The sequence below is a fragment of the Wolffia australiana genome, chromosome 7 (genome assembly GCF_029677425.1).
Source record: "Wolffia australiana isolate 7733 chromosome 7, ASM2967742v1".
NCBI lineage: Eukaryota > Viridiplantae > Streptophyta > Magnoliopsida > Alismatales > Araceae > Wolffia > Wolffia australiana.
The window spans coordinates 3,507,689-3,579,777 of record NC_135841.1 but is presented as its reverse complement, the minus strand read 5'-3'; the positions used below and the strand labels follow the sequence as shown (position 1 = coordinate 3,579,777).

Sequence of the window (72,089 nt, the reverse complement as noted above, 5' to 3'; positions counted from 1 at the left end):
GAGATAGAGATAGAGATAGAGAGAGATAGAGATATGGATAGAGATAAAGATAGAGTTAGTGATAGACATTGATATGTCTCTAATCACACCACCAAAACTACATTTTATAAAGGATTATAAAGTCATTTTAAATGAAATAAGCATGCTTCTTAGGTTAAAATCCCACTTTTATGCAAAGATCAACTCATTCTGTAACAATTCACATTTTATGCTTTTTGCATTTATAAACATATTAAGATGTGATTTTTAAGGAAAAGAATAAAATTATTGAAGAAAAAGGGTTAGCAACATAAAAAGGGGGCCGACGACCTTAGCTAAGCCAGGATGCAGCCATGGCCATGATAACGCACATGCTACCCGCAGCCGCAGCAAAGGCCACAGCCGTAGGCGACGCGTGCGGTGCAGGCCAAGTTAACGGTCACGCATCAAAGCCAAAAACGAGTTACCAGCGCCCAAAGGTAAGATTGGAGTTATATTCAATATAAATGAATTGCAAATATTTATATACCAATTGGGATTTTAAAAACTGTCGATATGGGATTGTGAAATCCCATGTCTCATATGCAATCGGGCCAAAGCCCGAATCGAAACGGGCTTTACTTAATGCTGTGTTTTAATCTTGACCGTCGATCTTCCTTTGGAAGATCAAATGGTCAAGCTCTTATTTTAAAGTTTTTTCTCTTCTCTTTTATTTTCAGTTTGACAGCTAAGCGCAGAGTGCCATCCTGGATGAACCGAAGACGGACATATGGATGCCGAGGCTGAGGTGGCGCTGCTGACGAATCAGGGCCCATCGGATCTTAAGAGGGTCCACGGCTACGATTTAATCGTAGCCGTTGAACCCTCCAACAGATGATCCAATGGTTGTGGATCACCGAAGACCTGTTGGCCCCCCTTGGTCGAGCTTTTCGTCGCCGGCGACCGAATTCCGGCGACGAAGAGGCAAATCACCGCCGTCTCGCCACCGAAAAATGAAGAGGAAAGATCCCATATCGCTGGAGGGAATTTTTAGAAAAATACATACCTATAAAATCTCATTGTATGGTCCTGAACGCAGATCTTTTCGCCGTCGAACTGAACTGAACGTTTGAAATAACATCGCGGAGGAAGATCCTCCTTCTTTTCCATTTCTTCTGATTCTCTCGGTCGAGGGCAGTGACAGTGCTGCGACCTGAAGGGAGAACACGATGATAGTGAGAGAAGAAGAGAGAATTGAGAAAAAGCTTACCTGAAGGACGACGCGGCCAGGGAGGATCAGGAGCCGCCGACGATCCTGAATTGGCGCAGAAATCCGGTAAGTTCTCTGATCTGGATTTCTTTCCATTTATAATTCATATATCTTCAAGAAGTAACAAACGATCTAATCAAGCTTTTTTTTTTCCTCGAAATCGAATGAAATCGATTTCGAGTAAAAACATAAAAAATATCTTCTGAAAACTCTTTCCGACATTTCATCAAAAACGTAAGTTCCAGTATTTGCCCTTGCATTTTCTCTTATAATTCGACCTCTAAAAATTCTAGAAAAATTTCCTAAAATCACTAATCTTCTTCCTATTCCTATCTTTAAAGTCTGAGGTCGAAAGAAAATCCGTAAAGACATTTCCCTTTATAAACATCCTTAGCAAACTTCTCTCTATCCTTTCTTCACCAGTCTACTCATTAGTCAAAGTCTAACTCTAAGAACCCAATCCCTGTGGAGACGACCTTACTCACCTCTATACATATCTGAGTAAGTTTACTATTACTAATTTTTATTTCATTGAAGCGAAAATAACAACGACGATTTACACCCCATTTCCGCCTTCATCAAATTGGCGCCGTTGCCGGGGATTGGCAAATCTCCTTGAATGAATTGACTTTAGACTAATAGTGATTTCTATCAAATTGTATTTCTCTATTCTTATCTTAGAATTGCAATCGCTTGACATCATTTTAACATAATATTGAAAACACGAGTCGAATACCATTGCCCGTGGATGTGAGAAGCTTGAGTTAGGTTTTTCTAACTTGTTGATGCGAAGGAGATCTAACCCAAGTAAGTGAACTTTATCTTCTCATATTTTAAATTGTCTCACTTTCACTTTGCACTACTAACTCGTATTGCAGAAGAAAACATCCCCGGTACGCTATCAATATATGTATGCAATTTGAGTTACGATCAGATTAGAAAGATAAGGAGTTAAAATCCCCTTATCAAATCCTTAGCAAAAGCTTAGGTGTGTTGATTGTGGTGGTCAGGTTGCATTTCCATTGGGGTGATAGAGATAGAGACAGGAATAGATATAGAGATAGAGATAGAGATAGAGATAGAGATAGAGGTAGAGATAGAGATAGAGATAGAGGCAGACATTGAATTAAAGATAGAGATAGAGATAGAAATAGTGATACATATAGAGGTAGAGATAAAGATAGAAATAGAGAAAGAATTAGAGATAATGCAAGAGATAGATAAAAAGATAGAGGGGGAGATAGAGATAGAGATAGAGAGAGAGAGATACAGATACAGATAGAGATAGAGATAGTAATAGAGATAGAGATAGAGATAGACAGAGAGAGAGAGATAAAGATAGAGACAGAGATAGAGATAGAGATAAAAATACAGATAGCGATAGAAATAGGGATAGATATAAAGGTAGAGACAGAAATAGAGATAGAGATAGAGAAAAAGATAAAGATAGAGACAGAGATATAGATAGAGATAGAGAAAAAGATAAAGATAGAGACAGAGATATAGATAGAGATAGAGATAGAGATAGAGATAGGGATAGAGATAGAGATAGAGATAGAGATAGAGGTCGAGATAGAGATACAGAACTACTTACATATATAGAAAAAGATAGAGAAACAAATAGACATACAAATAGAGATAAAGATAGAGATGGAGATAGAGATAGATACGGAGATAGAGATAGTAAATAAAGATAGAGATAGAGATCCAGATAAAGATAAATATAGAGATAGAAATAGAAATAGGGATAGAGACAGAGATAGATATAGAGATAGAGATAGGTATAGAGATATAGATAGAGATAGAGATAGAGATAGAAATAGAGATAGAGATCGAGACAGAGATATAGATAGAAAAAGTGTTAGATACAAAGATAGAGATAAAGAAAGAAAAATCCATATAGATAGAGATAAAGATAGAGATAGAGATACGGAAAGAGATGGAGATAAAGATAAAGATAGAGATCAAGAAAGAGATGGAGATCGAGATAGAGATAGAGATAAAGATAGAGATAGAGATAGAGATAGAGATAGGAATAGAGATAGAGATAGAGATAGAGATAGAGATAGAGATAGAGATAGAGATAGAGATAGAGATAGAGATAGAGATAGAGATAGAGATAGAGATAGAGATAGAAATTTAGATAGAGATCGAGATAGAGATCGAGATAGAGATATAGATAGAGATATAGATAGAGATATAGATAAAGATAGAGATAGAGTTAGAGATAGACATAGTGATAGAAATATAGATAAAGATAAAGATAGAGATATTGAGCGAGATAGAGATAGTGATACAGATAGCGATGCAAATAGAGATTGATCTAGAGATAGAAATATAAATAGAGATAGAGTTTGAGATAGAGATATAGATATAGATAGAGATAGAGATAGAAGTAAAGATAGGGATAGAAATAGAGATAGAGAGAGATCTAGTGATAGAGATAGATCTAGAGATAGAGATACAGATAGAGATATAGATAGAGACAAAGATAGATATAGAGATAGAGATAGATATAGAGATAGAGGTAGAGATAGAGATACAGATAGGCATAGTGATAGAGATAGAAGTAGGGATAGAGATAGAGATAGAGATAGAGATAGAGATAGAGATAGAGATAGAGATAGAGATAGAGATAGAGATAGAGATAGAGATAGAGATAGAGATAGAGATAGAGATAGAGATGCAGATAGAGATAAAGATAAAGATGGAGAAAGAAATAAAGATAGAGATAGGGATAGAGATAGAGATAGAGATAGAGATAGAGATAGAGATAGAGATATAGAAAGAGATAGAGATTCAGATAGACATAGAGATAGAGATAGAAATATAGAGAGACATAGAGAGAGAGATCAAGATAGAGATCCGTATAGAAATAGAGATAGAGGTCGAGATAGAGATAGAGATAAAGAGAGAGATAGAGACAGAGAAAGAAATTGACATACAAATAGAGAAAAAGATCGAGATGGATATAGAGGTACAGATAGAGATAAAGATAGAGGTAGAGATAGAGGTAGAGATAGTAAATAAAGATAAAAATAGAGATAGACATCGAGATAGAAATACAGATAGAGATATCGATATAGATAGTGATAGAGATAGAGATAGATATAGAGATAAAGATAGAGATAGCGATAGAGATAGAGATAGAGATAGAGACATAGATAGAGATACAGATAGATATAGAGATAGATATAGAGATAGAGAGAAATAGAGATATGGATAAAGATAGAGATATAGTTAGAGATACACATAGTGATAGAAATATAGGTAAAGATAAAGATATAGATATTGATCGAGATAGAGATTAATATAGAAACAGAGATATATAGGAATATAGATAGAGATAGAGTTTGAGATAGAGATAGAGATATAGATACAGATAGAGTTAGAAATAAAGATAGCTAGAGAACTAGAGATAGAGAGATATATAGTGATAGAGATAGAGCTATAGAGAGAGGTACAGATAGAGATAGAGACAGAGACAGGGATAGATATAGATATTGAGATAGAGATAGAGATACAGATAGAGAAAGAGGTAGAGATAGAGATAGAGGAAGGCACAGAGATAGAGATAGAGATAGGGATAGAGATAGAGATAGAGATAGAGATAGAGATAGAGATAGAGAGTGAGATAGAGATAGAGATAGAGATATAGAAAGAGATAGAGATAGAGAAAGAGATAGAGATAGACATAGAAATATAGAGAGGGATAGAGATAGAGATCGAGATAGAGCTAGAGATACTGATAGGGATAGAGAGGGAGATAGATATAGAGATAGAAATAGTGATAGAGATGGAGATAAAGGTAGCGATAGAGATACAGATAGAAATAAAAATAGAGGTAGAGATAGAGATAGAGATAGAGATAGAGATAGAGAAAGAGTTACCTATAGAGATAGTTATAGAGAAAGAAATAGACATACAAAAAAAGTTAAAGATTGAGATGGAGATAGACATAGTGATAGAGATAGAGATGGAGATAGAGATAGTAAATAAAGATAGAGATAGAGATAGAGATAGAGATAGATATAGAAATAGGAATAGAGATACAGATGGATGTCGAGATAGAGATACATATAGAGATATAGATAGAGATAGAGATAGAGATAGAGATAGAGATAGAGATAGAGATAGAGATAGAAATATAGATAGAGATAGAGAGATAGATAGAAAAAGAGTTCCATATAGAGATAGAGATAAAAAAGAAAAAGGCATATAGATAGAGATAAAGATAGATATAGAGATAAACAAAGAGATGGAGATAGAGATAAAGATAGAGTTCAAGAAAGAGATGGAGATAGAGATAGACATATAGATAAAGATAGTGATAGAGATAGAGATAGAGATAGCTAGAGTGATAGAGATAGAGATAGAGATAGAGATAGAGATAGAGATAGAGATAGAGATAGAGATAGAGATAGAGAGAGAGATAGAGATAGAGGTAAAGGTAGAGAAAAAGTTAAAGATGAGATAGAGATAGAAATGAGATAGAGATAGAGATAGTGAAAGAAATAGTAATAGAGATAGAGATAGAGATAGAAATAGAGATAGAGAAAACGATAGAGAGATAGATAAAGATAGAGAACGAGATAGAGATAGAAATAGAGATAGATATACAGATAGAGATAAAGATAGAGATAAATATAAAGACCGAGATAGAGATGGAGATAGAGATAGAGATAGATATAGAGACAGAGATACAGATAGAGATTGAGATTGAGATAGAGATAGAGATAGAGATATATAGATATAGTTAGATATAGAGATAGAGATTGAGATTGGGGCAGCGATAGAGATAGAAATATGCATAGAGATTGATAAAGATATAAAGATAGAGATAGAGGCACAGATACAGATAGAGATATAGATACAGATAGAGATATAGATAGAGATAGAGATAGAGATAGAGACAGAGATAGAAATAGAGATAGAGATAGAGAAAAAGACAGAGATAGAGAAAGAGTCAAATATAGAGAGAGAGGTAGAGAGGAAATAGACATAGAGATAGAGATAAAGATAGAAATAGAAACAGAGATAGAGATAAAGATAAATATACATGTAACGATAGAGATAAAGATAGAGATCAAGAGATAGATAAAGATAAAGGTAGAGATAGAGATAGAAATAAAGATAGAGATAGACATAAAGAAAAAGATACAAATAGGGATAGACATATAGATAAAGATTGGCCTAGAGATAGAGATAGAGATCTAGTTTTAAATAAACCTAGAGATAGTGATAGAGATAGAGATATTGAATAGTGATAGAGGTACAGATATAGGTTGAGATAAAGATAGAGAAAGAGATAGAGATAGAAATAGAGATAGCGAGAGAGATAGTGATATAGGGGATAGAGATAGAGATGTATGTAAAGTTAGGGAAAGAGATAGACGTGGAGATAGAGATATAGATAGAGATCCAGATAGGGATAGAGATATAGATATAGGTACCAATACGAATGCAGATATAGATGGTGATACAGTTCGAGATAGATATAAAGTTAGAGATAGAGATAGAGATATAAATAAAGACAGAGATACAGATAGAGGTAGAGATAGAGATCGAGATATGGGTAGAGATAGAGATAGAGATAAAGATAGAGAAAGAGATAGAGATAGGGCTAGAGATAGAGAAAGAGATAGAGATAGCAATAGAGATATAGAGTGAGAGATAGAGATAAAGATAGATATAGATGTAAATATAGAGATAGAGATAGCGATACTGATAGACATAGAGATAGAGATAAAGATAGCGATAGAGATAGAGAGAAAGATTGAGATAGAGATAGAGATAAAGATAGAGTAAGAGTTAGAGATAGGGCAATAGATAGAGAAAGAGATAGAGATATGTTTATAGTCGTAGATAGAGGTAGAGATAGCAATAGAGATAGAGAGTGAGAGATAGAGATAAAGATAGAGATATATGTAAATATAGAGATAGAGATAGAGATAGAGATACTGATAGACATAGAGATAGAGATAAAGATAGCCATAAAGATAGAGAGTAAGATTGAGATAGAGATAATGATAGAGATCGAGAAGGAAATACAGATAGAAAGAGAGATAGATATCAAGGGATAGATAGAGATAGAGATAGAAATAGAGATAGATATAGAGACAGGGAAAGCGTAAGATATAAAGATAAAGATAGGTAACTAAATAGACGTAGAGATAGAGATAGAGATATTGATTGAGATAAAGATAGAGAAATAAATAAAGATAAAGATAGAAATAGAGATAGAGATAGAGATAGAAATAGTGATAGCGATAGCGATAGAGATTGACATAAAGATAAAGACAAAGATAGACATAGACCTATAGATAAAGATCAACCTAGAGATAGACAGTCAAATACATATATTGCTCGAGATACATATAAAGATCAGGATTTAAATAATACTAAAGATAGTTATCGAGATAACGGTATTATAGTGATACAGATAGATATATAGATAGAGATAGAGATAAGGATGGAGATAGAGATAGAGGTACAGATACTGATAGAGATATATCAAAAGATAAAGATATAGATAGAGATAGAGATAGGGATTGAGATAGAGGTAGAGATAGACATAGCGATAGCGATCGAGATAGAGATATAAAAAAAGATTGAGATATAGATAGAGATAGAGATCGAGATAGAGATGGAGATGGAGATAGAGATAGAGATACAAATACGGATACAGATATAGATGGTGATAGAGATAGAGATACACATAGAGTTAATGATGGAGAAGAGATATAAATAAAGAAAGAGATAGATAGAGATAGAGATCAAGATAGAGATAGAGATGGAGATGGAGATCATGATAGGGATAGAGATAGAGATAGACATAGAGCAAGAGATAGAGATACATTTATAGACGGAGATAGCGATAGAGATAGCGATAGAGATAGAGAGAGATAGAGATAAAGATAGAGAAAGATGTAAATATAGAGATAGAGATAGAGATAGAGATAGAGATAGAGATAGAGATAGAGATAGAGATAGAGATAGAGATAGAGATAGAGATAGAGATAGAGATGGAGATAGAGATAGAGATAGAGATAGAGATAGAGATAGAGATAGAGTTAGAAATGGAGATAGAGAGTGAGATAGAGATAGAGATCAAGATAAAGATAAAGATAGACATGGAGATACAAATACGGAAACAGAAATAGAAGATGATAGAGCTTGAGATAGTGATAGAGATAGAGTTAGAAATAGAGATAGAAAGAGCAATAGAGATAGAGATAAAGATAAAGATAGAAATAGACATGGAGATATAAATACGGAAACATAAAAAGAAGATGATAGAGCTAGAGATAGACATAGTGTTATAGATAGAGATAGATACATATATAGATAGAGATAGAGATAGACATACAGATAGAGATAGAGAAAGAGATGTAGATAGAGACAGAGAGAGAGATAGAAATCGAGATAGAGATAGAGAAAATATAGAGAAAGAGATAGAGATATATTTATAGATGGACATAGAGATAGAAATAGCAATAGAGATAGATAGAGAGATCGAGATAAAGATAGGGATATATGTAAACAGAGAGATAGAGATACAGACAGAGATAGATATAAAGTTAGAGATAGAGATAATGATGGAGGACCATCTCGAGGACTACGCCATGATGACGAAGAACCATCTCGAGGATGACGCGATGGGACGTCATCAGCCACGCCGAGCAGCTCGCGTCGATGCTCGCCACCCGGGGTTTAAGTACCCCGCGTAATAACTTTTATCTTTTTACTTATGCTCAGTTTCATGTGTGTTTGTATTTTCGGATTCGTGGACTGGGCCAATGTTGTTGGGCCCCATCCTCGTCGTTTTTACTTTTTATGTTTGTATTTTGAATTTTTAAGGAGAGGCGGAACCACGTCTCGCGACGGTTCGTCCTCTCCCACGTTCACTTGGCACCCATCCTCACTATATAAGGGGATGGCATGCCCAAGGAACACCTTGGAGTCATTGTTGAAAAGTTTATTCACAATTCGTCTCCCCCCTATCGTAGAGAGTAGTGTAGGGGGTTTGGCTAGCCCCACCCCACGTTGAGATCACTCCGTGGGTAGAGCCCACGTCTCTCCCGTCGAGATCACTCCGAGGGAGACGTGTTAAAGCGCATCGTCGAGATCACTCCGTTGCGAGGAAAGAGTTTCAAGAAGCCGCTGCCATCAAGAATCGAAAGAGGCCTTCGTCGAGATTACTCCGGGGGTCTTGGGAGATTCAAGAAGTGTCGCCGACACGTCATCAATCGGGGAAATCCGCTCCGCCGAGGGAGCACACCCCAGATCCATCAAGAACTCCTCTTTCTTGGAGGGTTCTTGGTTGTTACAGTTCAAGAAAGCCATTTCTTGGTACCTTTTTCCACCCTTCCACCATTCCTGATCCATACCCCCCCCTTCTCTTCGTTCTTGATCCACCCCACCACCGTTCTTGAACATCCTCCCACATTTCTTGAATTTCCCCTCTTTCCCCTCCCCCACGTTTTCTTGATTCCTTCCCTCGCCCCGTTTCTTGATTCTACCACGCCCCACCCATTTTCTTGAACTTCACGTTTTCTGGACGTTGAACTTCACGTTTTCTGGACGTTGAACACTCCAGGGCCATCATACGCCCCTCACCGCTTAAGCATCTACTTGATTTCGCGGGTCATTGGGAGTATGATCTTAGGATCCTTCTTCTCTAGTTGATCGGCACGGCCGACGCCGTTATCCGTCGATTCCCTAACTGCTCATTCACCGTTTTCTCATTACTTGAATTACATCTCACATCATTCGCATCATAATTCCTGTGACGTAATACGAGCCGATCAATACCGCCCGACATCGTTTTACATCAGATAAATATTCAGGTAGAGATATAGATAGAGATAGAGATAGAAATAGAGATAGAGAGAGAGATAGACATAGAGATATACATAGAGATAGAGATAGAGATATAGATAAAGATAGAGATACAGATACAGATAGAGATAGAGATAGCGATAGAAATCGAATTAGATATAGAGATAGAGATACATATTGAGATAGAGATAGCGATAGAAATAGAATTAGATATAGAGATAGAGATAGAGATTGAGATAGAGATAGAGATAGAGATAGAGATAGAGATAGAGATTGAGATTCAGATTGAGATAGAGATAGAGATAGAGATAGAGATAGAGATAGAGATAGAGATAGTGAGAGAGATGGAGATAGAAATAAAGATACAGATAGAGACAGAGAAAGAGATAGAGATAGCGATAGGGTTAGAGATAGAGATAGAGATAGAGATATAGATATCGAAAGGGATAGACATAGAGCTAGAGATAGAATTTGAGATAGAGATAGAGATAGAGATAGAGATACAGAGGGAGAAAGAGATAGAGATACAGATACAGATAGAGATACAGATAGACATAGAGATAGAGATAACGATATAAAGAGATAGTTATATAGATAGAGATAGAGATAGAGATGGAGATAGAGATAGAGATAGAGATGGAGATAGAGATAGAGATAGAGATAGAGATAGAGATAGAGATAGAGATAGAGATAGAGATAGAGATGGAGATAGAGATAGAGATAATGATATACAGAGATAGTGGTACAGATAGAGATAGAGATAGAGATGGAGATAGAGATGGAGATAGAGAGAGAGATAGAGGTAGAGATAGCGATAGAGATAGAGATAGAGATAGAGATAGAGATAGCGATAGAGATGGAGATAGAGATAGAGATAGAGATAGAGATAGAGATAGAGATAGAGATAAAGATAGAGATAGAGATAGAGATAGAGATAGAGATGGTGATAGAGATAGAGATAGAGATAGAGATAGAGATAGAGATAGAGATAGAGATAGAGATAGAGATAGAGATAGAGATGGAGATAGAGATAGAGATAGAGATAGAGATAGAGAGAGATAGACATAGAGATAGAGATAGAGATAGAGATAGCGATAGTGATAGACATGAAGATAAAGATGGAGATAAAGATAGACATATAGGTAAAAATAGGCCTAGAAATAGAGAGTCAACTACAGATATAGCTAGAGATATAGGTAAAGATCAAGATTTAAATAAACCTAGAGATAGTGATCTAGGTAGAGATATTGATAGTAATAGAGATATATATATAGATAGAGATAGAGGTAGAGCTACAGATGGCGATAGCAATAGAGATAGATATACCGATACAAATACGGACACAGATATAGGTGGTGATAGAGATAGAGATAGACATAAAGTTAGAGATAGACATAGAGATATAAATAAAGATAAAGATACCTATATAGATAAAGATGGAGATGGAGATCAAGATAGAGACAGGATAGGGATAGACATAGAGATAGAGAAAAATATAGAGCAAGAGATAGAGAAACATTTATAGATGGAGAGAGAGATAGAGATAGAGAGATAGATAGAGATAAAGGTAGAGAAAAATGTAAATATAGAGATAGAGTTAGAGGTAGAGATAGAGTAGGAGATAGAGATAAAGATAGGGATAGAGATAGTGAGAGAGATAGAGTTAAAATAGACATAGAAAGATAAATAGAGATAGAGATATAGATAGTGATAGAGATAGAGATGGAAATACAAATACGGTAGACATATAGAAGGTGATAGAGATAGAGATAGACAAAAAGTTGTAGATAGAGATAGAGATATAAATTAAGATAGAAATAGGCATAGAGATAAGGATAGACATAGAGATAAAGATAGAGACAGAGATAGAAATAGAGATAGAGAGAGAGAGAGATAGAGATAGGGATAGAGATGCTGATAGAGAAAGAGATAGAGATACATTTATAGATGGAGATAGGCTTATCGATAGAAATAGAGATCGACAAAGAGATAGAGATAAAGATAGAGATAGATGTAAATATAGAGATAGACATAGAGATAGAGATAGAGATAGAGATATAGATAGAGATAGAGATACAGATACAGATAGAGATATGGATATCGATACAGATAGAGACAGAAATAGAGATATACATAGAGAAAGACATAGAGATATAGATAGAGATAGAGAGAGCGATAGAGATATAGATACAGATAGAGATAGCGGTTGACATAGAGATAGAGATAGAGATAGATAAAGAGATAGAGATAGAGATACAGATAGAGATAGAGATAGAGATAGAGATAGAGATAGAGATAGAGATAGAGATAGAGATAGAGATAGAGATAGAGATAGAGATAGAGATAGAGATAGAGATAGAGATAGAGATAGAGATAGAGATAGAGATAGAGATAGAGATAGAGATAGAGATAGAGATAGAGATAGAGATAGAGATAGAGATAGAGATAGAGATACAGATACAGATACAGATAGAGATAGCCATAGACATAGAGATAGAGATAGAGATAGAGATAGAGATAGAGATAGAGTTAGAGATAGAGATAGAGATTGAGATTGATGCAGCAATAGAGATAGAGATATACATAGAGATTGATAATGAAATAGAGATAGAGATAGAGATACATTTACAGATAGAGATATAGCTGCAGATAGAGATATAGATAGAGATAGAGATAGAGATAGAGATAGGGATAGCAATAGAGATAGAGATAGAGACAGACACAGAGATAAAGAAAGTGTTAGATATAGAGAGACAGGTAGAGAAAGAAATAGACATAGAGATAAAGATAAAGATAGAAATAGAGACAGAGATAGAGATAAAGATAAATATACATGTAACGATAGAGATAAAGATAGAGATAGAGATAGAAATATAGATAGATATAAGATAGAGATAGAGATAAAGAAAAAGATACAGATAGGGATAGACATATAGATAAAGATAGATATATAGATAGAGATGGAGATGGAGATCAAGATAGAGACAGGATAGAGATGGAGATAGATAAAAAGATAGAGCAAGAGATAGGGATACATTTATAGAGGGAGAGAGAGATAGAGATAGCCATAGAGATAGAGAGATAGATAGAGATAAAGGTAGAGAAAGATGTAAATATAGAGATAAAGATAGAGAAAGAGATAGAGATAGAGAAAGAGATAGAAATAGAGATAGAGATAGGCATAACGATAGGGATAGAGATAGTGATAGAGATAGAGTTAAAATAGACATAGAAAGAGAGATACAGATAGAGATATAGATTGTGAGAGAGATAGAGATGGAAATACAAATATGGTAGAGATATAAAAGGTGATAGACATAGAGATAGACATAAAGTTATAGATAGAGATAGAGATATAAATTAAGATAGAGATAGACATAGAGATAAGGATAAAGATAGAGATAAAGATAGAGACAGAGATAGAGATAGAGAGAGATAGAGATAGAGATAGAGATGCTGATAGAGAAAGATATAGAGATACATTTATAGGTGGAGAAAGACTTATCGATAGAAATAGAGATCGACAGAGAGATAGAGATAAAGATAGAGACAGAGATAGAGATAGAGAGAGATAGAGATAGAGATAGAGCTAGAGATGCTGATAGAGAAAGAGATATAGATACATTTATAGGTGGAGATAGACTTATCGATAGAAATAGAGATCGACAGAGAGATAGAGATAAAGATAGAGATAGATGTAAATATAGAGATAGAGATAAAGATAGAGATAGAGATATCGGTACAGATAGACATGGAAATAGAGATATAGAGAGAGAAAGACATATTGATATAGATAGAGATAGAGATAGCGATAGAGATATAAATATAGATAGAGATAGCGATAGACATAGAGATAGAGATAGAGATAGAGATAGAGATAGAGATAGAGATAGAGATACAGATAGATATAGAGATAGAGATAGAGATAGAGATAGATAAATATGAAGATAGAGATAAAGATAGAGATAGAGATAAAGATAGAGATAGAGATATCGATACAGATAGAGATAGAAATAGAGATATAGAGTGAGAAAGACATTGAGATATAGATAGAGATAGAGATAGCGATAGAGATATAGATACAGATACAGATAGCGATTGACATAGAGATAGAGATAGAGGTTGAAAGTGATAGAGATAGAGATAGAGATAGAGATAGAGATAGAGATAGAGATAGAGATAGAGATAGAGATAGAGATAGAGATAGAGATAGAGATAGAGATAGAGATAGAGATAGAGATAGAGATAGAGATAGAGATAGAGATAGAGATAGAGATAGAGATAGAGATAGAGATAGAGATAGAGATAGAGATAGAGATAGAGATAGAGATAGAGATAGAGATAGAGATAGAGATAGAGATAGAGATAGAGATAGAGATAGAGATAGAGATAGAGATAGAGATAGAGATAGAGATAGAGATAGAGATAGAGATAGAGATAGAGATAGAGATAGAGATAGAGATAGAGATAGAGATAGAGATAGAGATAGAGATAAAGATAGAGATAGAGATAGATATATAGATAGAGTTAGAGATAGAGATAGAGATTGAGATTGATGCAGCAATAGAGATAGAGATATACATAGAGATTGATAAAGAAATAGAGATAGAGATAGAGATACAGATACAGATAGAGATATATATGCAGATAGAGATATAGATAGAGATAGAGATAGCAATAGAGATAGAGATAGAGACAGACACAGAGATAAAGAAAGTATTAGATATAGAGAGAGAGGTAGAGAAACAAATAGACATATACATGTACATGTAAGGATAAAGATAAAGATAGAAATAGAAACAGAGATAGAGATAAAGATAAATATACATGTAAAGATAGAGATAAAGATACAGATTGAGAGATAGAAAAAGATAAAGGTAAAGATAGAGATAGTGATAAAGATAGAAATAGCGATAGAGATAAACATAGAGATAGACATAAAGAAAAAGATAGAGATAGGGATAGACATATAGTTAAAGATAGGCCTATAGATAAAGCATCAAATACAGATAGAGATAAAGATCAAGATTGAAATAATACTAGAGATAGTGATAGAGATAGAGATATTTATAGTAATAGACATAGAGATATATAGAGAGATAAAGATATAGATAGAGATAGAGACAGAGATAGAGTTACAGATAGAGATAGAGAGACTAATAGAGGTAGAGATATAGGTAGAGAGAGATAGAGATATGTGTAAAGATAAAGATAGAGATAGAGATAGAGATCGAGATCGCGATAGAGATAGAGATAGATAGACACATACAAATACAGATATAGATGGTGATAGAGATAGAGATAGACATAGAGTTAGAGATAGAGATAGATATATAAATAATGATAAAGATAGAGAGAGAGATCGAGATAGAGATAAAGATAGAGATAGAGATAAAGATAGTGTAAGAGATAGAGATAGAGATAAAGATAAAGATAGAGCTACAGATAGAGAAAGCGATGGAGAAAAAGATAAAGATACGTTTATAGCTGTAGATAGAGATAGAGATAGCAATAGAGAGAGAGAGGGAGAGATAGAGATAAAGATATAGATAGATGTAAATATTGAGATAAAGATAGAGATAGAGATAAAGATAGAGATAGAGATAGAGATAGAGATAGAGATAGAGATAGAGATGGAGATAGAGATAGAGATAGAGATAAACATAGAAATAGAGATAGGGACCAAGATTTAGATAGAGATAGAGATAGAGAAGTAAATAGAGATAGATATCGAGATATAGATAGAGATAGAGATAGAGATAGAGATAGAGATGGAAGAACATATAGATATAGAGACAAGGAAAGCGTTAGGTATAAAGATAGAGAAAGATAAAGGAATAGACATGGAGATAGAGATATAGATATAGATACAGATAAAAACGGAGATAGAGATAGAGACAGAAATAGTGATAGAGATAGAGATGGAGATAGAGATAGAGATATCGATAGAGATTGAGATAGAGATAAACAAAGCGAAAGATGTGAATATAGAGATAGAGCTAGAGACAGATATAGACATAGAGATAGAGATAGAGATAACGATAGAGATAGAGATAGAGATAGAGATAGAGATAGGAATAGAAATAGAGATAGGGATAAAGATAAAGATATAGATAGACATAGAAATAAAGATATAGATAGACATAGAGATAGAGGTAAAGATAAAGATAGAGATACAGATAAATATAAATGTAAAGATAAAGATAGAAAGGGAGATCAAGAGATACATAAAAATAAAGGTAGAGATAGAGATAGAGATATAGATAGAAATAGATATAGAGATATACAAAGAAATAGAGGTCGAGATAAAGATAGAGATACACAATAAGAAAAAAGATAGAGAAGGAGATAGACATACAGATAAAGATAGACCTAGAGATAGAGAGTCGAATACAGATATAGTTACAGATAGAGATAAATATTAAGATTGAAATAGCACTGGAGATAGTGATACAGATAGAGATATTGACAGTGATAGAGATACAGATATTGATAAAGATAGAGATATAGATAGAGATGGAGATAGAGATATATCTAAAGATAGATATGGAGATAGAGATAGGGACACAGATAGAGATAGAGATACAGACAGAGACAGAGATAGAGATAGAGATAGAGATAGAGATGGAGATCGAGATGGAAATAGCGATAGAGATAGATGATAGAGATAGATTTAAAGAGAGATAGATGTAAAGATAGAGAAAGAGATTGAGTTAGAGACAAAAATAGAGATTAAGATAAAGATAGAAATAGAGATAGCGATAGAGATAAAGATAGATGTAAAGATGGAAATAGAGATGGAGTTAGAGAAATATGTAGAGATTGAGATAGAGATAGAGATAGAGATAGACATAGAGATAGATATTGAGATAGGGATAGAGATATACGTAGATATAGAGATAGAGATAGAGATAGTGATAAAAATAGAGATAGATATAGAGACACAGATAGAGATGGAGATAGAGATACACATAGAGATAGAGATAGAGAGAGAGCTAGAGCTAAAGATAAATGTAAAAATGGAGATAGAGACAGAGTCAGAGAAAGGGATAGAGATGGAGATAGAGATATAGATAGAGATAGAGATAGAGATAGACATAGAGATACAGATAGAGATACAGATAGAGAGAGAGATAGAGATAGATTTCAAGATAGAGATAGAGATATAGATAGAGATCGAGATAGAGATCGAGATAAGGATAAAGATAGAGATAGAGATAGTGTTACAGATATAGCTCGAGATAAGGATAAAGATAGAGATAGAAGAAGTGATAGAGGTACCGATAGAGATGGAGATAGATATAGAGATAGAGATACAGATAGATATAGAGATAGAGATAGAGGTAGAGATAGAGATAGGGATAGAGATAGAGGTAGAGATAAAGATAGAGATAGAGATAGAGATAGAGATAGAGATAGAGAAAGAGATAGAGATAGAGATAGAGATAGAGATTGATATAGAGATAGAGATAGAGGTAGAGATAGAGATAGAGATAGAGATAGATATAGAGATAGAGATAAAGATAGAGTTAGAGATAAAGATAGAGATAGAGATAGACATAGCGATAGAGATAGAGATAGAGATAGAGATAGAGATAGAGATAGAGATAGAGATAGAGATAGAGATAGAGATAGAGATAGAGATAGAGATAGAGATAGAGATAGTGATAACGATAGAGATAGAGATAGAGATAAAGATGGAGTTAGAGATAAAGATAGAGATAGAGATAGAGATAGACATAGCGATAGAGATAGAGATAGAGATAGAGATAGAGATAGAGATAGAGATAGAGATAGAGATAGAGATAGAGATAGAGATAGAGATAGAGATAGAGGTAGAGAAAGAGATAGAGATAGAGTTAAAGATAGAGATAAAGATATAGATGGAGATGGAGATAGAGATAGAGATAGAGTAATGCAGGACGGACGTTGTCGAAGTCCTGGGGCAGGAGCGCGGTCCATTCTTCCGGCTCGGGGACGATCTTGGACGGCATGTCCGGCTTGTCGGTGTTGGTGTCCCGGTATGGCCCTTCGCAAGATCCTCAATTCGTCGGGGCCGAGAGGGTGTTTCTATCTTCGTGTGGGTGAAGCTCCTCAGATCGTCGGCGAGGCGCTGGTGGAAGTGTCGGCGAACGGCGTCGATGAGCGACGTTGGCGAGCGACGAGCGACGGGGTCAAACCGCGGCGGCGACGTCGAGCAACAGCGTCGAGCGGCGGCCTCGATGTGGCGGCGGCGGCTGTGGAGTGGCAACGGCGGCAGCGGTGGTGCAGCGTGGAGCGGCGCGGCGGCGGGCGTGGAGCGGCGGCGGCGTGGAAGCGGCAGCGGCGGCGGCGTGGAAGCGGCGGCGGCGGCGTGGAAGCGGCAGCGGCGGCGGCGTGGCGGCGCAGCGGCGTGGCGGCAGCGGTGGCGGCGTCGCGTGGCGGTGGCGGCGGCGCCAGCCGAGCGTCGCGGCCAGCGTCGCGGCAGCGGCGGACTGGATTGCGCTGGGCCGTAGGTCTAGGCCGCGGTCTGGGCCGCGCGCTGAGCCGCGGTCTGGGCCGCGGTCTGGGCCGCTGGCTGGACCGCGGTCTGGGCCGCGGTCTGGGCTGCTGGCTGGACTGGAGGCCTGGACCGGAGGCAGCCCAATAACCATGGCCCACAAGGGGCTAGGGCTGACGAGGCAGCCTCGGATTGCATGCCCGGCCGTCAAAGAAATGACGTCTCGAGACGCAGCCGGCTAAGCTGGCGGCGGCGCCGGGCGCGGATCTCGGCGCCGGGCGAGGTTTATGGCGCTGGGCCTGGTGGGCCTGGCCGGGTGGAGCCGGCCCATTAGGCCAAGGGGCCCACTGGGCCGGTCGGCTGGGCCTGGGTGGCGCGGGGCAGCGCGGGGTGGCGATGGGCGGCGCAGGGTGGCACCGAGTGTACGGGCGGCGCGGTGACACAGGCGGGCGAAGCGTGCGGCGGCGAGCGGTGCCGGGCGGCGCTGGGCGACACGGGCGGCGTGGCGACGCGCGCAGTGCGGAGAGTCAGGTCGACGCACGGCAGCGCAGAAGCGCGTGGGTCGAGCGGGCGCATCGCGCAGGCGCACGCGTGAGGTGCGCTGGGCGGCGCAAGGCGGCAGGCGATGCGGGCACAGCTGGCGCAGGGCGCGACGAGGCAACGGGCGCGCGAGAGGGCGTGGCGTGGCGCGCGGCGAGGCGGGAAGCGCGGTTCGCGCGGCGCGAACGGGCGCGGGCGTATGAGGCGTGGCGCGAGGCATGGCGGAACGGCGCGGGCGCGGCGATGCAGGCAGGTGGACGATGCCGGCGGTGGCGGAGCTGCCCGCGACGGCAGAGCCACTCTAGGCCACTCGAACCCCTTCCATAACTTACTTTCTCAAAGGAAAAATCTGCCTATGCCATTCCAAGGGGTTCCTTATATAGGACCCATGATGCAAATATGGAAAATCCTAACTTATGAAATATGAAAATTTAAACTAAACCTAGGGGGAAAAAAAAGTGCAGATACGTTGAGGGCGTCGCCATAATAGAGATAGAGATAGAGATAGAAATAGAGATACAAATAGTGATAAACATAGAGATAGAGATAGAGAGAGGGATAGAGATAAAGATAGAGTTAGAGATAAAGATAGAGTTAGAGATAAAGATAGAGATAAAAATAAAGATAGAGATAGATATACAAATAGAGTTAAAAATAGATATAGATATTGAGATAGAGGCAGCGATAGAGATAGAGATATACCTAGAGATTGATAAAGAAATAGAGATAGTGATAGAGATACAGATACAGATACAGATGGAGATAGAAAAAGAGATAGAGATAGATGTAAATATAAAGATAGAGATAGAGATAGAGATAGAGGTAGAGATAGAGATAGAGGTAGAGATAGAGATAGAGATAGAGATAGAGATAGAGATAGAGATAGAGATAGAGATAGACATAGAGATAGAGATAGAGATAGAGATAGAGATAGAGATAGAGATAGAGATAGAGATAGAGATAGAGATAGAGATAGAGATAGAGATAGAGATAGAGATAGAGATAGAGATAGAGATAGAGATAGAGATAGAGATAGAGATAGAGATAGAGATAGAGATAGAGATAGAGATAGACATAGAGATAGAGATAGAGATAGAGATAGAGATAGAGATAGAGATGGAGACAGAGATAGAGATAGAGATAGAGATAGAGATAGAGATAGAGATAGAGATAGAGATAGAGATAGAGATAGAGATAGAGATACAGATACAGATAGAGATAGAGATAGAGATAGAGATAGAGATAGAGATAGAGATAGAGATAGAGATAGAGATAGAGATAGAGATGGACACAGAGATAGAGATAGAGATAGAGATACAGATACAGATAGAGATAGCCATAGACATAGAGATAGAGATAGAGATAGAGATAGAGATAGAGATAGAGATAGAGATAGAGATAGAGATAGAGATAGAGACAGAGACAGAGACAGAGACAGAGATAGAGATAGAGATAGAGATAGAGATAGAGATAGAGATAGAGATAGAGATAGGGATAGAGATAGAGATAGAGATAGAGATAGAGAGATAGAGATAGAGATAGAGATAGAGATAGAGATAGAGATAGAGATAGAGATAGAGATAGAGATAGAGATAGAGATAGAGATAGAGATAGAGATAGAGATAGAGATAGAGATAGAGATAGAGATAGAGATAGAGATAGAGATAGAGATAGAGATAGAGATAGAGACAGAGATAGAGACAGAGATAGAGATATAGATACAGATAGAGATAGCCATACACATAGAGATAGATATAGAGATAGAGATAGAGATAGAGATAGAGATATAGATATAGATAGAGATAGAGATAGAGATACAGATACAGATAGAGATAGAGATAGAGATAGAGATAGAGATAGAGATAGAGATAGAGATGGAGACAGAGATAGATATAGAGATAGAGATAGAGATAGAGATAGAGATAGAGATAGAGATAGAGATAGAGATACAGATAGAGATAGAGATAGAGATAGAGATAGAGATAGAGATAGAGATAAAGATAGAGATAGAGATAGAGATAGAGATAGAGATAGAGACAGAGACAGAGACAGAGACAGAGATAGAGATAGAGATAGAGATAGAGATAGAGATAGAGATAGAGATAGAGATAGAGAGATAGAGATAGAGATAGAGATAGAGATAAAGATAGAGATAGAGATAGAGATAGAGATAGAGATAGAGATAGAGATAGAGATAGAGATAGAGATAGAGATAGAGATAGAGATAGAGATAGAGATAGAGATAGAGATAGAGATAGAGATAGAGATAGAGATAGAGATAGAGATAGAGATAGAGATAGAGATAGAGATAGAGATATAGATAGAGATAGAGATAGAGATAGAGATAGAGATAGAGATAGAGATAGAGATAGAGATAGAGATAGAGATAGAGATAGAGATAGAGATAGAGATAGAGATAGAGATAGAGATACAGATACAGATACAGATAGCCATAGACATAGAGATAGAGATAGAGGTAGAGATAGAGATAGAGATAGAGATAGAGATAGAGATAGAGACAGAGATAGAGACAGAGATAGAGATAGAGATAGAGATAGAGATAGAGATAGAGATAGAGATAGAGATAGAGATAGAGATAGAGATAGAGATAGAGATAGAGATAGAGATAGAGATAGAGATAGAGATAGAGATAGAGATAGAGATAGAGATAGAGATAGAGATAGAGATAGAGATAGAGATAGAGATAGAGATAGAGATATAGATATAGATAGAGATAGAGATAGAGATAGAGATAGAGATAGAGATAGAGATAGAGATAGAGATAGAGATAGAGATAGAGATAGAGATAGAGATAGAGATAGAGATAGAGATAGAGATAGAGATAGATATAGAGATAGAGATAGAGATAGAGATAGAGATAGAGATACAGATAGAGATAGCCATAGACATAGAGATAGAGATAGAGATAGAGATAGAGATAGAGATAGAGATAGAGATAGAGACAGAGATAGAGACAGAGATAGAGATAGAGATAGAGATAGAGATAGAGATAGAGATAGAGATAGAGATAGAGATAGAGATAGAGATAGAGATAGAGATAGAGATAGAGATAGAGATAGAGATAGAGATAGAGATAGAGATAGAGATAGAGATAGAGATATAGATATAGATAGAGATAGAGATAGAGATAGAGATAGAGATAGAGATAGAGATAGAGATAGAGATAGAGATAGAGATAGAGATAGAGATAGAGATAGAGATAGAGATAGAGATAGAGATAGAGATAGAGAGAGATATAGATAGAGATAGTGAGAGAGATAGAGATAGAGATAGTGAGAGAGATATGGATAGAGATAGGTTTAGAGATAGAGTGGGATAGCGATAGATACAGAGGTAGAAATAGAGATAGAAATAGAGATAAAGATATATATAGAGAGATAGAGATAGAGTTGAAGACAGAGATTTCATAATCTTAAATTATGGGGTTTTTAATGATTAGTCGTTTCAGTGTTTAAGACAGTCAACAATTAAATTTAACCTCACAGGCTTACGGCAAATAAGGTGTCAAACCACAATGAGCAAGTGAGGTAATAGTAATTCTTTTTAATTTAGTTCATGATATCAAATCCCAATAAGTTATCGTAATCAGCAGTGCAAAGATCTTTAGTAGAATGCTGTAGAATAATCTTCAGTAGGTAATTTATAGATGACCCTCAGTGAAATTTATTGAATTTCCCTAGAAGATTAGATTTAGATAATGTAATCCTCAGAAGATTTATAAAATCTATATTGGGTTTAGAAGCTCTATTCTTCAGTTGCAGGCTTGCTCCTGTAGCACTGAGCTAGAGCCAGCCAAGCGCACGGGGCTGCGTGCGGTGTTGGGGGTGTGCAGCTTCCTACGCGCGAGCTTGCCTGCGTGTCGAGCTGCTTGCTGCCTCGGCGGCTGCAGCGTCCCGCATGCAGGGCTGCGCAGGGGCTGAGTCATGCTTACACGCAGCTTTGCCAGCGCGCGGGCTACGCACGGCTTGCGTGCGGCCTTGCGTTTGAGCGGGCCTGCGTGCGGGCTGTACGCGGCTTGAACGCTCGCGGTGCTCTGAGCGTAGGGGCTGTGTGCGGCTTCTTGGCTGCGTGTGGCACCTTAGGCACAAGAGCTGTGGTTGAGACATTGGATGTAGAAGGTGAATTGGGGCTAACAACAACACAGAACACATCTTCAACAAACAAACCTAAAATTAACCTAGAACAATTAACAATTTCAGCTGGAAAATGCTGGAGATACGCTGATTGGTGCTTCCCAACCTAACCTAGATTGTCTTCGAGGGAGAAGAACACAATCTCTGACACCAAAACAATCACACCAACCTTGTGTCACGTCCCTTCTTGCGAGATGGTGATCGTCTTGCTTTGCTTACGCCTCAGCTATCTCTATCTCTATCTCTATCTCTATCTCTATATCTCTCTCTATCTCTATCTCTATCTCTATCTCTATCGCTATCTATATCTCTATCTCTATCTCTATCTCTCTCTCTATCTCTATCGCTATCTATATCTCTATCTCTATCTCTATCTCTCTCTCTATCTATATCTCTATCTCTACCTCCATCTCTCTCTCTATCACTATCTCTATCTCTATCTCTATCTCTATCTCTATCTCTATCTCTATCTCTATCTCTATCTCTATCTCTATCTCTATCTCTATCTCTATCTCTATCTCTATCTCTATCTCTATCTCTATCTCTATCTCTATCTCTCTATCTCTATCTCTATCTCTATCTCTATCTCTATCTCTATCTCTATCTCTATCTCTATCTCTATCTCTATCTCTATCTCTATCTCTATCTCTATGGCTATCTCTATCTGTATCTCTATCTTTAGCTCTGTCTCTATATCTATCTCTATCTCTATCTCTCTCTCTCTCTCTCTATCTCTATCTCTATGGCTATCTTTATCCAGCTGTCTATCTCTTTCTCTATCTCTATCTCCGTCTCTATCTCAATCTCTATCTCTCTTTCTATCTCTATCTCTATCTCTATCTCTATCTCTATCTCTACCTTTATCTCTATATCTATCTCTATCTCTATCTCTATCTCTATCTCTATCTCTATCTCTATCTCTATCTCTATCTCTATCTCTATCTCTATCTCTATCTCTATCTCTATCTCTATCTCTATCTCCTTCTATTTCTCTATCCCTATCTCTATGTCTATATCTATCTCTTTTTCTATCTCTATCTCTATCCTTCAATCTACCGATAGCTCAATCTCTATGTTTATCTCCATCTCTATCTATCTCTCTTTCTATCTCTATCTCTATATCTATCTCTATCTCCCTGTCTATTACTATATCTCTCTATCTCTAACTCCATCTCTATCTCTATCTTTATCTCTATCTCTATCTCTGTCTCTATCTATATCGCTATCTCTATCTTTATCTGTATCTTGATCCTATCTCTATCGCTATCTCTATCTCTATCTCTATTTCTATCTATATCTCTATCTCTATCTCTATCTCTATGTCTATCACTATCTCTATCTTTACATCTATCTTTATCTCAATAACTATGTCTATCTCTATCTCTAGCTCTATCTCTCTCTCTATCTCGGTTTCTATCTCTATCTAGATCATATCTCAATCTCTCTCTATCTCTATCTCCCTCTCTATCTCTATCTCTATCTTTATCTCTATCTCTCTCTCTATCTCTCACCCTATCTCTTTCTCTGTCTCTATCTCTATCTGTATTTCTGTCTCTATCTTTCTTTCTATCTCTATCTCTCCCTATATCACAATTTATATCTCTATCTCTATCTCTAGCTTTCGCTTTATTTTATCTCTATATCTATCTCTATCTGTATCTCTATCTCTATCTTTATCTCTATCTCCATTTCTATCTATATCTCTGCATCTCTCTCTATCTCTATCTTTATCTCTGTCTCTATCTCTATCTCTATCTCTTTTTATTTCTCTATCCCTATCTCGATGTCTATATCTATCTCTTTTTCTATCTCTATCTTTATCTTTCAATCTATCTGTAGCTCAATCTCTATCTTTATCTCCATCTCTATCTCTCTCTTTCGATCTCTATCTCTATATCTATCTCTATCTCCCAATCTATTACTATATCTCTCTATCTTTAACACCATCACTATCTCTATTTCTCTTACAATCTATATCTCTATCTCTATGTCTATGTCTATCTGTATCTCCATCTCTGTTTCTATCTCTATCTCTATCTCTATCTCTATCTCTATCTCTATCTCTATCTCTATCTCTATCTCTATCTCTATCTCTATCTCTATCTCTATCTCTATCTCTATCTCTATCTCTGTCTCTATCTCTATCTCTATCTCTATCTCAATGTCTATCTATATGTCTATCTCTATCTCTATCTCTATCTCTATCTCTGTCTCTATCTCTATCTCTATCTCTATGTCTATCTATATGTCTATCTCTATCTCTATCTTTATCTCTGTCTCTATCTCTGTCTCTATCTCTATCTTTATCTCAATCTTTAGCTTTATTTCTATCCCTATCTCTATCTCTACCTCTATCTCTATCTGTATCTGTATCCCTATTTCTATCTCTATTTCTGTCTCTATCTCTATCTCAATATATATATACCTCTATATCTATCTCTGTCCCTATCCCGATTGATAGCCCTACATCTATCTATGTCTCTATTTCTGTCTCTATCGCTATCTCTATCTCCATCTATATCTGTATCTGTATTTCTATCTAGATCTCTATCTCTATCTCTAACTCCATCACTATCTCTATCTTTATCTCTATCTCTATCTCTGTCTCTATCTATATCTCTATCTCTATCTTTATCTGTATCTAGATCCTATCTGTATCGCTATCTCTATCTCTATCTCTCTCTCTATTTCTATCTATATCTCTATCTCTATCTCTATCTCTATGTCTATCACTATCTCTATCTTTACATCTATCTTTATCTCAATAACTATGTCTATCTCTATCTCTAGCTCTATCGTTCTCACTATCTCGGTTTCTATCTCTATCTAGATCCTATCTCAATCTCTCTCTGTCTCTATCTCTATCTCTATCTTTATCTCTATCTCTAACCCTATCTCTTTCTCTGTCTCTATCTCTATCCCTATCTCTATCTGTATTTCTGTCTCCATCTTTCTTTCTATCTCTATCTCTCCCTATATCACAATTTCTATCTCCTTCTCTATCTCTATCTCTAGGTCTCGCTTTATTTCTATCTCTATATCTATCTCTATCTCTATCTCTATCTCTGTATCTATCGCTATCTCTATCTCTAGCGCTATGTCTATCATATGAGAATTCTAGGGGGTTTTGTGCAGAATGACCATTAAAATCAGGTAAAGACTGTATTAAAGCATTATTATACTTGAACATTATACCCTCACCTATGTTTAGATTCACGTCAGTTTGCCTCAAACTTCCTGAGGAATTTGATCTGTCCAACATGGTTCTTCTTCTGTCCTGATGTTGGTGTCCCGCTTCCGCCATGCCTTGCTGCTGGTTATCTTGTTATGGGACTGAAGATTCTGGAATGGAGTCGCTTGGTTGCGTAACTTCCTCTTCGATTCTCCCACAAGCATTGGACCTTGTCACTAGCATACACCTCAAAGAAGTGCTAGAAATACGATAAGTTGAGGAATTTTAATCCTGCAGCTTTAAGAGAATGAATCAGTAACAACTGAAAAGAAGTAAAACTACTACTTTTATATTGTGCTCCACGGTAACGGCACCAATTGATAATCTCAAATTATGGGGTTTTTACTGATTAGTCCTCTGAGTGTTTGAGACAGTCAACAATTAAAATTAACCTCACAGGCTTAGGGCAAGTAAGGTGTCGAACCACAAAGAGCAAGTAAGGTAATAGTAATTATTTTCAATTTAGTTCATGATATCAAATCCCAATAAGTTATTCTAACCAACAACGCAAAGATCTTCAGTAAAATGCTGTAGAATAATCTTCCATAGGTAATTTATAGATGACCCTTAGTGAAATTTACTGAATTTCCTTAGAAGATTAGATTAAGATAATCTAATCCTCAGAAGATTAATAAAATCTATATTGGATTTTGAAGCTCTATTCATCACTTGCAGGCTAGCTCCTGTAGCACTAAGCTAGAGCCAGCCAAGAGCGCGAGGCTCCGCCCGGCCTTGGCGGTGTCCGGCTTCCTGCGCGCTGGCTTGCCTGCGCGCGGGGCTGCTCACTGCCTCTGCTGCTGCGGTGATGGCGAAGCCCTCAAGTTATCTAGGTTTGTTTTTCTAAATTTAGGTTAAATTTTCATTTTTCTGATTAGGGTTTCCTTATGTAACTTGTGGGGCCTATATATATAGGACCCCTTGGGTACGAAGAAGACAACTCCCATTTGAATTTTTGGAAAAAAAAAGATCCCATTCCATTTTGAGAGAAGAGAGTAGAAGAGTGAAGGGCGGACGGGACGGGGCCAACTTTGGCCGCCCGTCCCGTTCGGCCCCCCCCCCCTCGTTCCGTCAGGACAGACCGACGGAACCCTAGGCGGCTGCCGCCGCTAGGGTCCCAGGTCGGAGGGGCGCCGGCCGAATCGCGGAGCCGCCGCCCAAGCAGGGGCTGCAGCCGCCTGACCCGCTGCCACCGGTGCGCAGCGCCGCCGCGGCAGCTGCCGCAGCCGCCGAGCGCCGCCGCAGGCTGCAGCCCGCAGCAGCCGTAGCCGCCGAGCGCTCAGCCGCCGTCCGACGGCGCCGCCGGATCGGCCGCAGTGGTCGCAACGCAGCGCCCGCCGCCGCCGGAGCGCCATAATCACCGCAGCGCCGCAGCCGCGGCCGCCGAGCGACCGGTCGCTGAGCTGCCTGCCCTCAATGGCGCCACGGATCAGCGCCGGATCAGCCACGCAGTCAACGCCGCGGCCGCGAACCGCCGCAGCCGCAAACAGCCTCAACCACCGCAACGAGCGCAGCCGCCGCAGCAGCCGCAGCCGCCAGAGCCGCCGCAACCGCCGAGCGGCCACAGCCACCCTCAATGGCCGTGGCTGCGTGAGCAGCCGCAGCCGGAACGGCCTCAACCACCATAGGGAGCACAGCCGCCGCAGCCGCTGGAGCCGCCGGAGTCGCTGCAACCACCCGCAGCGCGCGCGGCCGCCGGAACGGCCGCAGCCGCCGAGTGGCCTCAACTACCCTCGATGGCCATGGCCGCCGGATTAGCCGTAGTGGTCGCAACGGCCGCAGCCACCCGCAGCCGGAGCGGCCTCGACCGCTGCAACAAGCACAACCGCCGCAGCCGCTATCGCGACGGCCGCCGCCAGCTGCTGCTGCGCCGCGTTTACGCCGCGCGCGACGCGCTCGCGTCTCACGCCATGCCGCGCGCCATGCCGTGCACCGCGCCATGCCCCACACTGGTCAGTCCTTAGCCATGCCGACTCCGCCCATTAGGCCTGAGCACTACGGGTCGGTGCCCCTATTCCGGCCCAAGAGGCCCACTCGATGATCCGGCTCCCGCATCCCAAGGCGCCGCATCCCGTGACCCGAAGCGCCGCCGCCGCCCTTCGAATCGCCGTGAAGTCCAGCCGCCAGCACGCGCACCGAGGCACCGCAACCGCTCTCCGGGAAGCCCTATCGCCATGCAAGCATCTCGAGGATGCCACGAAAGCCCTATGCCCGTTACGGGCCTAATTTAATGGGCCGGCGCAAATCTCGGGTGGCCTGCTCTGACCCAAGCCCGAGGCCTGTTACCCCGAAGGAGGCCCATTAACGCGGCTCAATATCCTGGCTATCTCCGGCAGCCGCCGTCGCCGCCATCTTGGCCGCCGCCACCTCCGGTCGCCGCCATTGTTGCTGACCATCGCCGCTCGCTGCACGACGTCGCCCACGGCCGTCGTGTGCAGCTGCCAGTTTGCCACCATCCTCGTCATCCGGCCGGCTGAACCTACCCGCCCGCTAGTCGTCATGCCCACCAACACCTCGACGACGACCCCGTGGGTGCCGACCAAGTGGAGGACGGTCTCCCTCGGCTGCTGCAAATTGGTGCCCTCACGCACGACCTTTCTGGAACACCCACCTAGAGGTGGAGATGCAGTCCAAGATGCTTGTCCCCAAGCCGGACGAACAGACCCATGCCCCGCCGCAGGACGTCGACGACGTCTGTCCTGCATCATGCAGCGTCCCGGATGCAAGGCTGCACACGGGCTGCGCCCTGCTTGCGCGCGGCTTCGCTAGCGCACAGGCTACGCATGGCTTGAGCGTGGCCTTGCCTGCGCCCGGGGCTGCGTGCAGGGCGTGCCTGCGTGCGGGCTTGCGGGGCTCTGTGCGCAGGGGCTGTGCGCGGCTTCTTGGCTGCGCGCGGCACCCCGGGCGCAAGAGCTGTGGTTGATACTTTGGATGTGGAAGGCGAATTGGGGCCAAAAATAACAGAGAACATGTTTTGAACAAACAAACCTAAAATTAACCTAGAACAATTAACATCTTCAGCTGGAAAATGCTGGACATGCGCTGATTGGTGCTTCCCAACCCAACCTAGATTGTCTTCAAGGGAGAAGAACACAATCTCTGAAACCAAAATAATCACACCAACCTTGTGTCACGACCCTTCTGGCGAGATGGTGATCGTCTTGCTATGCTTACGCCTCAGCTTGCTTCTCCTCCCCAACTCCAATGCTCATCAGCTCTTGGAGGATTTGCAGAACTCTTATTCTCCAAGCCCTAACCTCTTTTTTTGCGGAAATTCTAGACAGCCCCCAAATGACTCTTTGAACGATCGTTTATAGGTTCCTCTCTTGGGCTTCTTGGGCTTCTTGGGCTTTTTAGTCTTCTTGGGCTTTTAGGACTGGCCCAAGTGAGTGACCTTTAGTATTTTGAGCATCGGCCTTCATCTTGTAAATTTTGTAAGTCTTGCTTAATCAGGTGCCTTCTTTATTGGATTTTCTCCACATTTGTACCCATTGAGATGAGAGGTAAGATCTAATCCACTTGACTCTCTGAACCAAGTTGGGTTAGTAAATATGGAAATAATGCATGCAAACAATGATAAATATGGAAATAATGTATGCAAATAATACTTTGATTATTGGAAAATCCCTGATTATTTTATGACATAATTGAAGTCATCAAGATTAAGATAGAGATAGATGTACAGATAGAGATAGAGATAGAGATAGAGAGAGAGATAGAGATAAAGATAGAGATAGAGATAGAGATAAATATTGAGATTGAGATAGAGATAGAGATAGAGATAGAGATAGAGATACAGATAAAGATACAGATACAGATAGAGATACAGATTCAGATACAGACAGAGATAGAGATAGAGATACAGATACAGATAAAAATATAGATGGAGATAGAGAAAAAGATGGAGATTGAGACAGAGATAACGATCGAGATAGAGAAAGAGATAGAGATAGAGAATATAGATAGAGATAGAAATAGAGATAGAGGTTTAAATAGTGATATAGAGAAAGAGAGACAGAGATAGATATAGAGAGAAAAGTACATATAGAGATAGGGATAGAGATAGAGATATAGATAGATATAAAGATAGAGATAGGGTTAGAGATAGAGAGATAGAGATACATACAGAGATAGAGTGAGAGATAAATATACAGATGGAGATATAGATATAAATAGAGATAAAGATGGAGATAGAGATAGAGATAGAGATGATCGGGGACCATCGCGAGAGCACAACAGTCTGCTGCCAGCAACCACGCCGAGCCGTTCGAGCCGACGCCCGCGACACCACATTCAAGTACTCTAAATAGAGTACAAGGCTGCACGCGTATTTTCTTCTTTCTTTTCTTGTTTCTATGTTGTAATTTCATCGATGGATGATGGATCGGGCCGTTCGTGTTTTGGCCTTGTCTAACTCATTTACTTTTCCTTTCTTTCTTTTCTCGTCAAATGGAGGAAACCGCTCGTATTGAGATGGTTTCTCAAGTTATGTCGATTGGGCATGCTCGTAAACCTATATAAGGACGGCATGCCCAAGAGGATGCTTAGGCTTACATTGAGAAATCAAAGAGTGTTGTTCATTGTTTTCTTTCCGTCTTCTCTAGTTTCTTTGAGAATAGTTTTCTTTAATTCGATTCTACCGAGATCGTGGGAAGTCAGGTCCTTCCTAGTTGCATCGTCGTGGGTCTTCATGATCATCTTCAAGTCGTTGGTTTCTTCTCTCCGCAAGGAATTCTTGGACGAGAAGTTACATCTCAAGAACCTCAAGAACCTGCTCCTGGCGGAATCTTGATTGTCGGAGAATTTTTCTCTTGGGGAATCCTTCGACGAAAGATCATCATTGTTCGCCACCAGAGCGCCGCCGGCCCACTCGCCGCCCAGCTGAGACCATGCGTGCAAGCTTCTCCAACCCGCGCACGCGTTTCTCTGCCCGACTGCCGCGCTCGCAGACGCCCCGCGCTCGCGCTGCCCTCGGCTGGCCGCCGCGCCCTCGCTCGCGAATGCCCTCGCGCGTGCACTGCCCTCTGCCTGGCCGCCGCGCCAGCACTCGCGAACGCCCCACAAATGCGCCGCCACTACCGTCTGCCGTGTCTGCGCGCGCGAGAGCCTCGCCCACGCGCGCACTGCCTTGCCCGACCGTCGGGGCCGTGAACGCCAAGCCGCAGCACGCTTGCCCTTGCCCGCCATCGCCCGCAGTCGCGCCCGCGCCCTTGCTCATACATCGTGGATCGATGTCGGGTTACCCACTCGTCAACGTCTGTCAAGTTCTTCTCAGTCAACTTGCCAGGTTCATAGACTTACAATTTCCCATTGTTAGTAGATCGTTACTTTCTTGCGATATTGTCTTGTGTTGCTTTGAGCCTCGAGAGATAGAACCCTTTACAACCTCAGTCTAAAATCATAGTGAGCGTAAAAGGATATTTTCATTCAGTGGTAGTGCTCTAATCTCTTCACGGAACGTCGGACGCTCGCGGATAGTCGCATCTATCTCTCATCTCACGCGTTCGTACTTCGCCCAAAGGGACGTCGGGAGTCGATTGTGACCCTTTCGAACTTCGTCAACTTAGCTAGCCATAGTTCTTATTCTTCGCGTTGCCTCTTACTTGTCGTTGATTTTCTCACAAATCTCATTTGCATGTTTCGATAGCATTTAATAAGACGTGAGCATTCACTATGGTGTGACACGAGTCGACTAATCCGACGGTCGTGTTACATCAAGAGATAGAGATAGAGATAGAGATAGAGATAGAGATAGAGATAGAGATAGTGATGGCGAGGACGCCAACACATCACCGTCGAACGCGTCGCTACGGTCAACCGGAGTCAACACGCCTACTTTGGACCCAACGTCAAAGTCAACCGAAGTCAACATGCCACGGTCAACCGAAGTCAACAACAAAGTCAACACGCCGCAATCGTCGACAAGCACGTCTCCACTCGCGCACGTCCCTACACGCATCATGACATGACGCCAAAGGCAGATCCCCAATTGCCCTTTGGCGTGACACGGCGCACGTCTTTAATTTCTCGTCTCTACTTTACCGTCATTTTCTCTTTCCTCCAAGGCCTATATATAGGCCATTGTTTTCAAGAAACATTAGGCAGTCATAATTTCAAGAATTGAGTTTTGTTTAACTCTTCTTCAAGGACTGCCCAGCCTCCCCTATCGCTCTTAACCCTAGCCGTCGCCGCCGCCACCGCCGCTGCCACCTTGCGACGTCGGCCTACCATCCTCTCTCCTTCCTCTATCGCCATCCACTCTCTCTCTTACTCTCTCTCGTTCTCTCTCTCCCTCTCTCCCTCTCTCTTGCCCAAGGCCGCCCAGGCAACCCCGCCAGGGCCGCCCAGGCAGCCCAGCTAAGGTCGCCCCCCCAGGGCCGCCCAGGCCGCCCCAGCCAAGGCCGCCCAAGCAGCCCCGCAAGGGCCGCCCATGGACGCCCCCAGACCGCCCCCATGCAACCCCGCCAAGGCTGCCCAAGGACGTCCCCAGGTCGCCCCCAGGCAGCCCCGCCAAGGCTGCCCAAGGACACCCCAGGCCGCCCCAACAGGGCAGCCCTTGGCCGCCCCTGGTAGCCCCGCCCAAGAACGCCCAGGGCCGCCCTCAGGCAGCCCCGCCAAGGCCGCCCAACAGGGCAGCCCCAAGACGCCCAGGAAGCCCCGCCCAGGCCCCCCCCCCAAGGACGCCCAAGGATGCCCCAGACGCCCAGATGCCCCTGCAGCCCCGCAAGACCTCGCGACGCCGACGCCGAGCCACGCGCTACGCATGCTCCCGGGTGCGCCAGACGCCTCCGCGCACTCCGCACGTGCGCTGGCGTCCTGGAGCTCCGCGCTGCTCGCGGCGCTCACAGACGCGCGCGCCACGCAGTAGTCGCCACGCCGACTCGCGACAATGACATCTACTCACTACCAGGGTCGTTCAACGCCCGGAGCGCCCAGAATCTTCCTCGTCCAGTGGGCCACTCAACGCCCGGATTCGCCCAGCCTCGTCACGATCTGAATTCCCCGCAACCTCTTCATGCACTACGGTGCCGAGGTACGCCTGAACTCTTTTGGTGTCGAAAGTGTTCTCCGTCCAGTGTTTTCTCGAGAAGCTTCCACCGCCATCAGAATTAGATTTTGTTTGGATTTCCACATCTTCTCTCTCTTCTCGAGTGTTCCTTCACGACGCGAATTTAGATATTGATTTCGGTGCTTAGGCATCGTCCCGTTGGGGGAATACAGTACTCCCGCCCTCGATAAGGGTCGGAACTGTACCACCAGATTTCCATCGGTTTTAAATTCCAAATCCGATCATGTGATTCCTGTGGCTGTTTTATCCCTCCTCGTCCCTCGACCTATAATTTGCCCCGTCAACCCAATCATCCATTCATTCATCGTCCACTCCCTAGTCGATCACTCCAAATTCGTCCTACGTCAAATAGAGATAGAGATAGAGATAGAGATAGATATAGAGATAGAGATAAAGGTAGAGATAGAGACAAAGATAGAGATAGAGATAGAGATAGATATAGATAGAGATAGAGATAGATATGGAGATAGATATAGAGATAGAGATAGAGAAAGAGATAGAGGAAGTGACGTAACAGGACCTGCCGGGATCGAGCGGCGCGCGTTAACATCACAAGAGTGGAGGGCAGAGCGGCAGCACGATGCGAATGCTTCGACAATGGTTGCGGAGTGGGCCCGGCTTCGTTCTGCTATCAAACCTCAAAGAAAGGCGTCGTCAGTGCGGAGCGGCGGCTGTATAGCCTACTGCGATCATCTACTTGCAGCGGTAAACAGGCGGCGGCGTGTCATCCAACGTCCGTCTCCACTGAGGCTCATCTAGGAGACCGGAGTAACGGGTAAGTAGCTACGGACGGTGCAGCGGCGTAAGGCGGCTGCCTCTACGTTCTATCATCGGACTACAAAGGCTCTACTAACTACGATGGCAGTAACTAACTTCCGCTCACCCTAAGAGGGTTCTAGGTAACTACGAATGGACGGGGCGAATCAAGATGACTGGAGGGTTCTGGTCTCGATTCTTCTGGATTCGTCCCGAAGTGGTCTCGACGGGGCGAATCAAGATGACTGGAGGGGTCCTAGCCGGTAATGGGGCAAAGCAGGTAGAGGAGACCGGGGTCGGCCAGGGCAGCAGAGAGAGGGCAGTCGGAGCGGACGAGGGCGGCAGAGGCACTCGTAGTCGATCGGAGGAGGAGGTCTTGGTCGGGTGGCCCGTGACGGCTGGCTCGGGGCCAGAGAGATTGGGGGCCGTCGGAAGGCCAGAGGCCACCGGAGAGCCGGGAGTGGGCATGGACGAGGGCCGGCCCAGCTGCCAGCCAGCGGCTGTGGGCGGCCGGTTGGCCGAGCGGACGGCCGCAGAGAAGGCCGAGGGCGGCCAGGCGGCCGTGGCGACAGTGGAAGCCGCGACAGCTGCGGGGGCCCTGGCGGTCGGAGGCGGCCCTGGCGGTCGGGCGGCCGCGACGGCTGGGGCGGCTGTTGGCGGCCGCAGACGATTGGAGAGGTCGCCGGAGCATCCGAGGGCGACGCTGCGGTTGTGGTAGGCCGACGAGGGCGGACTAGGGTTGGCCAGAACAGACCGTCGTCCAGTCGAAGGACCAAGACGGCAGCTGACGTGGCTGGAGGGAGGGGCCGTGGCGGCCAGAGAGATCCATGGCGGTCGGGGGCAACCATTGACAGACGGAGAAGGTCACAGACGGCGGGAGTGACCGTGGATGCAGTCGGAGACCATCCGAAGTCACCGTGGTGGCTTGGGCGACCAGATGCGTCCGCGGGGACCTGAAGCGGTCGCGGCGGCTCGTGGATGCTGGGCGGCAGCTGGAGAGGCCAGGAACAGCGGAGGATGGCCAGGGCGCAGGGAGGCACCTGATGACGGCGGTCGAGGAAGCCCCAGGCCACGGAGGCGGCAAAGCTGGCGGCGCCGGCGAAGTCGGCGGTGGAGCTCCGACGACGGGAGCAGAAGCAAGCCCTAACGCCCAAATCCTTGATGGTAAAATCGTAATTTTGCCCAACTTCCAAAAATAGACTAAAATCTCTCAAAAAATACTCCTAAAATGCCTAAAACTCAAAGGACAAAGGGACTACATTGTGGAAAACACTTCAATCTCGATTTTTCAATTCTTCTTCTTCTTGGGTCTTCTCATACATGGAGCATCCTTCCTTTTATAGGGAAGGAGGGGCCATATCAGTTATGGAAGGTGAAACAGCACAAACAAATAGGAAACAAATAAACAGAAAAAACAAAAAAAAAAACCACGGTGATAACTCCTTAAAGCTTGATGGTCCCCCGTCAGGTAGAGATAGAGATAGAGATAGAGATAGAGATAGAGATAGAAATAGAGATAGATATAGAGTTAAAAGAGAGATAGAGATAAAGATAGACATTAAGATAGAGAAAGAGATAGAGATAGAGATAAAGATAGAGATAGAGATAGAAATAGACATAGAGATAGAGATATAGATAGAGATAGAGATAGAGATAGAGATAGGGATAAAGATAGAGATAAAGATAGAGATACAGATAGAGATAGAGATAGACATAGAGATAGAGATAGAGATAGAGATAGAGATAGAGATAGAGAAAGAGATAGAGAGAGATATAGAGATAGAAAGAGAGATAGCGATAAAAAATAAAGATAGAGATAGTGATAGAGATACAGATAGAGTTACAGGTAGAAATAGATGGAGATAGAGATAGAGATAGAGACAGAGATAGATATAGAGATAGAGATAAAGATAGAGATAGATATAGGGATACAGATAGGAATAGGAATAGATATTGAGATAGAGATAGAGATAGAGATAGAGATATAGATAAAGAAATAGATAGAGATAGAGATAGATATAGAGATAGAGATAGAGTTAGATATAGAGATTGAGGTAGAGATCAAGATAAAGATACAGATAGAGATAGAGATACAAATAGAGATAGAGATAGTGATAGAGATAGAGATAGAGATAGAGGTAAAGATAGAGATACAGATAGAGATAGAGATAGAGATAGAGATAGAGACAAAGATGCAGATAGAGATGGAGACAGAGATTGAGAAAGAGATAGGGATAGAGATAGACGAAGAGATATAAATACAGACACAGATAGAAAAAAAAGATAGATATAGAGATAGAGATAGAGAGAGACAGAGACAAAGATAGTAATAGAGATAGAGATAAAGGTAGAGATTGAGATAGAGATCGGAATACAGATAGCGATAGTGATGGCGAGGAAGCCAACACATCACCATTGGATGCGTCGATACGGTCAATCGAAGTCAGCACTCCCGCTCCGGACTCAACGGCAAAGTCAACCAAAGTCAATGCCTCCGCCACGGACACGCCGCAACCGTCCTCACGCACGTCTCCACCCGCACATGTCCCTACGCGCATCATGACACGTCGCCAGAGGCAGATCAACAATTGTCCTTTGGCATGACATGAAGCACGTCTTTAATTTTTCGTCTTTAATTTCTCGTCACTTTCTCTTTCCTCCAAGGCCTCTATATATAGGCCGTTATTTTCAAGAAACACTTAGGCAGTCATAATTCAAGAATCGAGTTTTTGTTTAACTCTTCTTGGAGGACTGCCCAAGCCTCCCTATCTTTTCTTCAACCCTACCCCGCTGCCTCCGTCGCCGCTGCCACCGCCACCGCCACCGCCTCGCGTAGCCGATCGTCATCCTTCTCCTCCTTTCCATTCCTCCCCTTCCCTCTTCTCTCTCTTTCTCTCCCCTTCTTGTCCTTTGCCCTTGGCAGCCCTAGGCCGCCGCCCAGGCCACCCTAGACTACCGCCCAAGGCAGCCCAAGGCCGCCGCCCCAGGCCGCCCCAGGGCGCCGCAGGCTGCCGCCCAAGGCAGCCCAAGGCCACCGCCTCAGGCCACCCCAGGCTGCCGCCCCAGGGTGCCGCCCAAGGCAACCCTAGGCCGCCGCCCCAGGCCGCCCTAGGCTGCCGCCAAAGGCAGCCCACGGCCGCCGCTCTAGGCCGCCCCACGTCGCTGCCCAAGGCAACCCTAGGCCGCCACCCGCAGCGCCCAGGTGCTGCTGGGCCGCCGCGCACGCCAGGCACCGACGCCGTCGCCGCCGCCGACGCCGCTGACGCGGAGCCGCGCGACGCCACGCGGCGCCTGCGCGCGCTGCACGCCCGTGCACTCGCGTGCGCGCTGGCGCTCTGGCGCTCACGGCCGCTCGCGCGCGGGTATTCGCCTACGCCTGAGTCTGCAACAACGACATCTGCTCACTGCCAGGGCCGTCCAACACCCAGAACGTCCATAATTTTCCTTCGTCTAGTGGGTCGCTCAACGCCCGGATTCTCCCAGCCTCGTCACGATCGGAATTTCCCGCATCCTCTTCACGCACTACGGTGCCGAGGTACGCTTGAAATCTTTGGTGTCGAAAGTGTTCTCCGTCCAGTGTTTTCTCGAGAAGTTTTCAGTGCCGTCAGAATTAGATTTGGTTTGGATTTTCCACTTCTTCTCTCTCTTTCTCAAGTGTTTCTTTGCGACGCGAATTCAGATATTGATTTCGGTGCTTAGGCATCGTTGCAGTGGGGGAAGACAGTACTCCCGCCCTCGATAAGGGTTGGAGCTGCACCACCAGACTTTCATCAGTTTTAAAGTCCGAATCCGACCATGTGATTTATGTGGCTGTTTTATCCCTCCAGTATCCGATCCATTCCTAGTCGTCCATTCCTTCGTCGTCCATTCTGTAACCGTCCTACGTCAAATTGGTATCAGAGCCTAACCTGTCAGCCCAATCGTTTCCGCCATCGTAGTCGTCATCATTTGTCAGTCCCATTGCATGCATCTATGTTCAGGCAAACGAGTCTCCGCTCCGATGACAGACCAACCCCAAGACAGTCGTGAGATGTCCGTCCCCGTCCATGAGTTGTCATCGTCCGTCTGACCAACCTCCTCTCGAGGGGACATCGATCGCGTGTTAGACGCTGTCCAGAACAGTTTTCGTGATGTGAATACACGAATTACCAATATGGATAACCGCCTAACCAGTTCGATCGATGCGGTGAGCGAACGGACTTACCAACTCGAGAATCGAGGTCATGACCGCCATTACCGGGATCGCGAAGACCACTATCCGCCTGACTCTAGACCTCGAGCTCATGATAGGAGTCATCGCGACCAGGATGATCCTTTATAACCCGAGGATAGATCCGGGAGCCGAAATCAGTATCGTCCCGAGCGAGACGATCAGACTCCTCCTAAGATTCGTACTCCAGTCCGTGATAGTAATCGTCTCCCACGGAACGATTACTATCCGCCCGAGCCTAGGACCCTAGGCCAGGATAGGAGTCGTCCCCCATGGAACGATCCCTATCCACCTGTGGATAGAGCCCTGATGCATGATGGAAATCGTTTACCCGGAGATGATTACCATCCACCGGAGGTGAGGATCCCAAAGCGCGATAGGAATTATCCCCCACGGAATGATCCTTATCCGCCTGACGATCGGTATCGTGGATGGAACGGGAATCGTCCGGATAGGGATGATCCTTATCCACCTGAGGATGTGGTTTCCCCTTGTGATCAACACCGTGCGGATCACGACAACCAATGGCAACAGATTCAGCGTAGCGTCAAAGTCGATGTTCCGTACTACGAGGGATCTAGGGACCCTACGGAGTATCTTGATTGGGAGTCCAAATTAAACAGTTATTTTAAGTGCTATAATATGTTAGAGTGGCAGAAAGTCCAGTATGCCGAGATGAGATTAGGGGGACAAGCAAAAATCTTTTGGGAAAATCTCAAATTTTCAATTTATAACCGTTGTGAGGCACCCATAGATATTTGGCCCCAAATGAAGGACAAACTGCGTGAGAAATACATCCCACTAGCTTACTTAGACAATCTCCTATATCAATGGCATAAACTGCAGTAGAGTAGACGTCCGGTTTCCAAGTACATTACCCAATTTGACGAATTCTATATGAGGTGTCCAGTTGAGGAGAATCTCTGAGTCGTTATTTCTTAATTTAGAACCGGTCTTAACCCTTATCTTGAGACGGAACTGCTAGTCCGCAAAGCCGCCACCCTAGAGCAGGCTTATCAGATTGTAGAAGACCTTGAGCTCTGTCAGAATTTATATCATACTCCCGTGTACAATCACCCTATTCTCACCGATCGGTCGCACTTATCTAACCCTTCTTATTCCATTCGTGTGACCCAGCGTAATCCTCCCTTAGCCCTCTCGGCACCACCACCACCAGTTCCTACCGCCACTCGTACTCCCACCGAACATCGTCCAACCCCTCCGACTCAGTCGTCTACTACACCAAATCCTCGTACATCACCTTCTCTTGAGTCCACCGATAGGGCCCCTCCTCAACCCAATTCCGCACAACTCGGTCCTTTCCGGCTTGACTTGTTTTAAATGCCAGGGTCGAGGTCATAGAGCTTCCCAATGTCCATCAAGAGCCTTACACATAGGACAGGAGCCCCTCGATAGCGACCCCACCCTAGATGAGACACCTATTGATGAGGAGGAGTACAGAGTTGAGAGTTATGTTGTCGATGAATTTGTGTATGATGACGGATTAGAGAGTTTCATTGTCATCATCGACTACCCACCATCTCTTCCTCGTCACGACCCATCTATGTCAGTTAGGGGAATTGTCCGCTGCAACCTTATTGGCGTCATTACTTACTCTCTAGGGAATTTGTTCTGTACTCCGATCATGAAGCTTTGAAGTATCTCCATTCTCATCAGAAATTATTCTAGACATGTTAAATGGGTTGAGTTCATCCAGTCCTATACCTTTGTGCTCAAACACAAGAGAGGTGTTGAAAATAGGGTCGTCGATGCCTTGAGTAGACGAGTACACTTACTGAATGTTATGAAGGTCGAGGTTATTGGATTTGAACAGATGAAGGACTTATGTCCTGATTGCCCAGACTTTGCTCCCATTCTACATACTTTACATAATTATCCGAATCCTGAATACAAAGATTATATTTTAGAAAATGGATTCTTATTTTATGAACGTCGCCTATGCATTCCCCGGTCCTTTCTTAGAGATTTCCTTGTATGGGAGACGCATGCCGGAGGCCTTAGTGGTCATTTTGGGAGGGATAAAACCATCGCTATGGTCGAGCATCGGTTCTTTTGGCCCTCCCTAAAGCGAGATGTAGTGAATATAGTTTCCCAATGTCATGTGCTCTCGCTAAACAGGTCAAACAGAATACTGGCCTCTACACCCCACTACCGGTCCCTCAGAAACCTTGGGATGATGTGAGCATCAACTTTGTGCTAGGGCTTCCGAGGACGAACAAACACCATGATTCCATCATGGTTGTTGTGGATCATTTCTCAAAGATGGCTCATTTCATTCCCTGCTTTAAAACTTCCGATGCTTCACATGTCGCGCAATTATTTTTCAATGAAGTAGTACGTCTCCATGGACTTCCAAAAAACATAAATATATAACTTATTTAGATGTTCCAAAAAGCAATAAATTAAACAAAATATGTAAGAACTAAATATTTCCAATCAAAATATCCAAAAGATAGAAGATGACCAAATAAATAGACAAAAGAATTACAGTATGTGTGTGACAAATCTATTCAACAAGGCAACTGATATATCAGCTGACATCCAGGTATTATCACACCAACTTATAGATACATTAAATCTAACATGTAGAACTCCCATGGCAACATATATCCGTTGTTGTTAAAGAATCATTCATTTAGTGAAGTGGGTGATAGGAAAAATAAGCAAATATATGAAGTGTTAAAATAGATATAATATATTTAAATGTTTGTAAAAGTAAGAAATAAACATTGAACAAAATTGGTACTAAATTAAAAAAAATGTTTTTAATAAAATATCCAAGACTCCAAATTGTAGACCTAACCAAATTATGTTATTGATAAAAACAAATAAAATCAATATGGTATAACTAATGAAAAATTAAATATCTCAATTAATGTTACAGGTGGTGTCATATTTATAACATCTTGTTAACTAGCAAGAAAACAGAATTCGATGGGGGACCATCCAGCCTTACAAGTGTATCGTCTTTGTTTTTCTTTAGCATGCGCGTGTATCCATTTTCTTTTTTCCTAATTGGGCCCTCCCTTTAAACTTTTGGGCCTTCTTTCCTTTTTCTAAGGAAGAAGGCCTGTATTTCCCCTATAAGATGGGAGGGGTATCCTTGGTAAGAATAGGAGCCAAGTGAAGAAAGAAAAGTCAAGATGTAGTCTTTTAGTTTTTTTAGGTATATTTTAGGTAGTTATATTATTAGTCTTAGAGTTTGAGTTATTTATAAAATTGCCATTATGACAAAGAGAGGAGCTAGAGTTTCATTGTACTGTCGCCAGAGCACCGCCGTCGTCTTTGTCGGCGCCGTCGTCTTTGCCGCCATCTTTGTCGGCGCTATCATCTTTGCCGCCATCACCGGCGTCGTTGCCAGACCAGCCTCACCGGCTAACGCCCTAGCCGCAAGCAGCGGGTGCCGCCGCCAGCAACAAGCGCCGACTGTAGTGGCCGCAATCGCTCACAGCGGCCACGGCCGCTGCCTCCGCTGCCCTTCGGCTTCCCTTGACTGCCTCAAGGGCGGCCTCGGCCTCCGTTGACCTACATGTGCCATCATCGTCCATGGCACTATGCTCGCCTCCGAGTCCATCGCTGTAGCAAGCTGCGCCGCCATCGTCCTCACCACCACGCTCGTCTTTGAGCCCTCTGACATTTTACATGCGCCACATGCTTGCCTGGTGTTCTCTAGTGTAGCTTTGAGGAGAGAAATTGCCAGACGACCTGCTGCCGCCACTTCACTACCACAAAGTACATGCTACCGCATATGAACCGCTGCCGCCGTCACCTCCCTTGCCTACCTCCATCTGCCAGTAGCTAGGTGACAACCCTAGAAGCGACGTTAGACATCGTCGTCACCAATGTCCGATAGTAGCTAGATGCAGCCACACGATGGCGCTGCACCTCTACGCCGTCTTATGCCTGCCGATACGTTCTCCTAGAGAAGCTTCAAAGGAGACGATTGTCGGATGACATGTCGCCGCTACTTCACCGCCGCAGAGTACATGTCGTCGCAAGATATACTGTCGTTGCTCTGCACTGTCGATGCCAGTCTTTGTCGCCTATAACGAGCTGTAGCTGAGGCTCATCCCATCATCGTTACCAACGCGGCCGCCTTGTGGTGCCGCGCTACTGATCAGCCCACCTCTCCTTGTGTTGTAACAAGAGCCGTCCGATCCCAGCGCATCGTGTTACATTAGAATTTCGTAATGATATACATATATATATATATATACATCATTATAAATTATATATATATATATATATAATTACTATCAAATATATTACTATCAAATATAAATTATATGGACAAGGTCGCATATAAATATATTACTATCAAATATAAATTATGTTAAAATTTATAAACTTATCACAAAGTCGCATAATTGCAACGTTTGGATACAGCCTTCTTTCCTTTGAATCTTCAAATACCTTGTACTGAAAACCACCATTCCAAGTTCTATGGACTTGGATTGATGTTAAAAACAAATGAAATTATCAAAGAATGATAACAAACTGCTTGAAAATCTATTTGGCTTTTGGACAGTGATTTTTATGGGCAAGGAGAATGGAATGGGTGCAATAATAATTTTTCAGAACTTCAAAAGTATGCATTGATTATGACTAAGCAAAAAAAATATTGATTTTAATTTTTGCTTTTTATGTTTACAATATTTGCACAAATTAAAAATACCTTTCATGAGTATTAGCAAAAAACTAGCCATTATGCCAAGGAATTCTGCTTTAAAATAACTTTTAGGTTTTAGGTACTTTTACAAGATCATTTTAATCAATATATTAATATTTGATAGTAATATATTTATGTCATTAATATTGATAAGCCAAAATTTAGGGGTCAATTTTAGCTTATACAATAAAATTTATAAAAACTCTACTTAAGATGTGTAGTGATAAGTATGAGTGTTGTCCAAGGGAAGCTAGTAAGGAATCCAATTGATGTTCTTCTTGAATAAGTTGAACCTAATTGGGGTTGATTTAATCTTCAACAGTGATTAAATCACCCTAATTAGATGAGAAATTTGGAATGGGGGGTAGAAGAGATGAGAGGAGTAGATGACATAAGGGATTGAGTTGAATTAATTGATCCAATTTAAAGGATCAAAGAATTCAATTAGAGAGATTAAGAAGAAAATTTAGAAGTGTTTTGGTTGGTTCTTTAGGTTTGAAGTTTCATTAATAACTACTCTATTGGATAATGAAATGGAAATTTTAATATCCTAGAATGTTCACCCTTTTTATCAGTTATTTTATAGTTTTCTTTTATATGCACTTGGAATAGCTAGGAAATCTCTCAATTTCTCCTCTAAATCCTAGTCAGGGCTTGTACATTCCGCTCAAGCCAAGAGATTTAGAATTTCAGACAGGGATCAAGAAGAAAGACTAAGAAATTCAACTAACAACATCCAAAATACACCAAAAGTTCAAATACAAAGAAGAAAAAAGTACCAAATAGGTTGATCCAAGCTGGAGCTCCTCTCTGTCTTGCAGCTGTGGTAGAGCACCATCAAGAATGAGCTCCCCCTCTCAAAATTTAGCTTTTATACATAGGTTACATGGTCAAAATCACCATTTTACCGCCATTTATTAATTAACTTTTATCTATCAATGTAGGCTGGATCTGAATGATCCAACTGTACAAATAGAAAGTGGGGATGAAGACGAGCAAATCTATAAAAAAATCATCTCTATCGGACTTCAGGATCGAAAGTTATTAATAAATGAATTTTAAACCAATTTAATCCATTGGATTTAAATTCATTTATTTATTTATTTCTTTTTTTAACACGCCATGACATGTCGTTCTCTCATTGGCTGGCGCATTTTGAATTCTCCTTTTTACAGAAAAGTCTTTTAAAAAGCCTGGAATTGCTGATGAACGCCGCCCAAAAGTAATTGTGTATATGCCCCTTGCGCACTCTCTCTCCTCTGGTTTCTCCTAAAAACATTAAAACAGAATAATTGCAATAAAACCCTAGAACAGTTTACATAATATCTTTACGCCTGCAACCACGACCGAGAGCTGTTTTTGAGGGCATCATTGCAATTAAAATTTACAAAAAGCCCTTCAAAGTTTGAAAATAATCTTAATACTTATTTTTTCCTTGTAAATATATCCTTTTTCTTCATAAAAATTCATTTCTTCCTCAAATAAATCTCAGAAAAATCCAATAACATCCTAAAAAATCCTAGAAAATTATAAAAAATTCCTTGATTCATCCCCATACTAATAAAGCTTTAAATTAGATATTAAACCTGCCATTTTCATTTCAAAATAATTATTTCAAGCTCAAATAAATCCCTTAAAATTCATAAAATTAACCAAAAATGAGGAAAAAATCATAAAACACTTGAAAACAGTATTTTCATGTAAATATAAGATAAGAAACACTTTTAATCTTTTTAAATGCATTGAATTGTGCTAAATTACTTGAAATAAAAACCGAAATTAGGGTGTTATCAAATATACTTTAAATCATGAGTAAATTTAGCATTAAACACTCAAATGTAGTAACTAATAACTTAAAAGTTATCAAACAAATCAAATGGAATCTATTTCAGAAAATATTTGAATTATTTATATTCATGTCATAGAAATAAAATACCTAAATACATGATTTGACTTATTTACCACAGTCAAAGTAGCCTTTTAATACAACTAAGGCTGCAATCTTATCTTCACTTATAATCAGTCACCTAGTTGATTAGGACCTACTGTGATTTGATGACACCACTTATTTTGGCATGCATTGCTGTGAACATTCCTTAATTCACACATTCAGGAATTGTGTAAAAATAAGTCCCCTAGAGCTTAATCTTATATATGTACTTATGAATAAGGCAATTAATATTACAGGTGATATCTTATTTAACACATTCTGTTAGTAACGTGAAAACTTATTTTTTTTTGAATCATGAATAGAGTTATTTGTTTTACATACTCAGACTTTAAATCCAACATGTAGGAATGGAATATCAGTATTCTTAAGATTCATTTCTTACGAATCATTATTTGATGCAGTGGATGATCGGAGAATGATAAAATATTTAAAATGTATAAAATGAATATAATATTATTCAATGTTTCTAAAATGAAGAATTAAACATAAAAATGGGTACAAAATTGAAAAAATATATGAAATAAAAATATCAAAAAATCTAAATCGTAGAGGTAACCTAATTACATTATATCTAAACAAAAATAAAATCAATATAATATAACTTATGAACTAAATGATAAGGTAATTATTATTACCAGTGGGGCCAGCTCGCAATGCTCGCCTGGGCTAGAGAGAGAAGAGAGAGAAAGCAGGGACATTCTCATCCTGGGAGAGAAGGAAATTAGTATCTCGAATTCTTTCAATCAGAAATGTTAACAATAAATCATCACCATATTTTGAAAAACGTCAAAAATCCGTCGGAGGAAAGCGGATTGCTCCTTCGCTCCACTCTTACAAAACGCCGCCGGACATTTCCTCCATCAGCTGCAATCGTGGTCAATAAAAAATCCTATCTTCAAACACTCAAAGAAACCACTTAGAGCAATCGTGGTCAAAAAATCCCAAGCGGCGATGCTATCGTGGGATTATCAAAAAGTTTGGTAAATAGCTTCTCCACTTGAGCCACAATGTCTTGATGTTTGGCAGCGCCCACAGCAGAGATGACCTGAAGATGGAAAATTGAATTATAAAAAAAACATTTTCTTGAAATTCCACAATGTCTTCATAATTTTAATCGAAGGAATTAAAAATACAAATCTAGGGGCGGTGTAATGAGTTGATCTGTAGTCCACCAGATGTTGTTGAGTAATGGTCTTGAAATTCCGGGCTGAGCCCAGTATTGTCCGGCCCAATGGTGTTTATTGGAAAGCCGTCGCGTGTAAATGGTGAATGATAACTTCCTCAGCCTGACCTTCCACCTGAAAGGAAGGAAAGAACAACGAATTATTAGGATGAAATTGAATAAAAATTGTTCAGTTGCCTTTAAAAACTGTATTATTTCAATCAAACCGTGTGATTTGGCTGTTTTGAAAGAAATACAGGTTTCAAAAAAGCAACCGAAGATCAGGAAAGAATCGCATAAAAAATATAAATTTTGCCTCAATTTTGACATCAAAAAGTGAGATGAGTCGTCTAAGTTGACTGAATTGAGAGAAATACTGATTTCAGAAAGAAAAAGAAGCAAGATCAAGATGACATTGATTTAAAAATGTGATTTTGGAGCAACTCCTAGCTAAAAAAAAATGAAATTAAGACCGTTTGATTTCAATCAGACAGTTTTTAATCAAAATACTGGAATAGAAGAGAAGAGTCACCTACCGGGAGACAATTTAAGAGCCAAAAGAAGACATAAATCCCAAAAAACGAGCAGAATTAGAAGCGGAAAAGAAGAAGATTCAACCTCCTCCATCTCGCGGAGAATGACATCGCACTCCTGATTGATGCGGGCTTAGCTGAACCTCGAATTCTGAAGAATATTCGCAGGAATCTCCATCGCCTTGGGCACATCCTCGGAATTAGAAGCAAAAAGACGATGAATACATCTACTTGACTAGAGCGATAGGGTGGAATGGACAATAAAGTTGTTGTCAAGAATGCGAAAAAAGATAAAAACTGATCAAAATGGCAGGGTGGACTGAAAATTTATACGTGATCACAATAGCAGGGTGGAATGAAAATTTATACTGGATCACAATGGATGGGTGGAATAAAAAAATCATAGTTAATGCCCAGAATAAGCAGCAAGACGATGGAAAAAAAGTGTCTACTTGATCAGAAGACGGGACAGATTGAAAGAAAAAGTTCTTCGGTCACCGTTGATTAGCAAAAGAAAATTGGGTCTTGATGAATCACCGCTATTCTCCAGGCCGGAGTGATCTTCTTCTGATGCAGTGCCATTCAGGGGAAGAGAACCGCTGCATGGTTTGTGGATTCCTCTCTGCATAGAAATGATATAATAAATCAAACTCTGGGTTTTCTTCTTGTTTTATTCGGAAAATATCTAACAATAGCAAGAAAATGGAAACTATGGCGCGCCACTGATGTTGATTCTTTGCCATTATCGAGCGAGCCGATGACGAATGTACTGGCAACGGGAGAGATGAACTGGGTCGCTGGAACCCTAGTTCCCATTATTTACAAAACCATATCCGTGAACGATTCAACCGGCTAAAATTTTTGCATCATTTGCCTCGATGATCCCCCATCTTCTACCAACATCTTAAGCCATGATTTTTCCTTCGCATATCACCACTTCAATTTTTCCTTCCAGTGGAAATGGATAAATCATAGAGAATTTAGATAGATGGATGGGATGATGATGGGTGTGCACATCCTCGGAAGCAACCTCGGCATAATACGTCGTCTGCTCCCTAGAAGTGTATGCATTCAAATGCCCACCCATGTTCTCAATCTCCTCCTTCAGCTGCCTCGCGGTCCGATTCTCAGTCCCCTTGAATATCATATGCTCCAAGAAATGGGCAGTCCCGTTGCTCTCGTCGCTCTCAAACCGGCTTCTAGCGTTGATCCAGACCCCGACGGTGGCCGTCCAGGAAGCAAGAGTCGACTCCGTGGTGGCCCTCAATCCGTTGCTGAGAGTGGTGACCTGCGTTTCTGGTGCAGAGAGGATGGTGGAGTGATCGATCAGAGCGGGGTGGGGAGATCCGTAGCAGAGAAATCAGGGGTCGGGATCTGCCAATCGCTTGATCTTGGAGCTGACGGTCTTTGCCAGGCAATCATAGGGCAGGAGAACGCGGCTGGGAGCGGGAGAAGAGGAGATTTGGGGATCGTAGAGCAGGACAAATGGTTCTCACTCTCTCTTCTCTCTCACTCTCTTTTCAGCCAATCAGAGGCCAGAAGGGTACACCAATTCCTATTATAGTAGTATAGATATGTGATGTCACATTGATAACATCCTTTTACTAGCGAGCAAACTGTATATATGTTGTTTGACATTTTGCAGACTTACTGTCACTAATGGGAGACCATTCAGCATTGAAGACCTGATCGCACCAGTTCGCCGAGTGAGGGCTCACGTGCTATACCCAGCCTTCAGAGTGCCCAGCCTAGTCAATGGGCCCCCTGCCAGCATAATGTCATCCTGTTGCTAGCACGCAAGTTTAGTATATTTATGAATTACACATCAGTAATTAGCTGAATTTAGTTACCATTTCTTCAAATCAAACGTGCAGACCCATTATGCCAACATATCTCCTCATTCCTTGAAAATCATTCATTTGATAGAGTAGGTGATATAAGAACTCACGAATGTATAAAAACATTAACAATAAAGACAATAATTTTGAATGAATCTGAAATAAGGAAATAAAAATTAAATAAATGGGTACGCAATGAAACAAAATATTTAACATCACAGTATCCAAAAATCCAAATAATATACGTAACTAACTAAATTACATAGTATATACAAAAAGAAAAATCAATGTCATAGAACTAATGAATTCATAAATAAGGAAATTAATATTACATGTGATGTCTTATCTATGACATCTTGTGACTATCATGCAACCTTAATTTGTTTAAGAATCATACAGACACTATTTTGATGTACAGACTTACTGACACTTTAAATTGAACATCATTCATTTTGGTGTACTAGGTGCTCAAAAAAATCATTAACATATGTTTCCCGAAATTTCAATCTGCTATTCATTGAAACAAATGAATATTTAGAGTGATGGAGAACCCCTCAGCTGATCAAATTTAGACTCGTCGCCAGCCTCTACGTGGGGCCATAGCCAATGTGAAGAACCAACGTGATGCAACACGACCTGCCAGGATCGAGCGGCTTGTGATTACACCACAAGGAATGGAGGGCAGTGTGGCGAAATGGCAGCATGGAGCCGACGCTTCGATAGTCGTGGCGGAGTGGACCCAACTTCAATCTGCTATCGGGCGACAAAGATAGGCATCGCCGGTGCGGAGAAGCAGTTGTATATCCTACTACGGCATGTACTTTGCAGCGATAAACTAGTGGCGGCATGTCATCCGGCGATCGTCCTCCCCCCCCCCTTTCCTCCCCCCCTTTAAGTTTCTCTAGGAGACCGGAGTGGCGGGTATGTGATGGTGGACGGCGCAGCGGCAGAAGGCGGCTGCGTGTGACGGACGGCACAACGGAAAAAGGCGGCGGCATCTAACTACTATCGAACATTGGCGACGATGATGTATAGCGTCGCTTCTAGTGTTGTCAGCTAACTTATGGCAGATGGACTTGGAGGCGAGCGGCGTGACGAGGATGGTGACGGCGCAGCTTTGCGCGTTGACAGACTTGGAGGCAAGTGCAGTATCGAGGAGGGTGGTGTAACTGGCGCAGTAACAGGCTCGGAGGCGAGCGTAGTGTCGAGGACGGTTGTAGCGCAGCTAGGTGTAGCGATGTGCTTGGAGGCGAGCGTAGTGAGGAGGACGATAGCGGCGCAGCTTTGTGTGTTGACTAAATCTGAAGCGAGCACAGTGTCGATGACGGAGACGCATATGGGAATGGCGACGGGCTCGGAGGCGATGAGGGTGGCAGCGTGGGGTGACCGGGTGCGACAGCGGTGGTGGTGGATGGTGGTGACAGCGGCCGTCGAGGGCGGTTAGAGGCGGCCGACGAGGGCGGCTGGAGGGGGCCGTTGTGGGCGGCGGGAGGCAGCTGTCGAGGGCGGGTGGCGGCCGAGGGCTGCAGCGGCAGGGGCTGATGATAGTGGCGGGAGGCAGCCGTCGAGGGCGACAGGGTGGCGGTTGAGGGCTGCAGCGGCGGCGGCCGATGACGATGGCGGGTGGCAGCCGAGGACGGCGGCGGGTGATGTTCGAGAGCAACGGCATCGGCGGCGGCAGCAGCCCTGTGCTTGGCCGGCGGCCCCGTACGAGGGTGGCGGCCCCTTTCGAGGGCGGCAGCCACGTGCTCGGGCGGCGGCCCTTGCGAGGGCGGGCAGCCCCGTGTGAGGGTGGGTGGCCCCCTGCTTGGGCAGCGACCCCGTGCGAGGGCGGTGGCCTCGTGCGAGGGCAGTTGCCTTGTGCGAGTGGGGCGGCCCTATGCGAGGGCGGTGGCCTTGTGAGAGGGTGGCGACCCCCTGCTCGGGCGGCGGCCCTATGCAAGGGCAGCGGCCCCGTGTGAGGGCGGTGGCCCAGTGTGAGGGCAGCGGCCCCCTGCTCGAGCGGTGGCTCTGTGCGAGGGCGGCGGCCCCGTGTGAGGGCGGCGGCCACTCAACCAGGGACCCCGGCGGCGATGGCGGCCGCCGCGTAGGGTTCTGTCGGCATGCCCGATGGGACAGGAAGGGGGGGGGCGGAATGGGATGGGCGGCCAAAGTTGGCCCCGTCCTGTTCGCCCTTCACTCTCTCCCCCTCTTTTCTTCTTCGTCTCACAAGAGAACGGGACGGGCTCTTCTTTTTTTTTTTTCCAAAAATTCAAATGAGATTTCTTTTCTTACTATGGACACCCTCCCCTCTTATAGGGGAAATACGGGCCTTCTTCCTTAGAAGAAGAAAAGAAGGCCCAAAAGTTGAAAGGTAGGGCCCAATTAGGAAAAAAAAATGGATACACGGGAACACGAAAGAAAATTGGGCAAATCGTCCTGTATATCCCAAGTTTTTCAAAATGTCCGCGATCTATCCCCGGTTTTTAAAAATGTCCGCGATCTATCCTCTATCCGCGATCTATCCTCAGTTTTTTAAATCATCCGCGATCTATCCCCGTGTTCTAAAAAAAACGAGATCTATCCCGCATTTTTCCGACGATGATGTGGCGTCCGACGCGGCATCCAAGTGGGCTGACCGTGATAGATGTGGCATCCAAGTCGGACGCCACGTCGTCGTCGGGAAAAAGCCCCACTCTCTCTCTCCCTCCGCGATCTCTCTCTCTCTCTCTCTCTCTTCCTCTCTCTTCCGTGATCTCTCTCTCTCTCCTTCTCTCTCTCTGCGAGCTCTTTCCCTCCCTCTCTCTCCGCGATCAGTCTCTCTCTCTCTTCTGCAACCTCTCTTCCCCGTTTTCTCTCTCTTCCGTGATCTCTCTCTCCCCTTCTCTCTCTTTGCGGTCTCTCTCCCTCCCTCTCTCTCCGCGATCAGTCTCTCTCTCTCTTCGGCGACCTCTCTTCCCAAATTTCTCTCTCTTCTGTGATATCTCTCTCTCCCTCCCCTTCTCTCTCTTTGCGCTCTCTCTCCCTCCCTCTCTCTCTCTGCGCTCTCTCTCCTTCCCTCTCTCTCTCCCCTTTCTCTCTCTTTGCGGTCTCTCTCCCTCCCTCTCTCTCTCTGCGGTCTCTCTCTCCCCTTCTCTCTCTCTGCGGTCTCTCTCCCTCCCTCTCTCTCTCTGCGGTCTCTCTCTCCCCTTCTCTCTCTCTGCAGTCTCTCTCCCTCCCTCTCTCTCTCACTCTGTGAACAGTGTCTCTCTCTCTTTCGTGATCTCTCTTCCCCTCTTTCTCTCTCTTCCGTGATCTCTCTCTCTCTCTCCCCTTCTCTCTTTGCGGTCTCTCTCCCTCCCTCCCTCTCTCTCTCTGCGATCAGTCTCTCTCTCTCTTCCGCGATCTCTCTTCCCCTCGTTCTCTCTCTTTCGTGATCTATCTCTCTCCCCTTCTCTCTCTCTGTGTGGTCTCTCTCCCTCCCTCTCTCTCTCCGCGATCACTCTCTCTCTCCCAGGGTTTTTTGACGTGGACGCGGCGTCCGACTTGGATGCCACATCTATTACGGTCAGCTCAGCTGCCCATTTTGCCGTCCGCGTCAGACGCCACGTCAGCATCCGGAAACACGGGGATAGATCGCTGAAGTCTTAAAAACTTGGGGATAGATTGCGGAAGTTTTAAAAACTTGGGGATAGATCGCGTGAAAAAAAAACCTGGGATAGATCGCGTACATTTTTAAAAACCTGGGATATATGGGACAATTTGCCCAAGAAAATATAGACGAGATGCTTGTAAGGTTGGATGGTCCCCCATCACGACACTTCCACTATGACGCGTGAAGCAACAGTGGGGCTGTCTTGGAGCATGTTGAGGCGTCTTTGTGTTCTTTTCTTTTCATTGTTCTTTTGGATTGTTGGAGGCCCCTCCTGCGTGAGTATCACCCTACTCCTCGTTTGTGTTTTATTTTAATCGTGTTTAATTTTTCAACTTAGAGGGGATGAAATCCATGATGGGCTTCTTCTCCCCTCTAAAGATTCGTTTAAGGGGAAACCCAATAGGCCGTGTGATGTAGGACGACTATGGAATAGGGCGACTGAGGAGACGGATGGGTTGACGACGGGTAAAGGGTGATAGACAGGTTTGTAGGAAGGGATAAAACAATCCACAGAAATTCACACGATCAATTTCGGACTTTAAAACTGATGAAAATCTGGTGGTGCAGCGCCGACCCTTATTCAGGGCAGGAGTACTGTCTTCCCCCACCGCGACGATGCTTAAGCACCAAAATCAATACCCTAATTCACGTCGCGAGGAAATACTCGAGAAAAAGGGAGAAGAAGTAGAAAATCCCAATCCAAATCTAATTCTGACGGCGGTGGAAACTTCTCGAGAAAACACTGAACGAAGAACACTTTGACACCAAAGAGTTCAGGCGTACCTCAGCACCGTAGTGCATGAAGAGGATGCGGGAAATTCCGATCGTGATGAGGCTGGGTGAATTTGGGCATTGAGCGGCCCACTAGACGGGACGATCTTGGGCGCTCCGGGCGTTGAATGGCCCTGGTTGAGACAAGATGAGGTTGTCGCAGAGTCAGGCGTGGACTAATACCCGCGCGCGCGAAGCGCGTAGGGCGGAGCGGCGCCCGTGGGCGCTGAGCGCGCGGAGCGGCGGCGCGCGCGCGGCTCGAAGCATTGACGGCGTCGACGATGAACCATTGGACGGCCTTGACAACGTTGGTGGCCAGCGTGTGACGTGGCGGGCGACCGCGTGCGTGGCGTGGACAAGCGATCGGCGCGCGGCGTGCGCGGGCGACCAGGGGCGCCTGGCGACCACGATGGATGGCGGGCGGCCTGGCGGGCTGCCTGGGCGTCCCTAGGGCGGTCTTGGCAGGGGTTGTCCTGGGCGGCCCTGGCGGGGCTGCTTGGGCGGCCTTGGCTGGGGCGGCCTAGGCGGCCCTAGCGGGGCTGCTTGGGCGGCCTTGGCTGGGACGGCCTGGGCGGCCCTGGCGAGGCTGACTGGGCGGCCTTGCCCGGCCTTGCCTGGGGCAGCTTGGGTGGCCCTAGCGGGGCTACCTAGCTGGGCGGCCTTGGGCGAGAGAGAGGGTGAGAGGGAGAGGGAGAAAGAGAGAGAAAGGAGAGAGGGTGGAAGGCCGACGTCGCTGGCGGCGGCGGTGGCAGCGACGGCGGCTGTGGCGGCGGCGACGACTAGGGTTAGGAGGGGTAGGGGAGGCTGGGCAGTCCAAGAAGAGTTAAACTGAAACTCAATTCTTGAAATTATGACTGCATAAAAGTGTCTTGAAAACAATGGCCTTTATATAGGCCTTGGAGGAAAGAGAAATTGACGAGAAAGTAAAGACGAGAAAATAAAGATGTGCGCCGTGTCACGCCAAAGGGTAGTTGTGAATCTGCCTTTGGCGTCGTGTCATGACGCGCGTAGAGGCATGCACGGGTGGAGACGTGCAAGTTGGCAGTTGTGGCGTGTCGGCTTTAGGGTTGACGCCAGTTGACCGTGGCGGGTTGACTTCGGTTGACTCCGGTTGACCGTGGTCCAAAGCATGCGTGTTGACTCCAATTGACCGTGGTGACGCGTTTGTCGATGAGATGTTGGCGTCGTCGCCATCACCGTCAATTTAAAGGGGGGCCCAATTGGGGGATCCATAACATTCACTTCCCCCTATAAAGAATAGGGAGAAGTGGACGTTATGGAGAAATGATTGTGTTGAAGAATTCAGAACTCGTTGTGTTGGTAGTTACTCTCTTTTTTTAAGTGTTATGTCGAAGAAGAAGAGAAGCATCGTTGTTGTTACTCTAGAATTCTGAAGAACCCTTTTCCTCTCCCTTGGAGAGATTTTGTTGCACCTTGGACGATTTTCATCTGACCACGCAATTCTCACCTTGGCTGTGTAAATTTTGTACATTTGATTCACGTTTCATTGGAGTTTTCATTTCCCTCCATGTTGGGAGAACCACGATGATTCTATTCACTTCTGGCAACCACGATCAATGACGTCCGTAGAGATCTCTCCACGGCTAACGAGCAAAAATTCTCAGTCTTCTCTTTTCCTGTCTACTTTGGGCCCGCCCGCGGAGTAGATTCCTCAAGAAGGAGACAGCTGGATCGTCCCGAAAAGGAATAAGATATCACAGACGACGCCCCCTCCATTTTCCCTATTCTTCTGAACAGCTGAAATAATCTTCGTGGAGGAATTTGTTTTGAAGTAAGAACACCCTTGTGAAGTGGCAAGAGAGGGTGTATTTGGATTGCTCGGGCCCTCCGTCTACATGAGGAAGAAGAAATTGAAAGTGCAATTCTGACAATGTTTACATTCCGCTGAACCATTTTATTTTGGTGCCATCGTCCGATCTACATTGGTCTGGTTATTCAGAACGATCTTGGCCAATTGGCACGGATTATCCTCCACAGAGTAACGCCAGCCATCAGGAGTGATCACACAAGTGCATCGATCATCAAGATCATTTCACTTGACCCCCTCAGCTTGCTACACAAGTCTGTCAAGAGTAATCCTTCCAGTTACAACTTGATCACTGTTTGCTGTCAAGCGCGTTTGGTCAACACAATCTGATCTACCAAGTTTTGGATTTCCTGCTCGACCTGTCGTGAAATGTCTCTAGATCTTCCTATGCCAAGCCAGATCGGCTCCTCTTCCCTTTCCTCTTATAGCGTTATTTTATCTCTTTCAATGCCGATATTTCTATTGCTCATCGCAATGAGCGAAGTTAAAGTGAAGATTAGGAATAGCCAATAAACTACTTTAGTTTATTATATTTAATGGTATTTGGATTTGTTTGTTTTACGAAGATGGTGTGGACATCTTTGGACGAGAAATCATCCCCCACTACGTCAATTCCTTGATCTGACAACGTGGGTCATTGGCAGCTTAACTGTGGAAACACTCATCATGTGTCGTATAGCTGGTCTACATCTCAGGTCATTCAGATATCATTGTATTTCTCAATAATATTTTCTTAAAATCATACGCATCTGTCCATAACACCATTTTGGCTTTCGTGAAAATCCCATTTACGTGACACGAACATGGCTTATACGAACATTCTGTTACATCATAGAGGCCATCTAATTACTTTGTGTATGTACAGATTGTCCCCTCCATCAAGGATGACACCGAAGCCCTTGCTGTCGCCAACGACAGCCACTGGCTCGAGCCCTGTTAGATCGACACGCCAATGAAAGTGAGCCTAAGTCTATATATATAGTATATCCAAGCTGTAACATCTCCAAGGGCTGAGGCTCTTCTAGAGGCGCTAGAGGGGATCGATAACTAAACGTGACCAATGGTTCAACAAACCCTAGAACTACGGGAACCATATATTGTAGTGTTTGCAATGGCAGATGCTCTTCCGGCTGCTTGTTCGAGAATCCATCACTAGACATAGCCATGAGTTCAGCTAGCTTGGGCATATTGGGAGAGATAAACTGATCTTTCCCAAGTAGAGGAAACTCTTTGTATGGTCTTCTGGGAAATCGTAATATCTCGTAGCATCAAGCTCTACTAACTCCAAATCTGAAGGTGAACTACCTCTAATGGTCTGCTGGCGCGGAGTCTCTTTGCGAGTGTCTATCAAGGGGTCATCAGCAGGTGTGTCATCGAGCGCATCTACGTCTGGCTTGGAAACACAAGTAAACTGTAACTTCTACAATGGAAGAGGCCTTTCTGGTGGGTCTACCAGGAAGGTAACACTATGGGCAGTCTTTAATTCACAGCTAGTTAATGTGTTCAATCGTATTGGCGCACATAGCGCTGTGCACATGCTTAATTCTCTGCTCCCACGTAGTGAGTTAAGCTGCATGCGATTGGTCCACACAAATGCCACGTGTGGTACACGAAACACAAGATGAAATGTACGTGCTTGTCACATGCCGAAGATACTAATGCGGCCTCTGATTGGCTTGCGATGTCCTCGTGCACGTCCTGCACATATCATCAACCAACTAGCACTTAAAATGGCCCAAAAAGGGCCAGTTCCAATAAAAAGCTGTTTTAATTCAAAATTAGCTAGAATAAAATTTAAGGAACGACTGTGAATGCGAAGAAAATGTTTTAATACTTCTAAAACAAATTATATTGCTACTTTCACTCTATTTATAGAAATAGGTAAAATAAAATAATTTAAATTCTTATAAACATCATATTAAAACCGTTTAAAAATTTATAATTTGACCTAATTATTATTCCAATGTGTTATTTCACTTAAAAGTTAAGAAAATTCTTCTTTTCTCTGAAATCATATTAACATGTAGTAAAAATTTATGCTTTTAAGATTTAAAATCCTAAAAATATGATGAAATTAAAACAATATTAGGTTATATTTGCATGCCATTGATAAGCTCAAAATGTACCTGTTAAATTCTATTATTAAGGGTTTACAAACTTAAGCAATAGTATTTATTTATCCTTTATTGTTTAAGTAAGGGGTCGAACCCTAGGGAAGCGATATGCAAAATCGATTTAATCGAATTAGGGATTAACACTCTAAATTTAATTGATATAAAATGTTTTGAAAATGAAAAATAGATATAAAATGTTTTTACCCAAATGAAAACAATACCTGTAAAATATCTTTAACCTTCTGCCCCTTTTATTTCAAAACATGTCAGTTAACAGATGTTCAACTTCGAAATAATAATTTAATCAATAAACTTTGGATTCGTGATTACTTTGCAATTCTTGATTTGAATTGGTAAGTAATCTCCCAATTAGATTGACTATATTTTGATTGGATATTAGAGAATCATAATTTTTCCAATTCTTTTACTTAAAATCTAGTTAATGTTCTCAATTACCTAAAACTTAATTCAGATGAATTGAATTTGAGTGTTAACCAGTGAATTTTGGGTGGTTAATGGTAGTTTTAGAAAAATCCAGTTGCTTGATTGAAATTAGTTTGGAAAATGAAGCTAATATCACAAATTTGGAATCCATAACTTTGATTTAGGCGTTTTGCCATTTAATCCGAGTTATTTCATATTTGTATAAATGCCCCTAGCTCACAGCTCACGGCGACGATTTGTTAAGCTTGAGTGGGATTAAGCTTGCACTGGATTGAAATCTAGCTTAACTCATTTGTAGAATGCAACGCTACAAATTTTCTGATGAGGTGATTCCTAATCCAACAGATTAAACTCAGAGTCATTTGTTTTATTTGGAATTCAAAGCTACCGTAGATTGGCAACTTGTGAATACGATTTGCCAATTGAAGTAATTGGGATTGAATTCAGTTTAATCAAAGCAAGAATTCAATTAAGAACCATTTTACTAACTCAATTGAAACATAATCAATTCGAAAACAAACTAAAATTTGAAATTAAGAGAATTAAATTGGGATTTTAGAAAAAATGGCAAATATGAATGAAGTACGATTTTAGGAAAATTAAACAAGTTATGAATTGTAAAATTGATTCAGAATAAACCTAGAAGTACCAAGAGTTGCCAGAGAATCAATCGAGATGAACTTCAAGCAACGAACAGGCAAACGTTTCCACGAATCTGAATTGAACTTTCTGAAAATTGCAGCAACGGGTCTGCGAATTGCTTCCCCCAATCGGGTTGCAAATCCTTCCTGGTTGCTCTTGAGTCTTCAAGGGAGCTATGTGTTCTCTCCTTGAGCTTTAAAATCTAGAATGCCCAATTAATATTTTGTTTTTCCCTTTAATTGCCTTGGAATCGGAATGATGTCGGAGGTCATCTAGGATGTCGTCCGGTCGAAACCGAATTTGATTGTTCGGTGCCGATAAGAGATAAGGTACAGATAACGATAGTGTCGTTGTCCGACGGATACCCTAACGGGCATGTAACTACGTGATGTTGAGTGCCCTACTTGTCGTACATGCAGGCTCCGACTCGAGGGAGGGGCTGAGCTCCAAGCAGGGAGGGGAGTCGCCAAGTGACAGCGACGGGGGCCTCTCGAACCTTGTTGGAGCGACAAGGACATCTACGGCTGAACAAAATCTATCCCTAGGGCTTGTGCATAATGGACATACTTGTCTGTATCGGTAAGACACTCAAAGACATAGTTTTTCTCTCATTAACCTCTCACCTACGTAATCTGAGTGCAGTGGAGGCGGGAGAAAGAATACTGCAAGGGAATAATTAATTGAGTGATGGGAGAGGATGGCGTACCTCGCTGAGGGTTGCTCGTACTACAGGATCTCGTCTTCGTTGGTGGCATGTCAGAGTAGATGGGGCGGAGAGGCGCCAGAATAGACTCGGAGGCTCAACTAACGATGGCTTGCAGAAGCTCTTGGTAAAAGGGAGGCAGATTACGTGAGCGCAAGAAGGAGAGGACGGCGTCGTCTAACAGTCCAATGACCTTAAGCGTCCAATGGGAGCGATGTCCGCATGATGCAACATGTCTGGCCGGGATCGACGGCTCGCGTTGCAACACAGGGCGAAGTAACGATCAGATATAATGATTCAATGGATAATGATATGATGCAAAATTTCTAAGAAAATAACGAGAAGTACAATGTGTTGACCGAGGTAAGGCGAACGCTCTGGAAGTGATCCGTATGTGCCACGTACGATTCGACTCCCAGTGACCAAATAAATCAACGTTAAACACCAACGGAACGGGTATCCTCGATCAGATTGTTTCCCCCTCGACAAGAAGGCAGGATTGACGGACAAGATACTAACTCTCCCAAGCCCAAAGAATAGACAAGGTATAACGGCTAACCCGATAATGGAGCACGCAAGAATGTATTGAAAGAAATAATAATACTCAAAGGGATGAGCGGTTTGACCTGTGGGACCGAGGTCCTTAAAGCCGCGGTGGATCGAAGCCGAGTCTAGGTGGCGGGAATGATCCGATGCAGCGGCGACGAAGTAGTCGGCTGCATCCAGGTGATGAGCAAACAGGCCCAGCGTCTGCGTCCGAGTCAGACACGGATGGAGGGGCCGGAGGGGGGGGGGAGGGTGCTCTCGGGGGGCGGCGGTGGGCAGGCTGGGTGCCCGACTAGGGCGCCGGCCTTGTCCCGGAAGAGCGATGCCGTGAGATTGGTCGGCCGAGCACGGGAGGCCAGTTCGGAGGGTTTGCCCTTCGCGGCGGGGTGGGGCGCCCAGGACAGGGTGTGCCGGCCACGAGCCGGCGGGGGGAGCAGGGTGCCCAAAATGAGGGCGCGGGTCGCGTTTGGCGAGATGGGTGGCTGCCCCCGAAGGGCGCCGGCTGCGTTCGGGTGGGCAGCTCCCGAATCGGGGTTCGCCGCTTGCGGGCAGCCGGGGTTGCGGACGGGCGCCGGCCACAATCGGACGGAAGGGCTCCTTGTTTCGGGGCCGCCGTTCGGTGGCGGGTGGTGGTCGCAGCAGTGATGAGTGGCGGCAGTAGTGGCGAATAGCGCCAGCAGCGGCAGCGAGCGACGGCAGTGGCAAGCGGTGGCTGTAGCGGCGGCGAGCGGGGGCGGCAGCAGCGGCTCGTTGAAAACCCTAGTTCCTTCTTGGGTCGAAAATGACAAGAATACCATTCCAAAATACCAATATTTACTTCGAAGTGCCCTTTCTTTAAATCCGAGTCGTCATTGAGTCGACTCGGTCGTGACTCGTCGGTCACTTAAAACTGGGTCGAACCAGGTTGACTCAGCGCGGGGATCATTCCGATCGCGCTGAGTAAACTTGGTCTCCGACTCGGCGTCTTCTTCCTCCCGATAGGGCTTCCAGTGGCGGCCTTTCTGAGTGTTCTGGCATTTCGGCGGAAGTAATTCGACATTCAGGTAGTCCCGGGGAGATAGCCTAGTGGCTGTCGGCGTCCCAAAAGTTCTGCAGGATAAACAATGGGACGGGGCGGCCGGCGAACGGGGCAAGCAGCTGACCTGGATGTCGACCGGGTTGGCGGCGTTCAGCGCGGGAGCCGACTGCTAGCCGGTGGCATATACCCTGATTTAGGCGTCCGCTATTGGCTGGCGACGGCGTCGAACTGGTGCCTCAGTGGGCGGCGTCGGCAGATGTCCTGGCTAGGGTGTCGGCGGTTACCACTAGGGCGCAGGAGTCAGTGGCGGTGGTGGCGGAGGTAGAGCATCTCGGCGGTGGTGGCAGCGGACACCGACAGTCTCTCCTCTGAGAGACGGAAGCGGGGCGGCGACGGCAATACGGCGGCGGCGTGCTCCGGCGTTAGTGATGCAAATTCCGGTCGACGGCGGGTGGCGGCGGCGGCGAGGGAGTGGTGGCTTCTTCTTCTCCCTCAAGGGGTCCATCCCCTCTCTTGGGGTTGTCTCCTCTTCCAAACAAACTGCAAAACAACAATAATCTCCTTTTATCTCCTCTAGGGCATCTCTTCTCCTTTTATAGGGGGAGAGAGAAAACCCTAGGGGTCGGCCCATAATTAGGGAAAAAACCCCTAATCGAGCCGTAAAACCGCGGTTCAAAATGCGATGGAATGGCCAAAACACGGAGGCCCTCCCCAAAAAAATTGCAATGAAGAAAATCTATGAAAATGCAAAGAAAATGGTTCGGGGAACCTTCCTCCTCAAGCCGTGTACTTGAACTCCAGATCCTTTGCGTTGGCTCGGGCTTCGCGGCGTGGCCGCTCACATGTCGCAACGGGTTGATCTTGTGCTTCGTCTTGCGGATGGTCCCTCATCACGGCGGACACCATTCGCTCGTTGGGGAACCCATTGCTGCAGGTGGGTGGAGAAAAGGATCTCCACGACGATTCCCATGATTCACCGGCAGGCAAACACTAGGTGAGGCCGATCACGAGCTGGGGAAACGTCTTGGAGAGGGCAAAGCCTGAGCAGGATCGGCCACTACCCGGGGCAATCCTCGGAGTTGCAAGCGGCCTTCCCCCGGGCGCAGGAGGCTGTAAGTGATGCTCACTGCTTGAAGATTTCCATGGCCGTGCGATAGCCGTTCACCTACTGATTTTCACAGCCGTGAATTTTCTTTGACATTGCGTGAGAATTTTCCACGACCAAGAAGCTGTCGTCGTTAGAAGATTTCCACAGACACCACCAATAGGACCAGCGGCGAGGGTCCGACGACGGATCCCGAAGAATCGTAGTCTTGCTTCGAGTCCACAACCAGTTTGGGGGAATTCTCTGGCGGCTGTATCTGGATCGGTCGATTGTGGAGAAAAAAAAGGACGACGATCGTTGGAAGTAAACGGCGACAAATTCACTGGCTCCGGGAGGGTAAGGGGAACTGGGGCAGGGCGCTGCCGTCCACCTTCCTGGGTTCTGGATTCAATGAGCCCTTTCTTACTGATTCTTCATTCTCCTTCTCCTTGCTATTCCCTTTTCTTTTCTCTCTTGATGTAGGAAGAGGAGACCAGAACGTTAAAACAAACTTGTCGTCTAAATTCTTGGTCTGCGTTCTTAGGGCGCCCTCTCTTCCCTTGTAATGGGAAAGAGATGGGCCCTAACATGGGCCATAAAGGGTCCTTTGGGGAGCCCTTCTAGGTGTGCTCCCCCCATTACAAATAAAAGGGAAACACATAAACAAAAGAGAAATTAAGGGGGGAAAAGAAGAGGGAAAGAGGGATGAGCAAGGGGAGAGGGTCATAGGACGGCCCCTCCCCCTTGACGACAAAACGTGGATGAATGAAAGACATCGCGAATGCGACAAAACATGCCAAAAATGGGACAACGATAACGGAAACAAACAAAAACACGAGAGAGAGAGAGAGACGAAAAGACGGACAAGATAACTGGAGCAGCTTCACCCGGTCTTCACGTTGAGGGCGCACATCGCGGATGACGTCGATGACAATCTTCGATGGCGTGCACCATCACAGAAGAATAAGTTCTTCCTATTCTGTTACAGCTATCGTCTTCTACGCGCTGTACGTAGTGTGCGTGACGCAATGCGGTTACGCCACGTGGTGCCACGCTTTCGTGGCCCTTGTATGCACAGGAATGTGTGCACCCACACCTCGTATGAGCGTGGTTTGCATGGACCATGGTGATCTGCCATCCCATTGGTCCACGCACGCTTTGTGCGACTTTACTCGCTGCATAGCACACAGCGAGTTAAGTCGCATTTCATTGCTGGAGCTAAACTTGATGTGGTGTGCAATACACACGGAGTTGCGTACTTGCGTGTCATGCATCAAAGGCGGGATTGCACCCTCTTATTGGCTCGCTCAATTCATCTGTGCTATGCGCCACTCACCAACGCCATTAGCGCTTAAACTGGCCCAATAAGGGCTAGTTATATGAAAAATGATTATTGATTAAAAAAATTGAAATAAATCCTAAAAGCATTGATTAATACGTAAATAAATATTTTATTGATTCTAAAATAAGTTTTACTGTTTAATTTCCTGTTATTAATAGAATTAGGTCAATTAAAACATTTAATTTCTTTTAACATTCATTTCAAAAATGTTGAAATGTATGTATATTCATCTTTTAACATTCATTTCTAATTATTTATCAAATATATTATTTAATTTAAATTTAAGCAAATTCATCTTTTAACCTAAAACCATGATAACATGCCTTGAAAATGAATTTTTTAAGCATTATAATCCCAAAAATATGATAAAATTAACACCTTATAAGCTCTTACCTGCAGGTCATCAGTTATTATAACCCCCCACTTTACCTATTGCTAGTCTCTAATCAATAACCGAGTTATCAATGACGAGACAAGTCCAAATTTCCCCCGATGTGTCATAATATTAGGTAGTTATAAGTTTCCCCTTCAAGTGCCATGCGAATAGTTCTTATAAAGAACAGACTTTATACGGAAAAGATTAAGTAGTTTATAAATAATTCTCATTTGTCTCAACAACAGTCTTTAATCATAATACCCAAAGAGTACAACGAAATAGAATAGTTCCTTATTTTTAGATGATTTTTTGGCCTTATCATTTGGTGTTTATATTCAGGGTTTAAACTGGATTCCTCCTATCTAGTGCCCGTGTGCAAGAATTATGTAAAAATAGATCGGGCTTATTGCTGTATGTGGTTTAAGCCACTTATTGTGTATAAAGTAACTAATTCCTCACTGCTGTTAATGGCTTTTGTGCAGAGCACTTATTCGAGGCTGACGCCACTTATTGGGTATGTTGTAGTGCAGTTTATTTCACACACTTTGGTTCTTGCACATGGTCATAAATAGAATTTGAGTGATAATACCCTTAAACTTTACAATTGGTTATAGGCTACTCCCATGCTGGAAGATTCATTGGGTAGGGGAAAGAATTTGAGACTGAAAAAGGAAGAATAAGTGAGCATTGAAATTCTTTAAGCTATGTTGAGTTTTAACCCCAAAGGGACTCATTTACATAGCCACTCCTATAATGGTATTCAATGACATAAAAGTTTACCTAACCTATCATTCAGCACAAATTAGAGGATACTTAGTTATGCATAATTCTCAGGTAACAAATAAAATATTCTTCCTAGGGGTGTAGTGATTCAACATAGCTTATGTTTTTTAAGTGGTGTACCTAATGAATGTACCTATATGCAATTTCAAACTAGGAAATAACAAAAAAACAAACAATTCAAAAATAGAAATTTAGAGAGCTAAACGTTGGGTGTAGTGACGTTGTTGTACCTTGCCAGTTAGATGATGCCACCTCAACCGCACAGAATTCCAAAAACCAAGCAATAACAAAAGACAAGGTTATCCATAACTTGGCTTTATTTTTTTATTCCATTTATTTATTTCATGAAAGAAATTAAGAAAGAAATTGATCAATAACAAGCTTAAGAGCACGCAAACAAAAAACTAGATCATATGCTGGATGTAATGATACTTCTATATGAATACAAGTTATTCTATTCCGATATAGATGTACTTGTATTTCATGGTGGGTTTCATCCATCGGTGACTGCACATAGTTCTGATATAGAGTGGAATTTTCAGAATATGGATACCAATGCAACAAAACTTTGATTTAACCAAATAAAATAATCCATAAATACATATATGAACCCCTAAAAGGATATTGAAAATATTTTCTTGAAACGATGTATGAAGTGGTTTAGATGGGATAGTATAATTAATGACCACAAGAGAAAAACTTTTGTTTTCCATGAAATGATCATACAAATTGGAAGATAAAATATTTTGAAAAATAAAATATGAAATCACATATTTTTTTAATCATGATTACTTGAACATATTGAACTTTAAAAATCACTTTCTCATTATTGAAAAGATGATTACACCAATCAGTGAAATTTGTTTTGTTAAATTTGGCATAATATTTACTTCTCTAATCATTTTCCTTTTCAAAGATATGAAATGAAGAGTCAGGGATGTAACATTTAAATGATCATTCAGGAATATTAAAGGTAAATCATCAAATAAATTTGTATTAACTATTTTAATATCAGGAATGAAAGGTCTTTCTTTCTCATTACCATAATCAGATATTCATAACTCCTTTTATCCTCGATTAAATCTTTTTAAAGCAATTGTTCATATTATTTCTCAAAACTTCTTCCAAATTCTTAAATATCATATGCACATCAATAAGAATTTCATCCAAAATCCATTATATGACCTTTATCCTCCATTATAAAATCAACTTGTCTCCTTGGATCTCTGGAATAAAGTGCTTGTGGAAAAGGGTTGGTGGAAGATATTCCTCAAAATCTAAAATTCTTCGAATCACTAAGTCGTTCTTTTTCTTATTCTCATCTCCATTAATCAAATCTTTGAAATCATTTACCAAATCAGGAAAATGATTCTTCCTCTACCTCATTTGCAACCGTATCATGCATGATATCAGTCTATCTGGTTTTATATTCATGGACATCATCATAGAAATTAAATGTTACCTCTCTAGGTTCAAGTTCATGAATATAATCATTTTCATGGCACAAATATGGCAAATAAGATAAAAATGCATTTTCCCTTTCCTGCAATCTTATATACTCCACCAATAGTTTGTTTTCATCAGTCAAATTGGTGTAACACGCTCGAGTTTAGGATCGAACGGCTTGTGTTACGCCAAAGGGTGGGCAAGTGGGATCATATCATATAGCGGGGACGAGTAACATAAATGTAATGCAAGTGATGATGATGCAACCTTGAAATTAATGTGAAGTATAAATTCGATATCGACATGCGCCAACATCAACTAGGATACGACAATCAAGTGGATCCGGATATCGGGAATGCCACTAGGCATATCCGGATACGACATCAACTGGGAATGCCACTAGGCTCCCGATGATCCGGATATCGGGTTGAAGGCAGACGGTGCGAGCTCGTCTACTGCTGCTTTTTCACCACCCTCGATGGGCCAAAACAAGAACGTACTGATTATAATCGTAACCCTCAAAACGTGAATCCTATCTATCACTAATCTAACCCTGGCGGTGGAGAAAACATTTGGAGGCAACCAACTCTGAGAGGGAAATAGATAAGCCTACCAATAGCGCTAAGCGCGAGTGTTGTCTGATTCGGCAGCACTGGCAGGCAACCAACTCGTTGACACAAGGACGATGCAAGTAGATGCGGCAGGGCATGACGATCTGCGCAATGATGTGGCATTGCGACGATGGACATGGTGGTGAGGTGCGGCGATGGCTGTTGCCACGATCATGATGGCCAAGTGCAGCATCAAGTGCACTCACCGGCGCAACAACGACTGGGCGCATCGACAATGGCAGGACATGATGACTCTAATTATGTCATAAAATAACCAGGGATTTGCCAGTAATCAAAGCACTATTTGCATGCAGTATTTCCCTATTTACCATTTCAAATATGAGTTTTATTAACCCCACTTGGTTCACAGAATCAAGTGGATTAGATCTTATCCTTCATTTAAATGAGTACATGTGTAGATGAAATCCAACAAAGAAGGCACCTGATGAAGCAAGACTTACTTTCAAGATTTAAAAGATGAAGTCAAATGCTCAAAATATTGAAGGTAACTCACTTGGGCCAGCCTAAAAGCCCGAGAAGCCCAAAAAGCCCATGAAGCCTAGGAGAAGAACCTATAAACAGTCCTTCAAAGAGTCGTTTTAGGGCTGTCTAGAATTTCTGTCTGAACAGGTTAGAGCTTGGAGTAGAGGAATTCTGCAAACCCTCCAAGAGCTGATGAGCATTGGAGCTGGGGAGAAGAATCTAGCTGAGGCATAACCAGAGCAAGGCGATCACCACCTCGTCGTAAGGATCGTGACACCAGGTTGGTGTGATTGTTTGGTTTCAGAGATTGTGCCCTTCTCCCTTTGAGACAATCTAGGTTGGGTTGGAAGGCATCAACCAGTGCATTTCCCAGAATTTTCCAGCTGAAATTGTTGTTCGTTATAGTTAATCTGAAGTTTCTCGTTCATCATTGTTCTTGTGATTTCCCCATTTCCATCATTCCATCCGATTTCCATCATTCCATCCAATTACCTTAGTTCAATAGCAGGTTCAAGCGAGGCCAGCAGCAAGGCTCTACACAGGCAAGCCAACGCCGCACGCAGCCCCGTGCACAAGCCGCGCGCAGACAGCACCGCGCGCAGCCCACGCGTAGGCAAGCCCGCATGCAAGCCGCACGCAGACAGCAGCCCGTGCGCAAGCCACGCGCAGACAACAGCCCGCGTGAAAGCCGCGCGCAGACAGCGCTGCGTGCAGTCCCGCGCGTAGGCAAACCCTTGCGCAGTCTCACACGCAGGTACACTACGCTGAACCTAGGCCTTGCGCAGACAAACTACGCGCAGCCAAGGGAGCGCGCTAGGTTCGCCTTCACTCACAGTTACGAAGGCATGCCTGTAACTAAGCAATTACAAGCGAGAGCTTGTAACTAAGTAAGGCCGAACGTACTTAAACATCCTTCTAAAGATTATATTTTTTTAATCCAATCTCCTAAGAAAGACTCTAATAGCAGTTAATTAAAATACGTTTAAACTATCATTATCTTCTAGAGATCCTGCTAAATTGATTTTACTGAAGAATATTATACAGAGTTTTACTGAAGAACTTTGAATTGCATGTTAGAATAAATTATGGGGACTAAATAACATAAATTAAATTGAAAGGAATTACTATTACACTACCTGCTCCTTGTGGTTTGACACTTTACTCGCGCTAAGGCTGTGAGGTTAATTTTTTATTGGTGTATATCTCAAATACGCAAACGATTAATTAATAAAAACCAGCAAAACATCATAATTTGAGATTATCAGGACCCGACGGCGAGTTGCGGCGGTCTTCGATCAGCCGTGAAGGTGCGACGGACTGAGATAGGCTGTGGAAGCAGTGACCTCAGACTGACCACAAGGTTGGCGGCCTCGAGTCAATGACCGTGGGCGCCTACAGCAGAATGTGGTTGGCAGGCGTGGCGCTTGCAACGGTGGTGGGTGTCCTGGGCGTCAACGGGCTGCCTGGGCTGCGGCGCGCGGCCTGGATGGCCATGTGCAGCCTTGGGCAATCCGAGGCCGCCTGGGTGACTACCGTGGCTCACGGCAGCCCCTCGAGGCACTAGGCAGCTGCAGGTGGCCTAGGCGGCCGCTTCCGGGTGTGAGCGGCTGCTCGTGGAGCTACGCGGCCGCTGGGGGCCGTTGGCCTCCTTGGGCAGTCGCGTGGGGACCGTTCATGGCCCTCGGCGGCTGGTGGCAGCCCTGGGCGGTTGCTGGAGCCCTTAGAGGCCGTTGTCGGCCCTTAGAGGCCGCTCGCGGTGCTAGGCTGCTGGTGGAAGCCACTGGCAGCCTTGGGCGCTCGCTCGCGGCCCTAAGCGGGCGGTGGCGGCCCAAGGCGGCCGCTGGCGGATGTTCACGGTCCTTGGTGGCCACTGGCAGCTGTCGACGACCCCTGGCGGTGCAGGGCGGCCACTAGCGACACGAGGCGGCTAGTGGCAGCCTCAAGAAAGGTGATCTGAGCTCCGGGAAATACGGCGGCATTGGCGGTTTCTGACGATGGCGGTGGCGGTTTCCACCAAAGTTTAGAGTTTCCTTTCTCTCTCCTAACTTTATAGTGCCATTTTCATAAATATGTCAAAAAATAAAAAAAGACAAAAAAAATCAGAAAACAATTAGTAAAAATCACATTGTTTCAATATTTCTTTTCTTCTCTTCTTATGGGCGAGCTCACCTTTATAGGGGCAAATATGGGCCTTCCCCCTTAGAAATAAAGGAGAAAAATGCCCAATTAAAAGTTATTTGGGCCCCTAATAGGAGAGAGAGAGAGGCACACGAATACGCCCACGCATGCGCTAACACACGTGCAATGTGCAGGTTCGAACAACGATTCAGACACGTGCGAATGACAAAAAAAAAACAAATAAGTGGCTGACATACATGGACTACTAAACAAGGAAATGCAAGGAAAGATAATGTCAAACCTTTATGGGCTGTTGACGAGGCCGGGTACTCCGACGTCTAGGTATGGCGCGTGTGCCTTTGCGTGATGAACGAGTTTGACAATGTCTTTGAGTTTTGATGGTCCCCAATCACAAATCCAACAAAATTTGGTTAGTTTTATCATGAGAATAAGATGAAAATGCATTTGAAGATTCTGATTTGAAATAGACATATGAAGTACAGTTGTCAGCAAAATGAGTGATATTCGAAGCATTTTGCATGTTTTTCTCAATTATCAAATCAATCAATGTTTTATCAAATGAACTACCATCTTTATATGCATCATACTTGTCACAAAATGCATGATATTTGAGGTATTTTGCGTGTTTACTTTAATCATCAATTCTAGCAAAGCTTTGTCATAAGGATCGGAAGTGGAAGGTTGAAAATAACTTGGAGATAATGATTCATAGTAAGGATGTATGCTAGATATTCTAAAATTTACACATTCATTTTCTTGGAATCCATTCACATTCCCATAAATAGGTATATTATCGTAAAAAGTAGGAAGAGTAGGATTAAAATTGGGAGAATTACTAGAAGTATCATATGAAATCAAATTTCCCAAATAATGTTCACTATTGCTGAGTTCTTGTCTATTCTTCTGTAATTTATTCACGGGACAATCAAATTGATCATGTAAGTGATTATAGTAAAAATTTAAAAATTGAGAATTAAGCAGAGCATGTGAGTTAAAGCTATTGTATAAATCAGGAAAATTGGGTGTCGATCTAGCGGTGAGGTCAGCAGAATATGAAGAATAATGATGGAGCGCACCCAAGCGTCATCGACAACATTCCATCTGCATCGTCTTTGTTGAGATCAGCATCATCGCCAGTCCGTGTCCAGCCGACCAGCATGCCAAAGTGTCCATGAAGATGCCCAGGTTTAAATACCCTGGGAAGATCACGTCCACGTTCGTATCTTCGTATTTTACATTATCATTTTGTTGGTTTAATTTCTGTTTTATGTTCATCACGACGAGTGCCCTACTCATCATGACGCGACTGTATCATTTTAATTTTGTATCATTATCTCTTAATTTTCTTATTTATGTTGTAAAATGGGGTCATTATTGGGCCCCATGTTGGACTCTTTGTATTAGGCCCATCATGGCCCTATATAAGGCCACGATGAGCCCCACGTTAAGTCAGATCTGGTATTTTGTGGAAGTTGTATTTTCAGTTATGAGATCTCAAATCTGAAAAAGAAAGGGAGGAAGAAGAAGAAGAGGAAGAGGAAGAATCAAGTAAAACAGGGAGATCGCCGGTACAAGAGTAGAGGGCTTCGTTTCTTTCCATCGCTCCTTCGGGCGCTAGACTTCTCGTAGGAGGAAATCACATCATGACTGCTGATCAGCCCATTGCCTGAGTCGTCCAATCCCACATAGGGTGTCCAACGATTCTTAGATGTCCTGGTGTTGTAGAGCTTAGTAACCCACAAACAAGGGGACTGTTGATCCGTCTATTGCGTGGGTCATCTGACCTCATGATTAGCAATCTTACCCGATCAATTCCACATGCTCCATCGGGTTCCATGGTCCCCAACCGACTTGTGATTCAAGTGCCTGGTGATGTAGGATTGTTAGACTATGGTCCAACCCAACGCTTGGGTCATCTGACTCTACGGTCCTCGATCTTACTCAGCAAACTGCATCGTACCATCAGAATCCCTGGTCACCAACAGATTTGTGATACAAGTACTCGGGAATCTAGGACAGTTAGATTGCACCCGTCACTTCGGTTGACTGAAGCCATGGTCAGTTGTTTTCGTTGGCTGATCTCGCACACCCCTACAAGACCCCGCCATCGACACATCCAACAGCGCCATCTTAGATCTGTGCAATTGAATGCCGAGCAGTTTCACACATTACTTGTACCTATGTGCAACGTGACCCGTGAGCGATAGTGATGGGAGATCATCGTGACGACGCCGGGACGAGACGAGTTCAACCACACTGAGCAGCTCGCATAGACGTCCGTCACTCTGCGTTCAAATATCCCGCGTAAGTGGTTATTTCATTTCACGTTTTATTTTTTGGGTTGTATTTTCGTATTATCAAACTCACGTACCGGGCCAGTGTGTTTAGGCCTTGTCCACGTATTTTGAATTCTGATGTGTAACCGCTGTCTATAGGATGGACCACGTTTCACGGCGCTTCCTCCTCTAGAGACATCACTTGGCACCTATCCTCCCTATATAAGGGGATATGATGGAGGAACATCCAGCGGACACCAAGCACGGATGTCTCCAGCCACGACGAGCTACCCACGCCGATGCTCGCGACCCGGAGTTTAAGTACTGCGCGTAAGCATCTTATCTTCCCTTTTATTTGTTTTATCTTTTCGTTATTTTTATTTCTGGATTTTATGGACTGGGCCGGTGTTGGGCCTCATCCTTGTCATGTTTTTTACTTTCAGTTGTAACCGTGTAAGAGAGGCCGAACCACGTCTCACGACGGTTCGTCCTCCCCCACGTTCTCACTTGGCACCTATCCTCATTATATAAGGGGATAGCATGCCCAAGTGGAAGTTTGAGTCATTTGTTGAAGGAAATTCCAACTTGTGTCTCCACCTTATCATAGATAGGACTTAGATCGTAGAGAGGAGCGGCTACCCTCACCCACGTCAAGATCACTCTGTGGTTAGACCCCGCGCCATCACGTCGAGATCACTCCATGGCGACGTGTGCCAATGTCCCGTCGAGATTACTCCGGAACACTTAAAGATTCAAGCAGTCGTCATTTCTTGAAGCAGAAGACTCCATCGTCAACATCATTCTGAAGGTGTTGAAGATTCAAGAAGCGCTGCCGGCATCCTTCACCTCCAAGGTTGTCAAGAAATCCTCAAAGAAATCCCAAGAAGGCCAAGGAATTCGATCTTCCCGGAGGATTATTGGCGGTAACCTCCAAGAACCCCATTCTTGATGGGTTCTTGGCCTCGCCCAACCATCCGCTGCCAAGCACTGTCTCTCAGCTCCCACGCCGTCCCCGCTGTCTGCTAGCCGCTGCGCACAGGGCATCCGTGCTCGTGAGCGCTCGACCCTCCCTCCACCGCGCGCCAGCGCCTTGGCTGCATGCGTGCAATCCACCACCCGTGCCGGCTCGTTGCCGTGCCCGGGGTCCGCCCTCTGCTGGTGATCGCACGCACGGCCTTTCCTCTGCGCGC

At 43.3% G+C, this 72,089-nt stretch overlaps 1 pseudogene across 1 annotated transcript; it reads right to left on the bottom strand.

The window, feature by feature from the left end:
• Positions 1-45,790: 45,790 nt before the first annotated feature.
• On the bottom strand, positions 45,791-48,328 carry LOC144705436 (putative mitochondrial-processing peptidase subunit beta, mitochondrial; annotated as a pseudogene). The gene is made up of 4 exons (XR_013582040.1): positions 47,858-48,328; positions 46,928-47,035; positions 46,281-46,445; positions 45,791-46,192 (listed from the first exon to the last, which is right to left on the bottom strand). The product of XR_013582040.1 is annotated as a putative mitochondrial-processing peptidase subunit beta, mitochondrial (transcript).
• Between the last annotated feature and the right edge of the window lie 23,761 nt (positions 48,329-72,089).